At 40.4% G+C, this 72,089-nt stretch overlaps 1 protein-coding gene across 1 annotated transcript; it reads left to right on the top strand.

The window, feature by feature from the left end:
* Nucleotides 1-13,437: 13,437 nt before the first annotated feature.
* Nucleotides 13,438-52,328, top strand: LOC120924471 (T-cell surface glycoprotein CD8 beta chain-like). Its single transcript, XM_040335456.1, has 6 exons — nt 13,438-13,625; nt 33,599-33,964; nt 38,143-38,232; nt 42,307-42,399; nt 47,723-47,759; nt 51,501-52,328. The coding sequence occupies exons 1-6, from the start codon at nt 13,553-13,555 to the stop codon at nt 51,511-51,513; spliced, it is 672 nt and encodes a 223-aa protein (XP_040191390.1). The 5' UTR covers nt 13,438-13,552; the 3' UTR covers nt 51,514-52,328.
* Nucleotides 52,329-72,089: the final 19,761 nt, after the last annotated feature.

Raw genomic sequence — 72,089 nt, 5'->3', positions numbered from 1 at the left:
ACGTTCAAAGTCACTTAAATACCCTTTATTCCCCATTCTGATGCTCAGTTTGAACTTCAGAAGGTCGTCTTCACCACGTCCTAGATGCCTAAATGCATTGAGTTGCTGCCATGTGGTTACCTGCTTAGCAGTTTGTGGTACCAAGCGATTAAACAGGTGTACCTAGTAAAGTGTCCAGTGAGTGTGCGTGCTTACCTCCGCACGTTTATCTTCTTACGTTGTTTTGCAGTATTAAAAAGTGATCAGTATCTCATTAACAAAAGAAATACCAAAGAAAAATAATGCTGTCGAAAAAGTAATACAATTTCCAGTTGCTATTCCAGACATAGGAGATAGACCTCCTATATTGGAGCTAGAATTAGAAGTTTGGCTGAAAATACCAATTACTGTATTTATCGGCGTATAACACGCACTTTTTCCCCCTTAAAATCAGGGGGAAAAAATCAGGGGAAAATCGCATGTGCGTGTTATACGCCGATCCCTGCTGTCTGAGGGAAGAGGAGCGAGCGCCGCTGAATTACATAGAGCCGTGATCTCCTTCCTGTGTATCCGGAAATCCGTTGCGCACAGCCACGCCTCCTGGCCCCGCATTGGACCACTGTACTGTCTATCATATGAGCAGGGGCAGGAGGCGTGGCTGTGAGTGGCGGAGCGCCGGGTACACAGGAAGGAGATCACAGCGCTATGTAATTCAGTGGCGCTTGCTCCCCCTCTTCCCTCGGAGACAGCAGGGATGATCTGATGAAAGGTAAGACTGCAGATGGGCACTGAACAGGCAAGGCATTTTGGTAAACGTATAGGCTGCAGATTGGCACTAATCAGGCTGCAGTGAGGAGCGATGTTGCAGATGGGCACAGATCAGGCTGCACTAAAGCTGCAGATGGACACAGATGAGGCTGTATTGATGCTCAGATACCATAATTTTGCTTCAAAGTGGTTTATTAACCACTTAACGACCGCCGCATGTACATATACGTCGGCAGAATGGCACCGACAGGCAGAACGACGTGCCCGCACGTCGCTGCCTAGACGTGGGTCGGGGGTCCGATCGGGACCCCCCCCCTGGTACATACGGCGCTCGTTAATTGTGTGGGAGCGATCCGGGATGAGGGCGCGGCTATTCGTTTCTAGCCGCCCCCTCGCGATCGCTCCCCAGAGCTGAAGAACGGGGAGAGCCGTATGTAAACACAGCTTCCCTGTGCTTCACTATGGCGCTGCATCGATCGTGTCATCCCTTTTATAGGGAGACACAATCGATGACGTCACACCTACAGCCACACCCCCCTACATTTGTAAACACACACTAGGTGAAACATAACTCCTTCAGCGCCCCCTGTGGTTAACTCCCAAACTGCAACTGTCATTTTCACAATAAACAATGCAATTTAAATGCATTTTTTGCTGTGAAAATGACAATGGTCCCAAAAATGTGTCAATTTTCCGAAGTGTCCGCCATAATGTCGCAGTCACAAAAAAAATTGGTGATCGCCCCCATTAGTAAAAAAAAAAAAAAATTATAAAAATGCAATAAAACTATCCCCTATTTTGTAAACGCTATAAATTTTGCGCAAACCAACCAATAAACGCTTATTGCAATTTTTTTTTTTTTTACCAAAAATATGTAGAAGAATACGTATCGGCCTAAACTGAGGAAAAAAATGTATTTTTTTATATCTTTTTGGGGGATATTTATTATAGAAAAAAGTTAAAAATATTGCATTTTTTTCAAAATTGTCGCTCTATTTTTGTTTATAGCACAAAAAATAAAAACCTGCAGAGGTGATCAAATACCACCAAAAGAAAGCTCTATTTGTGGGAAGAAAAGGATGCAAATTTCGTTTCGGTACAACATTGCATGACAGCGCAATTACCGCGCAGTGGCAAATTGTAAAAACACCTCTGGTGTTTAGCTGCATATTGGTCCGGGGCTTAAGTGGTTGAATAAAACTTTTTTTCCCTGAAACTTCCCTCTTAAACTCCCTCTTAAATTGGGGTGCGTGTTATACGCCGATAAATACGGTATGTATCCTGGTTCATTTTCCCAGGTCCCAGATTCATTTTATTTCACTCTTCTTTTTTTTTTTTTTTTTTTTTTCAACCTTGTAATCCTCCCATTAAGATGTCTGCCTTTTTTTTTAACAGATTTATTAAAGTTTTTAATAAAATAGGAGGCAAGAGAAATGTATTGTTAGAATTTACATACACTTTAAGCAATAATAGTAGCTTTAATGTATTGATTTGCTGCTCAAATGTTGAAGATAATTTAATTAAATTAATCAGATCACTATTACACAAAAAAATAAAAATAAAAAAAGTGTTAATGCAAATTTGACATATATTTATAATATTTTTAGTGCATAGGAGCTTGTATGCAAAATACAAAAAAAAACAGCACATATATGCAAAAAGCTGAAAACTAACACTAAAATGGATTCACTAATTTACAACATGTAACACGTGTGATCACCTGAGAAAAGAAATTGTCTGCCTGCATGTTCGCTGAATAGGATGCATATGCGGTATGCCTTGTGGTGAGGTTGTGTTTGTTAAACCTTGTGTCATTTACCATGAACAAAACATAGATATTCAAACTATTGTATCTTGTTTTCAATTTATGATTAAATATATTCACTTGTGAAGTTTAAAGGTTTACCCCGAGCCAGATTTTTTATTTATTTTTTATTCACTCAACAAGTTACTATTTTTTTTTTTTTTTTTTTTTTTTAATTCACAACTTACCACTGTGGTTTTAACATTGTTAATGTGGACTTGCATAAGGACTTTTGAAGATTGAGGTAAATTTGTTGTGCTGAAGTTCATAATATTTTAGTTCAAAATTAGGATTAAAAATGTACGTTTGCCTTTTTCTTTTTTTCTTTTTTTTTTTTTATCCAAAGAAGTTTTTATTGTGCCAATTGTTATACATCACGGGTTACATAAAAAGGAAAAACTTTTTTTAACATTTGCCTTTTTGAACAGAATGATGTACAACACATATTGAAAAAGAAATTTAAATAAAGGAATATTAAAAAAAGTTTTGCAAAAGAATGTCAGAAAATTCTTCCCTTTTTACTTAAAATAAGAAAAAATAATTGTCTAAAATTGCTTAAATGTATTCTTATACAGGATTTATATTACATCACTTTTACACAGATGTTTTTTTCACACGATGAAAGTGTTGTTTCCATAATTAAAATATAATTATATGCTCTGGAAATGTACATTTTTTATATTTTCCTTTTCAATAAACATGCATTTTCTGATAAAACAAAAAAATACCTAATAGTTTTCAGTTGGTTGTACATTTTCAGTTTAGAGTTATTAAAGGGCTTTTTTTTTTTCTGGTTACCAGCATCAGAAAACAGCAGCATGGAAGTGAAGAAGGGTAAATATATTATACGCTGCTGGGGATGGGGACAGTTATGTGACCCTTTTTGGTTTGCCATACCTGGGCAAAGGAAAGGGTCACTCTAAGCACTGGCTGATAATCATACATGTATATGAAAAATACATTTTATCCACTTCAGCCCCGGACCATTTGGGTGGTCAAAGACCAGGCTCCTTTTTGCGATTCGGCGCTGCATCGTTTTAACTGACAACTACGCGGCCGTGCGACGTGGCTCCCAAACAAAATTGCGTCCTTTTTCCCCCCACAAATAGAGCTTTCTTTTGGTGGTATTTGATCACCTCTGCGGTTTTTATTTTTTGCGCTATAAACAAAAATAGAGCGACAATTTTGAAAAAAAATCTATATTTTTTACTCTTTGCTATAATAAATATCCCCAAAAAATATATAATTTTTTTTCCTCAATTTAGTCCGATTGGTATTATTCTACATATTTTTGGTGGAAAAAAAATCGCAATAAGCGTTTGGTTTGTGCAAAAGTTATAGCATTTACAAAATAGGGGATAGTTTTATGGCATTTTTATAAAAAAAAAAAAATTTTTTTTACTAGTAATGGCGGCGACCAGTGATTTTATTTTCATGACTGTGACATTATGGTGGACACAAGGGACACTTTTGACACATTTTTGGGACTATTGTCATTTTAACAGTAAACAGTGCTATAAAAATGCACTGATTACTGTGAAAATGCCACTGTCAGTGAAATGGGTTAACCACTAGGTGGCACTGTAGGGGTTAAGTGTTCCCTGCATAATGTTTCTTACTTTAGGGGGGATGGGCTCTGTGTCACATGACACTGATCTCCGCTCCGAGTACACGGAGCCAAGATCAGTGTCATTGTCACTAGTCAGAGCAAGGAGATGCTTGTTTACACAAGCATCTCCCCGCTCTATACCTCTGTGAGACGATCGCGGGGATCCCCACGGCGATCGAGTCCGCGGGACCCGCTGTCCGACTCACATGGAAGGCGGAAATGTCGCGAGCACGCCGGCGGCGGCACTCTCACTACCACACGGCAGGCCTTTAAAGGGCCACGTACAGGTACGCGATTATTCCTGTCCGTGCCATTCTGCCGACGTATATCTACATGGGCCAGTCCTCAAGTGGTTAAAGAACAATTGACTGTACATTTTTAAACCCTAGTGCAATTTGCTGTTGGATTGTACTGTAATTTGTTTTCATTGAGAGAAAAAGACTACCATATATCTTCACAGCAATTCTGTTTCTGAATCCAATAATAAAATGACAAAATAATTGTCAAAAACATTTTCATTTTTTTCAACGTTGCCATTTGTTTAATTTATATAGCAACAGTTCATGAGGAGCAATGAAAACGTCACATCACATATTTCCAATTTTGAGGAGCCTTTGCCCACTGCATCCTCAGCTTCCCATTCTTGGCAGACATGAGTGGAACCCAATGTGGTCTTCTGTTGTTGTAGACCATCCACTTCAAGGCTGGGCTTGTGTATTCTGAGACGCTTTTCTGCTCACCACAGTTGGAAAGAGAAGCTCTCTGAGTCACTATTGCTTTTCTGTCCAACCCTTCTGGCAATTCTCCTCTTTGATCAACAAGGAGTTTCCATTTAAAGCGGAGGTTCACCCTCAAAAATAAACTTTTTAGTTAACCTATCTCCAGCCTTAATAAAGGCTTGTAGCGTTGTCATTTTTTTTTAATGTGTACACTTACCTGTCTTCAGCCTCACTTCCCGGGTCTTCTTCCTTGCCGGGAGTGGGCGTGTCGCTCCTTTTCCCCAACGGGGAGCTCTGCGCAATGTCTCCTGGGAGTAAGTGTTGATCCTCCCAGGAGACGATTGACGTGCGGGTAAAGCGCATCATCGGCTTCCGAAAATATCCGACGGGGACTCTGCTCTTTACGGCGCTAAACGGCGCCTGCGCCTGCCGTGTAGAGCTGACTGCGCAGGCGCCGTAAAGTGCCGAGTCCCCCTCGGATATTTTCGGAAGGCGATGATGCTCTTTACCCGCACGTCATTCATCTACCCTAAAACATCTACATACCGTTACATCCAGCATACTGCTGACATCAACAGTATGCTGGATTTTATTTTCTTTTTTCTTTTTTCGCTGTACTTCCGTTTTTTCCTTGTTTTCACCCGGCTTCTAGGTTCTCGCTCCCCCGGGAAGTAGGCGTTCCTAATACGATATACGATACAATAAGCTTGTTTGTGTGCGATTGGCGGGCGGCGGAGTGGGAGGCGCTGTGCCTCTGTGGTGATTGGCCATATGGGACGTGATGCTGTGTTTAACCCAACCCCAGTAAGTTCTACTGTGCTTTATTAGGGTTTTGTTAAGACCTCAGCTGTGGAAGGAACTTTTCAAAAAAACTGAAAATAAGTATTTGCCATCACAAGTAGCCTTATTATTTATACATTTATTTAGCTCTGATAAATTCCTAAATGTAAGAAAACATTATCTGTAATCCAATTAATGTGCAGTGTTTTTCTCAGGATTTTTTCCACTTTCAGGTAAAAAAATGCAAAACCTACCACTTTTTCTTGTATCTCTTCCCCTGATCATCAGGAGCCCTTTATCTTAGCACCCCACCTGTCAGTTGTTTTCCCACGATCACTGTGGCTACCACTTGCGCAATAGGGACAGGACACATGGGGGGTAGAGATGGAAGGGCTGCTCGCCCCAAAGTTACATGGAAGAGAGGAGTTCCCCAGGTAGGGCTTTTAGGCAGCGGGGTCAAAATATAAGTTAAGTAGTTTCAATAAAAATTGACATTTATTTGCCGATGAAATCGGATATCACAGTGAATAATGGTGGAAAATATACAAATATAAAAAAAGAGTACAAAAGTAAATATCACAATCCTGGTTGCAGTAGACATGAATGCATATACATCTCAAAGTACTATGGGTTATTGCACAATGTAGATCCCCAATGTAGGATCTACCCATAGTACTTTGAGATGCATATGCATTCATGTCTACTGCAACCAGGATTGTGATATTTACTTTTGCAATTTTTTTTTTATATTTGTATATTTTTCACTGTGATATCCGATTTCATCGGCAAATAAATGTAAATTTTTACTGAAACTACTTAACTTACTTTTTTACCCCGCTGACTAAAAGCCCTACCTGGGGAACTCCTCTCTTCCGTGGCTACCACTTGCTTGCCTTTTTTCGACATGGTCTTCGAAACCCGTATTTTAGTGTATTCTTGAGGTTGGGCTGGCCTAGTTTATGAACTAGCTGCTTCACTGCTGATCGTGACTTTTTGTCATTGAGTGCAGAAAATGTATTTTTGCTGAAATAACTGATAAAAAAAACGAAATTTTTTTGGTTGCATATCGGTACCACGTGTGATTTTTTTATTTTTTATTTATTCTTTTGGCGGGGGGTTAAGTATTGAAGCAGCCGTTTATGATATTGTATAATTTTTTTTATTTTCTGCTTATTTACCTCCTCATCCAAATTGCTGTTCCACTTTATTCAATATTTTTTTTACTGTAAAGTTTACCTTGACAGTAGAGCCACAAATTGTGTGCTAATTACTTTGTTTAAATGATGCTGAGTAATAAACATGATTACCAAAATAAGCTCTTGTGTGCAATATTTTAAAAGCGTTTGGAAATTAAAGCGGAACTTCATCTAAAAAGGGAAGTTTCAACTTATCCTCCTCTTCATCCCTCCTATCTCTTTATTGTGAACTTTTTCTGGGATGAGGGGGAGTGGGTACCTAGTTTTGACAAGAATAAAAGAAGAACCCTCCAAATACTGAATGGGATTATGTGGGCCCAGAGTATATAAAGAGAGTGACAAAACATATGTAAAAAGCAATAATGCTAATTTTATTGTTACAATAGTTGTAAAAGAAGAACAATGGATGGCTGATGTAATGGCTTAAATCCCAACAAGGCACATAGCACAGATACATACTGTATGATTGCATATCGATTATTAAAACGGAGAGAGGGTCGCGCTAATGAACGTGATAAGCTATTTGCCAAACAGCTGACCTCAATTGAATGAAGCAAATAATACAAATAAATAATATAACATATATAAAGTCTAGTGAAAATACATATATTTCAGTGGATGGTGATAGTTGAAGTAAAACAAAGTCCACCATGAAGAAAGTTCATATTAAAAATTTCCCCAGTGCAGGATCAGTGAAACATCCCAGGAAAAGTGATGAGAAAGGCACTTCCACCAAAGTCAAACACTGCCTTTTACCGAATCCTTTTGGTCTCTGTTTTAAGGAGACCAAATACAGCATGAAAAGACGGTATCCTCAAACAGGTTATCCAGCTCAGGAAGCCCAGAACGATGAATGATCTCAGCCAACCCAGGATAAGTATATGTAAGGAAGAAAGGACTCACATAGTGTAAAATCCTCGTGTTTAATAAGAAGTAAAAGGAGTTGCACTTACATCAGGTCAAATGAATAAAGGCATCCGGTAAAAAACAAGCCGGCCAGCTCTCAAAACAAACAGCCCGTATCTTCCAGGTCCGATCGCAATGCGCGGTGACGTCAGAACGTCGCCTCCCTATGTTTCGTCTCGAAGGGGACGTGGTCACGGGATATCAATTATTCGCCTCACAAGAAATGAGTCATGGCCACTACATACAACAAGGCAAGCACATTAACTTTGAGTACAGCGTTGCACATCCGTGCAATTGTCAGTTAAAATAACGCAGTGTCGTATTGCAAAAAAAATGGCCTGGTCATGAAGGGGGGTAAACCTTCCAGGGCTGAAGTGGTTAAAGTGGAGTTCCACCCATAAATATAACATTACATCAGTAGTTTTAAAAAAATGTCATTAGTCCTTTACGAAAAAAAAATTTTTTTTAGATGCCTTCAAAGTGTTGTTGCTAGGCAGAATAGTAAATCTTCCCACTTCCTGCACCTAGGTGCTTAATGCTTCCTAACCTACACCGCACAGACTCCTGGGAATGTAGTGGGTGTAACTTTCCATCAGTCTGTGCACTCCCCAGTCTCGAAGAATCATGTGACTTGGACAGCACAGGTGCTGAAACCTGATCTGACACTGCTTGTGCAGCACTGAGCATATGCGAGATCTGCAAGGCTGAAATCCAGGAAGTCATACAGTCTGGCTTCATGATGCCCACACTTAAGATAGCCCCAGTCAATTTCTATTTTATAAAGTGTCTAAATGCTGTAACAACCTAACAAAACAGACCTTAGTTTACAGACTAACTTTACTAGAATACATTAAGCTTGTGTATTGCAGGGGTATTTATATTTAAAAAGTGAAATTGTGGCCGGAACTCCGCTTTAAACTTGCTTTTTTTTTCTTTTTCAGTCTCAAATGATTATCTGTGGTTGGAGAGGTTTGTCCATTTGATTTGGACTTTCCAACCTTCTAAGGTGACCTTTTTTTTTTTACTTGTTAAAGCTTTTTATTTGTTTCAAATGTAAGCATAGAAACCTACAGTAAAGCACTTCAATAGGTATCCAAATAAAATATCACAATGTGTTACAACAGTTATTGGAGTGCACTTTGTTCGAGTGTAGAAATGCAGAGGAGGCTCGGCAGCCTTATAGCAAAAACATTTGAAAATAACATAAGGATTGTTAATGGATGTGTTCCTTTTATTGGAAACGGCAACGTAAGGATTAAAAAAAATGCAATAAGTCATAAGCTGAAAAGAGAGGAGGAAAATTGACTTTGGGATAACCAGAACATGGTGAGGAATGTAGTATAAGGCCTCTTTCACACAGGCGGAGTCCGCCGGCTCAGCGGGAGATCTCTCCGCTGAGCCAGCGGATGACAAGTCCCTCTCTGCTCACTGAGCAGGAAGGGGCTTGTGCAGCACCGCTGTCTCCTATAAGGAAATCTGATGAAAATGGACAGCATGTCCGTTTTCATCAGATCTCATCCGATCCGCCATGGACGGATGGGGACATATCGGCATCCGCCCGATTTTTTCCGGGTCAGATGTCAGTGGACATGTCTCCGCTGATATCCGACGCTCCATAGGACTGCATGGAGCGGTCGTTCAGGTCCGCCGTCAAAGCTGACAGGCGGAGCTGAATGGTCCGATCATGTGAAAGGGGTCTAAAAGGGGGGAAAGGGAGGTGGGGGGGGCTCCACAGTCCACTGTTAGTTCCCAGTATGAGTCTTGGCACACAACAAATTTCTAGGAGAGGATGGTCAAACCAGTGTAACTTTCTAATTTAGTTTTAACTACAATCTGGGCCTAATAAAGTATAACTAAGCTCTGCAAATGTCCTGTTACAAGATATTTGTTACATCACTGTCTATCGGTATTGGTCTACCAGTACAGTTCTACTTATTGCATTTATTGAAACATTCTCTTGACACCAAAATGTACCTGAAAATGATTAACAATATTAGCAACTATCTCTTGAAAATATACCTTACTAGTATTTCATTAGAATATTGGGCTGTATTAGGCATTGGTGAAAGAAAAGTGGTTTTAGGTTAGAATTTGACATGCATAAGACAAGAAAATTGTGTTTTAGAACAGAATGAAACAAATAACACATTGTTTTAACTTTTTTAAATTCAATATATTGGTAATAATCAGCAGAAAATCAAATTGTTGTGCTTTTATTAAAATATTCAAGACTTTTATATAAAACAGTCTATCAGGTGCTGAGAAATCAGTAACTATGGACAATGCTCAGTGACTGGATTTTGCAGAGTGTTATCAAAATGATAATGGGTATAGGGTCATAATTACATTAACATTATTCTGGACATTGGCAAAATCTGGAAAAGTATGTTACCTTTTTTTTTTTTCTTTTACGAATTGCTGCCAAAGCACTTTATTGTAGATGATAAGTCTAATAACGTGATACCATTGGTTTACCTGATAAAATGCAATATTTTAGTACAAAATATGTCTGTAGCGTTCCATATTTAAAACGTGATTTATTTTATTTTATTTTTGCAATCATCTTTTTATTAAATTTTTTCATTAAAAAGTATAGGATACAGGGAAAAAAAAACTTTCTTCAGATTTCAGAAGGTATATCAGTAATATAATGGACTACAGAGCATATGTATGTCCACATCATACTACAGAATACAAAATGAGTTATTAGTAGTCTTGTGTTTTATACATAACTTCCGTATGTGTCATGAGTAAGGTGCAAAATTCGTAAGGTCAGTGAAAATAAAAACATTAACATGGTGGACACTACCATACTCTAGTTTTGAATATAATGGGAAAGTAATCAAAAAAAGTAATCGGCCTCCTTGTTGACAGTGAAGAGGGAATAGAAAACAAGATCCAGGAAAGGAGAAAGAATACAACAACAAAACCTTACTGAAACACGGGTCTTATGCCGCGTACACACGATCATTTTTCGGCATGAAAAAAACATTGTTTTTAAAAAATGTCATTTCAAATGATCGTGTGTGGGCTTCACATCATTTTTCAGGTTCTGAAAACGGCAAAAAAATAATTGAACATGCTGCATTTTTTAACGTCGTTTTAAACAATGTCGTTTTTCGGGTTGTAAAAAATGATCGTGTCTGGGCTAAAACGATGTTAAAAACCCGCGCATGCTCAGAAGCAAGTTATGAGATGGGAGCGCTCGTTCTGGTAAAACTTACCGTTCATAATGGAGTAAGCACATTCATCACGCTGTAACAGACAAAAAAGCGCATCGTCTTTTACTAACACGGAATCAGCTAAAGCAGCCCAAAGGCGAATGGAACTTCCCCTTTATAGTGCCGTCGTACGTGTTGTACGTCATCGCGCTTTGCTAGATGATTTTTTTAAAACGATGGTGTGTGGGAAACGTCGTTTTAATGATGAAGTTGGAAAGTTCATGCTGAAAAATGATCGTGTGTACGCGGCATCACTCACTCAGCACTCTGAGAACCAGAGGTGTATGGATGGTGGAACAGTAATAGAAATGTAAGCATTAGGTGACCTGCAATAGCATAAAATCCGTTGGTACCTGAAGGTCAGGGGATCTCATCCATGGCAGGTTAAAAAGCGAATAACATTTATTGCCCATGTCAATAAAATTTTTATCAGTTAACTTTTTAATATTCATGTATTGTTTACTTTGGAAAAAAGTCATTTTAATGAGTTGTTATCAAAGTCTAAAAACAAAATGTCTGACTCAAATTTTTGAAAATGTCTTACTCAAATTTTGAACCTGTGGCAAAATTATGTATGTATTATTTTTAAGCAGGACAAGATAATTAATATTATGTATATGTTCCTATATCCTTATACAGGCTCTTTCAGTACTTATTTCACACAGTCGCAAAGGTGCAGATTTCTTTTTGCGACCAAGTATCAATTACGGGCTTAGTATCATGGTGAAAAAAAAATATGATAAAGACCAAAAAAAGTCAATTTTTTTTATTGGTACTTCACAAATATAAATGCCACATCATAAACAGGTAGATGTACATGTATCCACAGTCATATTTCTCTAGAGCCACCAACTCTAATACTGCAACAAAGTAAAATACATTTCAATCATAATTTGTATCCTAATGGTAACATTAAAGAAACGACATACATACTACTAAAGGAAAAAAGTGAGTAATGTTGTATAATGTATCGGGGGATCTATTCTGTAATCCCTAACTTTCAAATATTTCAGAAAAGATATCAAGTCGTGTTTGGTGGCATTCCAGCACTTTATAATGGGATATTAATAGAAACAGAATAGCCCTGTCCTAAAAATGTTTACTTGTGCCATTTATAATGATATTCCAACACCGCTGACCCTAAAGAAAGAAAGTTAGAGACATGAGATAGCTTCCATATCCTCTGCTTAGAATGTTGTGTCTAGATATGTGCATTCCCGTTCGTACGAATGTTACATACGAAAAAATTAAAGCACCAAAATATGAAAACGACGGGATTACGAATGAGCCGCATAACGAACAACCGCAAATACGAACGAACGATCCGACGAAAATATGACAAAACGAAAACGGCAAAAGAACGAAAATTACATCTATAACAAAAGATTTGCATTCTGTATTTTGAATTCCTTTTTTCTGTTCGTATTTTGGATTCAATACAGTAGTACAGTAAAGCCAAATAAACTTTTCTGTGGATTTTCATCTGAAGGGAGATCAGTTGGCCAGACTTTTGAACCCAAAAATGGTTTTCTGATGGAGTTTAAAAACAAACGAATTTACTGAGAACGAACGGAAAACGATCGTTTTTATGTTTGTTGTTAAAAAGTCTGACCAAGTGTATGGGGCTTAACAATAGTTAATATGGATGAGCCGCGTGTTGAAAGTGCCGCGAATCCCGCAATATATTTACGAAAGTACAAAATGACGAAAATCCTTTTTCTGTTCGTATTTTCAGTCGCATGTTCATATGACATCTATAACAAATTGTTATAGGTTTCATATGAACATACGACTGAAAATACGAACAGAAAAAGGAATTAAAAATACAGAATGCAAATCATTGACGAAAATTCACGAAAATTATTGTCTAACAAGTAACGAACATGAATTAAACAGAATAACGAACCATCCCGCATGTACGAAAATAAAACGGTAACGAAAATACGAAACGATCGGAATACAAAAAAATCTCGTCGTACGAAAAACGAACGGGAAAGAACAGGAAAACGGGCATCTTACGAAAAACGAACGGAAACGAACCTACGGAACGATACGGAACAAAAAAAAATGAAAATGTTTTCTGTGCACATGTCTAGTTGTGTCCGTGTACCTTCTATCTTAATCATAGACAACGATATACTGATAATCAAATGTTTCTTATTTGACATTTCAGAGCATTTTACTGGTATAATGGAACAAGATGGGCAGTGTGCTCCATTTATAATTTGTATTATTCCACATACTTGCGTTATAATAGAAAATTGTTAATTAAGTGGAGTTACACTTAAAGCAAAAACAGGTTTCCTAGATGCTCTGGGTATCAGATGCAGACAGGATGTGTCAATAAGCTGCATGTGACATAGCAAGCATGTAAACTTTCTTATTGGTGGGGACAGCGAGCCACAAGAAGAGGTGAAGTCTATGAACTGTGTCATAAAGCCTATACTCAGTAACCAGACACTGCGATTGGCTTCTCCTTAGGACACGTGCTGGCTGTCTGTAGGCAGATATTGTATTTGGTTTACATTGAGTCAGCTGGAGACACGTTACAACTAAACGGGTCAGCAAAGATGAAGCAGCTGGGACTGAACCAACCCTGTAATATCTGCTGGTTCGTCTTTCTTATCTCTTTCTGTGTCACAGGTAAGCAGGTGGGATGGTGGGGGACCAGAATCTGGGACACTTCTGCAAGCAGACACACTAACAACTGTTTAACTTTGCTAAAAACTTGAGTTCATCAGCATTATACTGATCTATTGTTGTAACCATTTACTGTCACCCAAATTATTTCCTACTGCAGTATTTTTTTTATAGTTGTTGTATTGCATTGCCCTTCTTGTGCTGCCACACAATGTTTTATTGTTTAAAAATGTTGCAGCTGCTATAGAAGAGTATATTTTGGCAAATATATATGAAAACCTTGAGGCTGATTTTCTAAACTTGCTGAGAATTTTCACTCAGTAAAATTAAGTGAAGCTGGATATTCTAAGTGAACACCTCTACAATTTATTGAGTGAAAATTCTCAACTCTTCCCAAAGTCTTAGATTCTTGGAGTTGGAAAAGTAATTGATATTATTGCCTTGTAGCACTGGAATCAACTACCACCCAGGACACTATTTGCATGGAAATATCCCGATCTCTGCAGACTTTGTTGGAAATTCCATGCTTCTATCATCTTGATGTAGTAAATCGTTTTTTAATCTAAAACAGATAAGTGTTTATGTCTTCCCAAAGTCTTAGATTCTTGGAGTTGGAAAAGTAATTGATATTTTTGCCTTGTAGTACTGGAATCGGCTACCACCCTGGACACTATTTGCATGGAAATAATATCCTGATCGCTGTAGACTTTGTTGGTAATTCCACTGCGCTCAGTTAATTTTACTCCGCGGGCTGGTCTTTTCCCCTGGCCTATGTGGTAAAGGACAAAAGCAATAATTAGTCCATTGGGATGATTGGCTTGGTTGGCCTAAATGACTGAGCATGACCTAAGGCTGCCTATACATTGTCTAAAGCATGCCACCCATATATATTTATAATCTGAGCGTTTCTATAGCTGGACAATGCTTGAACAATAACCACCTTGCTGGCAGTGTTCATTATACATTGCCCACACTAGTAATGGTTTTCGTCAGGTTTGGCGGTGCAAAAAGAATTACCGCCAGCTCCGCATCACTGTTTATGATCGCCCGGCCTATTTCACTGGCTTTAATAATAAATGGCCCCCTTCCTAACTGTATATGTAAGTATATCGCACATGCAGACAATTTTCCAATCTTTTTTTCCTTTACAGTTTTTTTTTAGAAAAAAACAAAACAGGCCACTTTAAAAAACATTGATACTAACATCAATAGCTGCTTGCGCACAATGGCATACCTACAGTATATCATTCCAATTATTCCCATTCTTTTCTTAGTCTTTATGAAGGGACATAGGGTCTAAAAGGGTAATATATTTATACTTTATACTCTACTAATAATATTAAATAGATTTGTCTAGTCTGCTCTGTTCACAAACTATATATTGACACTATAAAGACCCATAAGTCATCCCTTTGATTAATGTAAATTATATATTTAAAATCTATCTTTTCAGACACTTTTCATAATGTGTTAAGAAAATTATATTAGAAAAACATGAAATTAATAGTTTCTTTAGACATTAAATCGATAAGAGTTTTTGCATGTCTAAAACATATGACGCAAGTGTTCATAAACGGTGTAGGCCTTCCGTTTACCCTTGTTGCTATATTCAGGGAAACATAATATGTAGTGAATAACAAACCTTATGAGTATACACGTATATATGATAAGTTAACTTTTTCAGGCCTTCAAACGATACCCTTTATTAAACATTTGATGTAGTTATTTATTTCAAATGCATTTAGCTCAAACATCTGTTGATAGTTTCTCTTACGGTTCCTTTTTTAATTTAACTAAAACAAAACCCACCACTTGCTTGTATTCATATGTCTACAATATTATTTATTGCAATTCAGGCCGAAGTTAAAAACTCCAAATGCTTAAGTTTAAATAGCCTTCAGGTCATAAAAGTAAAACAAGTAAATGTTTCAATTAAATCGGCATAGTGAATTACTTGTAACCTGTGCCGTTCCTTTATAATATATAAACTTGATTGCAAAAATTTGTGGTTACATTTAGCAGTTATAATATACATTATATTTATTGGCATTTGTGAGAAGATTGTTTGACAAAAAAAACTAGTTTTTCAGCAATTGTCCATATGAAAACCAAAGAAAACCTTTTGATTATCAAAAAAAAAAACTAAATCTAATCATTAGATTACTTTAATTTGAATTCTTCTAAAGATGCTGTAATTTACTGCTGGATTTTCGCTTTTGCGTGTTGCAAAGTGAAACAAATTGAATGCATGTTTACACCAACACAATACTTTCAGAACTAAAAAAAAAATAATTTTTATATAATCACCATAAACAATCATGTCTGTCTATGAATTTTCTGGCTACCAACTTTTTCGTAATAGGCCTGCGTAACATAAACTGAATCAACTTTTAAGATAACAAACCCAAAGAAAGCTGACGTGATATTTAATAAGCAATTTTAATAAAAGCATACACATTATTTTATTCATAAACACGTAGAAACACTTAGAGGGAAATATTTTCTTTTGATTGCTACGTTTTGTGTTGTATGTATGGGTCAGATAACAGGAAACGGGTTTACCAAATAATATGGGTTTTAAAAACCTAAAACTGAAAATGCAAGAAACTTTTTGTACATGCTGCTTCAGTTCTGTACAGAGCAGTTCCAAGACATATGAATTCAGATGCTTCCCTAATATTTATGAATGATACTTGAAGCATTCATTTAAAGTGCACTGTTGCAGCCTTATTCTTTAGACTGTCACTAATAGTAAATTTTTAAGGATAGGGTTGGCATTAGAGGCATTGTGGTCTTGGTGTATCTTATGTTAACATATTCATCATATTCAGGTACCTGCGTATTATGTGGAACAGTGTTTAGGCAATTTTATCAATGGAGTTGCGACTCATGGTACTGCACTGAACTCTTTGGCTTAGTATGCAGAGCATCTTATGTTTATGCCAATACAATTCAGCTACAAATCCAGGATCCCTTTCATTATAGCAGTGTTTTTTTCCGAAATTGTTGCATTTGCAATTTAACAAGCTGCTGTACCTGTGGGAAATGCTGCACAAAGCCGCATGATGCTGTGGCAGCATGTGATTTTGCGCACCTGAAAACACGCCAATTTTTCCGATGCGTGGGGGCCATTAAGAATTTGCCTGTGGGTCAGGAATGTGTATGCTTATGCATGAATTTCCAACCCTCACATATGTGAACCGTCTATAACAGTTTCTTGTTTTAGGCCGGGTTCACATATGTGCAGCATTTCGTGCCTGGGGTTTGGTGCGTTTCTGTTCACCAGTTCAGGTGCAAGTCAGGTCTGAATTTTTGCCTGAATTCACAACTGAACCAGACCCAAAAAAATAGGACCCTTTTGCAATCCGCTCGGTGGTCACCTCGGACCTGTGTGAACCAGCTCCATCGAGAGCCGGTCACAAGTGCCTGTCATGCAAATTGGATGCGGTAAAAAATGCATCCAATTCGCACATATGTGAATCCAGCCTTCCTAGCAGTCTCTCATAACATGGCAGCAGTCTTGATTCTAGACAACTTTGTCTGACAGTCTTGTATAACATGATGGTTTTCTTGTAAAGTGGCAAGTAGGGTATCGGTACAGATTGTGCACATCATTTTGATTGTGGGTATAAACTCTTTCTGCATGCGGGTCTCAGGAACAGACCCTGCACACCAGTTGCATTGTGGGTACCAGAATGTACAACAGCTATCACATGTCTAGGCCAGAGTGTGGTATACAGAAAAAACAACCAAAAGCAAATGTTCTCAATCTTTGTCTTTGTGATTTTACACACAATTATAACATTTTTCAATAAATTCCCCCAGAATTAAGCTGGCAAAAGATAATTGGTGTCTTTTGGGCACATGCTTCTATAATCTAGATGTGGTAAATATTTTTTTTTTTAATCCTAATCAGTTAAGTGTGTATGTCTCTGAGGTCAGGAGTCCTCCATAAATTTCAGCAACCTAAGGTATTTAGCCACCACCTTCACTTATCAGCAAGTCCACGATCAAGGTGTTCTTCGTTATCTCCAACAAGCAGCAAATAAGTAAGATCAACACCCAATAAAAAGTCCATATTTTATTAAATTCATAATATAAAACAGATTGTGGCCATAATGTGTCCTGTATCAACTTGAATATATATTGGGAGACTCAAAAAGACCCAGGTTGAAACATGTAATCATCAAGCTGGTAGCTGAGCACCTGTTGTCTTATGCTGGCAATACTAGCTCTAATCTTCGGATGTATATTGGACCAATGTGTGCGATAGAATGCAACACTACTAATGGGCCCACAATCCTATCTGTGTCTTACTTGTTTGTGCCTTTATTACACCAGAATACAAATTTAGCAAAATCAGCAGAACTGCACTAAAGATCGAGATCTTTAACAAATCAAAACACAAAAGTGTGATTTGGTCTAAGCATTTTTGCCAAAACACAAAATGGACAGTTCTGTTAGTGACTCATCTCCCTATTGCACATAACATGTACTATAATGCCCTGTACACACGATCGGTTCGTCTGATGAAAACGGTCCGATAGACCGTTTTCATCGGACGAACCAATCGTGTGTGGGCCCCATCGTTTTTTTTCCCATCGGTGAAAAAAAATAGAACCTGTTTTAAAATGTTTAAAAACCCACGCTCAGAATCAAGTCGACAGAATCAAATGCTTGGAAGCATTGAACTTCATTTTTCTCTGCACGTCATTGTGTTTTATGTCACCGCGTTCTGACACAATCTGATTTTTAACTGATGGTGTGTAGGCAAGACTGATGGATGAAAGTCAGCTTCATCGGATATCTGATGAAAAAATCCATCGGTCCGTTTTCATCGGATGAACCGATCGTGTGTACGTGGCATTACTTTTTTTCCAGAGCCAGCTATAGGCAGGCAGATGGGGAAACATGGGCATCTTCTTTTTTTATTATTATTATTCAGTTTTAAAGGTTATAACACAAATCATAGCCTATTGGGCATACCCAGGCTTGGTACTATACATAGGTACAGAACATACTAAATACCTTAATCTAACCAACAACTAAATGGTACGCTCAGCCGCCATGTAGGACAGGCAGAGTATCATTAGTGAGAAACTCTATTTGTATAAGCATATAAGAGAAGAGGCACTCTCCAAAATACCAAGTAGCCTAGTAATGTATTACCAGTAGAAGCACAAGGGTCACCATAGGTCCTATTCTGATGGAAGTTAAGTCAAGTAGGGGTCTCGGGTTCAGCATTAGTAGAGAAAAACTCTACCCAAAAACATGGTCATCTTTATTACTAGCTCTGTACACCTGGACCTGCAATACCCTTTGACCTAACTCAAGTTTTTTAGGTTACAGAACGTGGGCAAAAGCAGTAATCTTTTAAGAAATTGTAGGGACTTTCCAGCACAGTAGACTGTCCCCATGACCAATACCTTGGACTTTCATGAGATATATGTTCTTGTTTGCTTGTTATCTGTTTGACATTTAGTAACATTACAAATCGGTCACACCAGACTAGTGGAGGCCACATGATTTTCCAAGTAGATTTGATATCCAAACAGTATATCAGTCTTCTAAAGGTGTGGTCTTCATGCCGCAAACAGACAATGGTCAGCAAGGATTAAAACTTTCAAAGATGTCCAATACTGGGCAACGTGAGACAATGACTGATCCGACTAAGATTGTCTCACACCAGAAAAATGCATTAATGTGCGCACATCGACAAACATTGTTGCAAATTGTGCTGCCTTAAAGATTTCACTCAATTGACTTGAATAGCAATATGAAGGTCAGCCCTTCCAAAATGCAGCATAAATACAGTACTTTTTCGCAAGCCCCTGGAATGCAACGTATTGTTGTAAGCAGCTCCCATAGTCATCAGTGTATATTTTCTTGCCCGTACATAGCATTTAAAAATGCAGAAAATTTTATAATATGCCAGAACTTTAATGATTTATGTTGTTCAGATGAATATTAATAAAGGGACATTCTCCGAGACAAAAATATCGGGCCTATGTAGTGTAACTTTATTTACCATAGAGTTTCTTTTTATTATGGCTTTTTGTTATTTTAATATTTTCTCTTAACACACCAGTTAATATATCAATTTTTTTGGCCTTGTTGAATTTCTTTTTTTTAGACAAATAAAATACATAGTCAAAATTTGTGATAAATTCTCACAAATGTTGAGGGCTTACTGAGACCATCCAGCAAAGCAATAACCACAAAAAAATCTTTGACCTGGTTACTTTCCTTTTGAACCAAAACTTGACAGTATTTTCTAAAACATGTCCAACTTTGAAACTGTCAATTCTTTTTCAAGGTTCGTACCGCAGCATACAGCAAGATTGTTTTAAACTGTAAACTGGCAGCAATAGTGTTATAAGATTACAGAGATGATTGTAGCCGTATTAGCGCACTTGCAATATGGACAATTGAGTACTGTCCATGATACTTTTTCATTTGCACGAACTTCCACATTTTCAGGACAAGCTTTTAGGGTGTGTTTCCTTCTTCAAGGTTCAAGAAGTACTGCTTAGACCTTGAAGAAGGAGACACTCCCTGAAAGCTTGTCCTGAAAATAAGATAACCGTGAACCATTAGTGAAAGAAATGAGGACCATTGCTGTTTAATTTCTTCTCCAATACTGGTGACACTCAAAGGTATAAAGAATACATATGAACAAAATATACTTTTATTATTCAGACCAAGGTCCAGCAAAGCAAGAAAGACAACAAAGGAAGACTAGATACACTACTTGGCATCACTGGTTTATCCTGGCAAGTGATACCTTCTTTTATTATAAGGATCACTTACAAAATTTCCTAAAGTAATAAGAACCATTTTTATTATACATATAATTTTTTTAAACATCAGTCCACTCAAGTATTATATCTCAGATTTTAGTAGGAGTTGGAGCATTAAACCCACTTTGGAATCCCATCTATCTCTAAGGCCTCGTACACACGACCGAGTTTCTCGGCAAAAAACAGCAAGAAACTTGCTGGGAGATATTTTTTTGCCGAGGAAACCGGTCGTGTGTACATTTTCGTCGAGGAAACTGTCGAGAACCTCGACGAGCCAAAAAGAGAGCAAGTTCTCTATTTTCTCAACGGGAGTCTGATTTGGCTCGTCGAGATTCTCGACGGGCTGGTTTTCAACGAGAAACTCGGACGTCTGTATGCTAAGAAACCCGCGCTTGCTCAGATTAAAGTATGAGATGGGAGTAAAAGTAGCATTTGTAATGGAGATAACACATTTTTAAAGCTGTAACAGACTGAAAAGTGCAAATCGTCTCTTACAAAACGTTTATTTAACACGCAAACACATGAAATTAGCAAAAGAAGCCCCAAGAGTTTAGCCAGTGGAATCGAACTTCCCCTGCCGTTGTATGTGTTGTATGTCACCGCGTTTGAGAACAAGGAGATTTTGGCTTGACTGTGTGTACGCAAAGCAAGCTTGTCGAGTTCCTTGACAAGCCTAACAAGGAACTCGACGAGGTAAACGATGTTTCGCCCGTCGAGTTTCTCGGTCGTGTGTACGAGGCCTAAAGCTTCGTACACACGATCAGATTTTCCAACGAGAATTGTGTGATGGCAGGCTGTTGGTGGAAAATCCGACCGTTTGTGTGCTCCATCGAACAATTGTTGTTGACTTTTCCGTGGACAAATGTTGGATGGCAGGCTTTAAAATCTTCCGCGAACAACGGTCTGTTGTTGGATTTTCCAAGCATGTGTACCCATGGAGAAAATGTCCAAACACACATGGTCGGAAGCAATGCTCACCAAACACCACATTAGCATAAGGTGTCCAAAGGGTGGCGATAAAGAGCTGAAAAACGATGTAGTACGTAACTACGTTCGTTTTTGTTGGCTGACAATTGTGTGCCGTTTGTATGCAAGACAAGTTCATGGCCAACGCCCCTTCGGACAAAAATACTACCCTTTTTCCTGCGGAAAATCCAATCGTGTGTACGAGGCTTTAGGCTTTGTTCAACATGTGCAGCCGAGGGGCAGCAAAACCAGGAGGGCGAGCCATGGTCCCCCCCCCCAACCTCCCACCAGAGCACTAACATACAGCCACTCATGGCTGCACACATCCTGCAGCTGCAATGCTGTGCTTTGTGGCCATGACAAAAATGAAATATGATTGTGGCGTGGTAATACGGAAATTATAGGGTTAAATTATTTCACGAAACATTCAGCATTTTTGTGTATATTGATTTGTGACCAGCTGGATAGCCTGAAGGTAATGTACAGATTTCGTTTTGGATTTTGCATACTGGTAGTGACCACTCTTTACATGTATGCGTAAGCTAATTGTAAGTTCCATCAGCCTCTTCATCGAGCATACTCCTCGCTTGTCAAGGAATTGGATTAAAATGCATAATTTGATTAAAAAAGTCAAGCCAGTCATAAAATAGTGATTTTGATTTGTATCATTTAATATTAATTTATAACTGCCTGTACTATACCAAAATCCTAAAACGTCCATTGTGTGGGCGCAAAGGTGAGTCTTCCAGCACTCAGATTTGATCGTTTTCAATTTAATATAAAACCTGCCACTAAAGTCCTAATTATAGCAGAGCTCTTAATTTTATATATGTTTAAAACATGCAGTCAAGGCCACATATGGACTTCTACTCAAGTCTCTGGGATTGCCAATATTTGCACATACACAGTGGGGGTTATTTTACTAATTCTGCACAATGCGCAATATGGTGGAGCAGTGCAGAGAAACCAATCAAATTGCAGGTTTTATTGCCAAAGCTTAATTGAACGGGATGAAGTTAGAAGCTGATTGGCTGTCATGCACAGCTGCATCATATTCTGAATGCTCCAGTTTTGATAAATCTCCCCCAGTATGACTTTGCTAAAAAATGGCGAAGCAGCCATATCCCCTGGCAGCACTTATCTCAAGGGGGACTGGCAAGGTTTTGACACCTGTTCCATGTTTTATTCTTAAATAATGCTACTACAGCTCTCCACTGCAAATTATGCAAGATGATACCATGCTAAACATACAATTCAGTTTTAACTTTAGTTTGCTTTGTGAAGAAATGAATGTTAAGAAAATTGCCCCAATGCTAAAAGATTTTCCTTTGCCCTAATTAATTAAATCCTAGTTTTCAGCATTGTGTTGACCCATGTTGGCCCTTATCTCTTTACTGAATATAAAGAATGATAGTCTGCTCCTGGAAATGATTACAGTCATCCAAAGGAAGCCATTCATTATCTCTAGACTGTAGATTATTACCCGTCATCAAAATCCAAGATGCGTTAATGATGAGACTTCAGCTTTATAAAGTTTGGAGGGCTACAAGTTAGCCTCTTTTTCTTTAACTTTTTTATCATTTTAATGGGTTTGTTACAACAGACATATACAACATTTCAGAAAAAGATGCACAGGGTAGCTTGCAGGCTGAGGTTAGTTGTTTTTTTGTAAACTACACAATTTCAAATTGGTGCGTGATCTGGTTTTGGTATAACTGTGGCAGGATTTATGCAAAAAAAAAAAAAAAAGATCTGTCCAAGTCTATCTATTATCTGAACAAAGTACTGGAATATTTCACTATTTTTCCCCAATTGGTTTTACAAATAAGATAGCACTTGAAGGGCAGATGTGACTTGGGTCTATATAATTATATCTGAAGAAACTGCGCAACAAAGTCTCCGCTTCCCTCTGAGATTGTAGACAGGACCTTTTTTTAAACACAGGTGGCTGTTTTGCTATACACTTGAAAAGTAAAGATGCATTACTGGTAGAAGATACATTTTTGAGATTCTGACTTCATATATGCAATGAAAATATGAAGTCCTGATATTTTGTTAGGTCAACGCTAACCATACAGTATATAATCTGGTTGTACAATCTTCTTTAGATCTACCATGTGCAAAGACCTTCCCGACCTGGTAAATATTTAATGGATCATTTAGGTTTATCCTTGATATGATAGGTAGGTCTGTGCTTGTACTGTAACAACTGGCAATGATCCTTGTGTTGACAGATGTAAATAATGTGGGTCGTAAGTGTTTTTCTACAAAAACTAGAATAAAAACCAGTAAACACGTAAAGCATAAAGACATAAAAGCCAAACAAGTACAGCTGCAGAGAAATAGAATAGGAAAATATTCTGCCAGTAAAAACGCAATAATGAGTGTAAATAACGTAGAGTTAAATTAATTTTAAAGTTAAAATTTCATATTTTTTGCTAGAAAATTACTTAGAACCCCCAAATATTATATATATATATATATATATATATATATATATATTTTTTTTAGCAGAGAATCTAGAGAATAAAATGGCAATTGTTGCAATATTTTATGTCACACAGCAGCAGTGTTTTCAACGCAACATTTTGGAAAAAAAGACACTTTCATGAATTAAAAACAAAAAAGTAGAGTTAGGCTTTTTTTTTGTATAATGTGAAAGATGATGTTACGCTGAGTAAATAGATACCAAACATGTCATGCTTTATAATTGCACACACTCATGGAATGGCGACAAACTACTGTACCTAAAAATCTCCAAAGGCAACGCTTTAATTTTTTTTTACGGTTATCAGGTTAGAGTTACAGAGGAGGTCTAGTGCTAGAATTATTGCTCTCAATCTTTATGGCTTCGTGCCAGTCTCTCTCTAGGCGCTGGAGGTGGCGCATCGTGGATCGGGTCTCCTGGTGGGACGGGAGGCCTGGTAAGAGCGGCAGGAGGTGGTAAGAGGGGGGATGTCCCCTCCCGCTCCTCCGGGATAACAACCGAGAGGCTTCTAGCCACATTGGTTGTTATCACCAGAAAGCCGATCGCCCGCGCTAAAAAAAAAATTCCGGGCTGCAGGCATCATCCCGGTATAACCCCCGAAAGCCGAGGACGCATATGTGCGTATGCTCGGCGGCAAGGGGATAATATGGGATAAAACTCAAAGGAGTTTCCATTAGTGTATCTGAGCACTATTCTGCTCTAGCATATTTTTTAAACGAATTTATTGATGGTTGTTAGGTATGGCAGACAGAATGTTTTTGTGTGTTTGTAAGTTTTCCAACACTAGCAATAGTGTGGCAATATAAAAAACTTGACGGGAAACTATAATGGTTTATGGTCAGTGGTATGTTTTTTTTTTTAAACTAATAATTAATATATTTTTTTATATTACAAATTAACATTTAATGCAGGGACATTCTGGATAATGTTTCCTTTTAGACAGACTCTCTCTAAATGAATCTCTGTATGCTTCAATACAAGGTGGTATAGCTTTAGGTATTCAGCTTGGATACCATCACAGGTGCTACAAGCCTTCCAATTTGTAGAAGGATCTCTTGAGCAAGCCGGTACCCCACCTGCACAACTGTCACAATAATATCCAACCAGAGGATTGTCAGCTCCATCTTATGCTAAATAAAATCTTTGTTTATTAAATATTTCACCGGAAAGCACAGCCTCAAATACAAATATGGTATACCAACACCCCTACATTGTGTCCTGTAAGGACATAATAGTTGGCACGAGGAACCACCAAGTTCAGTGGAGGGCGCATGGTATTGACGCTTCCAAAACTGTAGGTTTCTGAAGAAGCTTTAACCAGCTTCTTCAGAAAAATTGGTGTTCAATTGTGCCGGCAGCAAGAGAGGTAAGTATTTACTCTCTTTTTTACAGGTACACCTGTTATTTACAGGTTAGTTTTTGTGACAGGGTAACCCTGAGGTTAGCCTGGAAAAATATTCAAGCTGTTAGTCTGAGAAATTAGCTGACTAAAATTAAAAGAAAACATTTTGAAAGTTTTTATTTTTTAGTCCAGAGCAGAATTTTCCGATCTTTTAATATTGGGAGAACCCTTGAAATAACCTTCAGGTCTTGGGGATCCAGCGCTTATATTTTCTACATCTACAGTTCATGGTACATTAGAGTGAACAGTATGTTGAATAATGAATAAGTAAAAGAATAAGGATTGTGGAATACTAGGGTGTTGTTGACACCTAGGGCTCCTCTATACAACAAAATGATATATAGTAATGAAAATGAATAATAATAATGGGCCCAAAAAAAAATGCAGCCAATAAAAATTGTAATGTTCGATAACATTGGTTGTCAATGGATTAAAGCCTGCTTACATTAATGATCAGTGGAGAAGTGCCACTTACATTGGTGGTCAGTGAAGAAGGGTCTCCTTTGATTCACGATCACTGGGGGATGGGCACCTTACGCGGGTGGGCAATGGGAGAACAGCCTCAATACAATGGTGGTCTAGGTAAAAGAAAAATGTCAGCAGGTACTTATCTGGGAATCAAAAATTGCTCAGTGCTCAAGAAACCCCTAACAACCTCTGAAGAAACCCTAGGGCTCCAAAGTACCCTGGTTGAGAAAGGCTGGTTCAGACCATAGTAAGTAAAAACATATACGTACTCACTATACATTCCATTTAAAGAAAGACAAAATGATCATTATAGATATAGCATTACTGATTGTCCACTTGTGATCATTTTAGCAACACAGCTCTATCAATAGTGAACCTTCTATTTGGGTGCTGTAGGCTATTGGCTAAAAATACAAAAAATACAAGCAAACGTTTGTTTTTTATTAGACTTGAGAAGGCATAGAAAAGCCACGCTAGATGCAAAACTGCTACCAGATCTTAATCCAGTCTCGGCTGTCATTTTTTTTTTTTTTTTTAAAGGACATTTTTATTTTCCATGAAACTTTTCCTAGAAAAGTTATACAATAATGCCCTGTACACACGATCGGTTCATCCGATGAAAACGGACCGATGGATTTTTTCATCAGATATCCGATGAAGCTGACTTTCATCAGTCTTGCCTACACACCATCAGTTAAAAATCCGATCGTGTCCAACGCGGTGACGTAAAACACAACGACGTGCAGAGGTGGGGATGGGACTGACTAGGAGGAGAAAGAGATTGGTGTTCATACTTAGTATGAACACACGATCTGTCTCCTCTCCCCTGAGGCCCCATACACACCATAGAATCCATCCGCAGATAAATCCCAGCAAATGGGTTTCAGCGGATAGATCCTATGGTGTGTACACGCCAGCGGATCTTTATCCGCGGATAAATCTCCCCTGGGATGGATTTCCAGCAGATGAATATTTGCTGACATGCTCAACAAATCCATCTGCTGAAATCCATCCCAACGGATGGATCCGCTGGTCTGTACAGACTCACCGAATCCATCCGTCCGAAGGGATCCCCCGCATGCGTCGCAATGATTCAACGCATGCGTGGAATTCCTTATATGACAGCGTCGCGCCCGTCGCCGCGTCATAATCGCGGCGACGGCGCGACACGTCATCGCCAGAGGATTTCGGCGCGGATTTCAATGCGATGGTGTGTACACGCCATCGCATAGAAATCTGCTGAAATCCACGAGAGGATTTATCCGCGGATACGGTCCGCTGGACCGTATTCGCGGATAAATTCTATCGTGTGTATGGGGCCTGAGAGAACCAGGATCTGTGTGTTTACACACACAGATTCCGGTTCTCACTCTGTCACTCGCGATCGCGGGTGCCCGGCAGTAATCGCGCCCACTAGGCACTTACATCGGCTCCAGCGGTCAAAAGGCGAACCCACGCAAGGTATTGTCGTTTTGGCAACTGTGCCGTTCTGCTGCAGTAAAACTGTGGCGGCTGGTCAGGAACCATTTAATGAAAAGTCAAAGATTAGATCAAATTCTCACAAACTGGAGCAGTCATAGATGGATCGAAAATGTTGCTGGTTCAGCACGGGCCAGATTCATTTTGATCCTTCTATGAACAGCTTAAATGAATGGAGTCTGTTCGTCTAGCAAAGCACACATTATTGAATAAGGTAAAGCTGTGTTCAGATTGTATGCGCAATCAAGTGCAAGATTTTTTCCTAGCAGATGATTGGATATTCAAAATTAACATTTTATCCACTAACGTTCATTTTGGACTTTATCTTGAGAAGCAGCCTGGTACACAGTGCACATGGGTACGGGACTGACCTGGCAGATCCAAGACAGCTGGCATCTATGTTATTTTTTTTTCTTTATTTTTATGCCATGAAACGTGATATCAACCACCTAACTGAATCGCCCATTGAACAACATCTATTTAATCACTCCTGGTATTTCTTTAGATGCATCATCTCTTATGTGATTTTAGCTCCCTCTTTTGGATCTTACAGTAATGATTTATCGAGAGGTAAATGTAACATTGAATGTATTTTTTTATATAGAGGCCGACAAGCCCTCAGAAAAAATAGTTTTGCCATTTGATTCTTAAACTCAGGGCTTCCCTGGAAACCCTTGACTCATAGTGGTTATGAAGCTCTGATGTGTAATATTGGAATACGGATTCCATCCACGGGGGAGTCAGAAACAAACAGATCTCCCCAACACCGGCCTACATGAGTGACTAACACTGATCTCTAACGCTCTCACTTTCTAGAACTATAAAACAAATCCAGGTCATGGTAAACGAACCCGAATAAATTAGTCCCTTACCATACGCATCAATACAGCCTCACAAAAGTGGTTCTTTTTTTGTGGCGCCACATACACTATATTGTCAAAAGTTTTGGGACACCTGCCTTTACATGAACATTATTGCATCCCAGTCTTAGGGCTCTTTTTTTAGGCGGACCTGAACGGGCGCTCCGTGCTCCTCTATGGAGCCGCGGATGTCAGTGGTGACATGCCCGCTGACATCCGATCCGCCAAAGTGTGACGGAGGAAAAACCTACTTTTTCATCCGTCGATCGGATCAGCTGAACACGGACAGACGGTCTGGGTTCATCTGATCCCCCCATAGGGGAGAGCAGAGAAAAAACAGGGCGGTCCCTGCACAGTGTGCGGGGACCGCCCTGTTATCTGCCGGCTCAGCGGGGATCAACGGAGCAATCCCCGCTGAGCAAGCGGAGGTTCACGGGGCGCCCCGTGTGAAAGGGGCCTTAGTCTGTAGGGTTCAATATTAAGTTGGCTCACCCTTTGCAGCTATAACAGCTTCAACTCTTCTAGGAAGACTGCCCACAAGGATTAGGAGTGTGTCTATGGGAATGTTTGACCATTCTTGCAGAAGCGCATTTGTGATGTCAGGCACTGATGTTGGATGAGAAGGCCTGGCTCGCAATCTCCGCTCTAATTCATCCCAAAGGTGTTCTATCGGGTTTAGGTAAGGACTCTGTGCAAGCCAGTCAAGTTCCTCCACCCCAAACTCGCTCATCCATGTCTTTATGGACCTTGCTTTGTGCACTGGTCCAAATCATTTGGTGGAGGGGGGATTATGGTGTGGGGTTGTTTTTCAGGGGTTGGGCTTGGCCCCTTAGTACCAGTGAAGGGAACTCTTAGGCCTCGTACAGACGAGCGGACCTGTCCAATGAAAACGGTCCGCGGACCGTTTTCATCGGACATGTCTGCTAGCAGATTTTGGTCTGATGGTTGTACACACCATCAAACCAAAATCCCTGCGGACAGAATACGCGGTGACGTGGCGGCGACGTGATGGCGATGATGACGCGGCGACGTGCGCGAACCTGGAAGTTCAATGCTTCCACGCATGCGTCAAATCACTTCGACGTCATGCGCGGGTTCTCGGGCCAGCGGACATGTCCGATGAGTCGTACTGACCATCGGACATGTCCGGCGGACAGGCTTCCAGCGGACATGTTTCTTAGCATGCTAAGAAACATTTGTCCGCTGGAAACCTATCTGGTCGGCCGGAAAATTGTCCGGTCGGCCCTACACACGACTGAACATGTCTGCTGAAACTGGTCCGACGGACCAGTTTCAGCGGACATGTTCGGTCGTGTGTACGAGGCCTTAGGGTGTCGGCATACATTTCATGCTCACAACTTTATGGTAACAGTTTGGGGATGGCCCCCTCTTGTTTCAACATGACTGTGCACAAAGCAAGGTCCATAAAAACATGGATGCTCATCAGTTGGGGTGGAGGAACTCGAATGGCCTGCACAGAGTCCTGATCTCAACCTGATACAACACCTGTGTGATGAATTAGGGCTGAAGCTGCGAGCCAGGCCTTCTCATCCAACATCAGTGCCTGACCCCCAAACTCGCTCATCCATGTCTTTATGGACCTCGCATGCACTAGTCCAAATCATTGGGTGGAGGGGGATTATGATGTGGGTTTTTTTTTTTTTTTAGGGGTTGGGCTTGACCCCTTAGTTCCAATAAAGGGAACTCCTAAGGCGACAGCATACCAAGACATTTTGGACAATTTCATGTTCCCAACTTTGTGGGAACAGTTTGGGGATGGCCCCCTCTCGTTTCAACATGACTGCGTACCAGTGCACAAAGCAAGGTCCATAAAGACATGGATGAGCGAGTTTGGGGTGGAGGAACTTGAATGGCCTTATACAACACTTTTGGGATGAATTGAAATGGAGACTGTGAGCCAGGCTTTCTCATCCAACATCAGTGCCTGACCTCACAAATGTGCTTTTGGAAGAATGGTCAAACATTCCCATTGACACACTCCTAAACCTTGTGGACAGTCTTTCCAGAAGAGTTAAAGCTGTTATAGCTGCAAAGGGTGGGCCAACTCAATATTGAACCCTACGGACTAAGACTGGAAGGCCATTAAAGTTCATGTGTGTGTAAAGGCCGGTGGCCGAAAACTTTTTGGCAGCGGTCCCAATACTGCTATGTTTGTGTTTAGAGAGCGCTGCACAGTGCACTCCCAGTACAGAAACTGAGCTGTCAGCAACAACTCTGGATCTCATACTAACGATGATCACTGTGATAGCCACTGATTGGCTACCACAGTGAATAGCCACTGTTTAGCTCATCCCTGGATTTTTTCCTCCTCTTGTATGGAGAACAAGATACATTGTATCAGTTTTCTCCTTGCCATAGGAGAAAATTGTAAAATGTGTAAAAAAATTATAAAGAAATACGGATAAAATACAGATAAAATTGTTGGGGTCATGATTAGGGTCAAAGGGCAGAGTCAGTGTATTTTAGTTTGGATTTCATAAAAATATTAGTATCAGTGTCAGTTAGCGACAGTGCGTTGTAGGTAGGATAAAAAAGCAAAATGTGCACTATTGTTTTTGGGTCCTACTACGGGTACAAACAACAACTAACATACAGATATGTGGTATGGCTGTGATTATCAGGAGCAGGAGAATATATTTTGGGTTGTTTTTTGTTGGTAGGTTATGGTTGTAGCAAGACATGTGTAGCTACATTATTAAAAATATTTTTTGGGCCCAATTCTCTAGGGGTGCACCGATATATCGGTGCCGATACATATCGGCCGAAAATCGCATTTTTTGGGGTCATGCCGAAACAACAGAAATAATCGCCGATAATGACCCACCTCAGAGCCGGACTTAATTACCGTCCGTACGGCTCATTTCCTGTTTCCCCTACTCTGCCACTGCCAGCGTTGTGACGTCGCAGCCAGTCACTGGCGGCTGCGAGTCCGACCATCGGCTGTCCATGCAGCTCCCCTCAGACAGTCAACAGTGAAGTCCGCGTTCTGTGGGGGCTGGGCGCCATCCAACCCCGCGTGACTCCGAGCAAGCTGCTCACCTCATCACCCGACGGCGGGACTCACTTACTCCAGCAGTTAAGGTAAGGTCTGTGACTGACTGTCACAGACCACCAATCCCTGACTGTATGACTATAGTGCAATTTTTTGATTAATGTGCCCCGCGCGACACTGCTTTTTAAATGCAAGCCTGCAAGGTGCTGACTAGGTCTATATGTCATGTACCATTTTTTTAAATATAATATGAATGAATGCCTCGTTATTATCCTGCTCATACCTCACCTAGTGCAGTACACACAGACATCTAAGATCTTGTATATATTATATGATATCATTAATTATATAAAGATGTCTGGCAATACACAGACATCTTTATATATTATATGATAAAAGATGTGACGTCTGTGTATTGCACTAGGTGAGGTATGAGGCAGTTGAATTAAAATGGACAAATAAATAATGTCAGCTAATTAAAGCTAATTAAAATGTCTCATGTAATACATACAATTATTTTAAAAAAAAATTAAATAGGGGAAAAAAAAAAAAAGAAAAGTAATTTTCGGTTTCGGTCTGAATTTTTTTTTATTTTGGTTTCGTTTCGGTTTTGAAATTTCCATTTCGGTACACCCCTACAATTTTTTTTGATAATAAACAAATCAAGTATCCATTACCATTTACCACCAAATAAAAAAAAGTCCATGTTTTCCTAAAACACTTTACTTGGATACACTAAGTAGGTTTGATGATGCGTGCAGTTTTACTAACACATGTCAAAAGTGCAAAATTGTGTTTAGGCATTAAGATTTGTTTACCCTCCATCATGAAGGGGTTAATGTAATCACATATACTCACCGGCCACTTTATTGGGTACACCTTGCTAGTACTGGGTTGGACCCCTTTTGCATCCAGAACTGAATTCATTCTTCATTCAACTGTTTTGTCTCCCTTTATATTGTAAAGTGCTGCGTAAACTCTTGGCGCTATATAAATCCTGTATAATAATAATAACTGGTGACTGTGGAGGCCATTGGAGTACAGTGACTTCATTGTCCAGTGGTGAGATGATTGGAGTTTTGTGACATTATCCTGCTGGAAGGAGCCATCAGAAGATGGGCACACTGTAGTCATAAAGGGATTGACATGGTCAGCAACAATACTCAGGTAGGACGTGGAGTTTAAATGATGCTCAGTTGGTACAGAGGGTCCCAAAGTGTGCCAATAAAATATTCCCCACACCATTACACCACCACCAGCCTGAACCATTGATACAAGGCAGGATGGATCCAAGCTTTCATGTTGTTTATGCCAAATTCTGACCCGACCATCTGAATGTCACAGCTGACATCAAGACTCGTCAGACCAAGCAACATTTTTCCACTTGTCTGTTGTCCAATTTTGGGGAGCCTGTGTGAATTGTAACCTCAGTTTCCTGTTGTTAGCTGACAGGAGTGGCACCCGGTGTGGTCTTCTGCTGCTGTAGCCCACCTGCTTCAAGGTTCGATGTGTTGTGTGTTCAGAGATGGTGTTCTGCATACTTTGGTTATAACGAATGGTTATTTGAGTTAAGCCCTGATGGACCGTTTTCATCGGTTAACCGATGAAGCTGACTGATGGTCCGTCGCGCCTACACACCATCGGTTAAAAAAACGGTCGTGTCAAAACGCGGTGATGTAAAACACAACGACGTGCTGAAAAAAATGAAGTTCAATGCTTCCAAGCATGATTCTGAGCATGCGTGGATTTTTAACCGATGGTCATGCCTACTAACGATTGTTTTTTTTTTTTGGTTTGGAATCCACCGGTTAAATTTAAAACAAGTTGGCTTTTTTTCAACCGATGGATAAATAACCGATGGCGCCCACTCACAATCGGTTTGGACCGATGAAAACGGTCCATCTGACCGTTCTCATCGGTTTAACCGATCGTGTGTACGCGGCCTTACTGTTGCCTTTCTATCATCTCGAGCCCATTCTCCTCTGACCTCTGAAATCAACAACAAGGCATTTTCTGCCACCCAACTGTGCTCACTGGATATTTTATCCTTTTTGGGCCATTTTTGGTAAACCCTAGAGGTGGTTGTGTGTAAAAAGATCCCAGTAGATCTAGATGGATCTATTATTAAGTTAGGAGTATTTGAAGTATTGCAATATTTTTACATAAAATTTGTATAAATATCTAAATATGCCCAATAACAGCCTCCCGTCATCCTTTAAACAGCGGGATAGAAAATGAATGTCAGCCCTCTTCTGCTCCATCATTGTCCAATCACAGGCTGAGGCTGGTGACCACACTCTGCTGTTTAACTGCAATGAAAAAAGTGGGGTCCCCAGCTTAGCTTTACTGTCTTCATCACAAATTGTCTATCAAGAATTACAAACATTTTGAATAACGACATTTTTTTTTTCAAAATGAGTCCCAACCCAACCAAATGCAATATACTGTACATATTACTGCATTTCTAGGTTCATGCTCTTCTCTTTCTTTTTTCACATAGGCACCTCTACACAAAGTGTCAATTTGACCCAGGCTCCAGGTTTTCCAATTGCATTGATTACCAAAGAAATAGAGATAAAATGTGAGGTGAAGGGAACAACAACGGACAATCTACGGGTCTGCTGGTACAGAGAGACATCCAAAAAAGAACAGCTGGAGTTTCTTGTATGTACCACTTTTGGCCCAAAGGAAAGCTATACATATGGCATCTTTAGCCAGAGCCGATTGGACATGAAGAAGAACAATTTCCCAATCTCATATACAATGAAGATAAAAGATCTTCAGCACTCAGACAGTGGAGCCTATTTCTGCATGGTGGACATGGGACAAAAGCTCTCCTTTGGAAATGGAACATACCTGACAGTTGGTAGGTTATAGTGATTTACCGGGATGAGCCTGATGTATGAGTCGAATGTAAGTTCAACTCGAACATCGGGTGTTCGCCTGTTCGGGCGAACGCCGAACATTATGGGGCATTCGTGCCAAATTTGAGCGCCGCAGAACGCCCCATATTGCACTGTGAGATCGCAGTGCATTGCGTCCTATGATTGCCCAAAGCATGCAGCTGACCTGATGACCTGTAGGAGGCTTTTAAAGTGATATTAAACTCTTGGTTTAAAAAAAGAAATAACAAAAGATGTCGTACTGTGCAGTGGCTTTGCACAGAGCAGCCTGGATATTGCGCTTTTCGGGTCCCCCACCGACGCTCCTGGCTCCTTCCTCATGCCAAGTGCCCCCAGAGCAAGCAGCTTGCTCTGAGGGCACCCAAACAGGCTTGCTCCTGGATCGCGGCTCTGCGTGTCCAGTCACACACTCCGAGAGCCGATGTTCTCGTGCACATCCCTGGATCGAAATGGGGCTCAGAGGAGTTCTGCACAAAGAAAGTTTTTTACCTTCATGCATTAAAGGTAAAAAACCTTGAGCCTTTAGAATCACTTTAAAGCATCACCTATGGAAAATATAAGGTACTAAAGCCTTTGGCCATTTCAGAAGCGCATTCAATTTTATGGCTTGACATGTTGAGTATCTATTTACTCGGTGCAATCTTATCCTTTATATTTTACAACAAAATTGGGTAATATATTGCGTTATTGCCCTAAAATTTACTTAACAGTAATTTTTACTGAAATTTAGAATTTCATAAACCATTGTGCAAATATTTTGTGGCATTAAAATTGGAATTTGGAATTTTGGGTGTCTGCTTTTAGAAAATACATGGGGGTTGATTTACTAAAATTGGAAAGTGCAAAATCTGGTGCAGCTCTGCACAGAAACCAATCAGCTTCCAGGATTTTTTTTGTCAATTTTTATTTGAACAAGCTGAAGTTATAATCTGATTGGTTACCATGCACAGCTGCACCAGATTTTGCAAACCAAGTCCAGTTTTAGTAAATGAACCCCATAATGTTTTCTTCTGGCCTAAAATAATTTTTTAAACGTGTTTCAAAAAAATGTAATACCGGCTCTGGCAGCGAAAGGGTTAAAAAGTTAAAGTCGTAAGTTAGTAAACTATTGGGACTGCTGCCTTTACATGCACATGAACTTTAATGGCATCCCAGTCCGTAGGGTTTTAATATTGAGTTGGTCCACCCTTTGCAGCTATAACAACTTCAACTCTTCTGGGAAGGCTGTTCACAAGGTTGGCCTGGCTCAAAGTCTCCGCTCTAATTCCTCCCAAAGGTGTTCTCTTGGGTTGCGTGCAGGCCAGTCAAGTTCTTCCACCCCAAACTCTCATATCCATGTCTTTATGGACCTCGCTTAGTGCACTGGTCCAAATAAATTGTTTGGTGGAAGGGGGATTATGGTGTGGGGTTGTTTTTCAGGGGTTGGGCTTGGTCCCTTACTTCCAGTGAATGGAACTCTTAAGGTGTCAGCATACCAAGACATTTTGGAAAATGTTATGCTCGCAACTTTGTGGGAACAGTTTGAGGACGGCCCCTTCCTGTTCCAACATGACTGTGCAATAGTGCACAAAGCAAGACCTATAAAGACATGGATGAGCAAGCGTGGGGTGAAGGAACTTGACTGGCCTGCAAAGAGTCCTGACCTCAACCTGATAGAATACCTTTGGGATAAATTAGAGTGGAGACTGCAAGGCAGGCTTTCTTGTCCTCCTCATTGCCTGACCTCACAAATGTGCTTCCGGAAGAACGGTCAAACATTCCGTAGACACACTCCTAAACCTTGTGGACAGCCTTCCCAGGAGAGTTGAAGCTGTTATAGCTGCAAAGGGTGGGCCAACTCACTATTGAACCCTACAGACTAAGACTGTGATGCTATTAAATCTCATGAGCCCCCCTGCCCCAAAGCACCCACCCCCCCATGTTGAGGGCATGCGGCTTGGTATGGTTCAGGAGGAGGTTGGTGCTCGCTCGCCCCCTCCCTTTCCTGACCTGTAGGGCTGCATGCTCGGATAAGGGTCTGGTATGGATTTTGGGGGGACCCCCATGCTTTTTTTTTAAATTTTGGTATGGAGGGTCCCCTCCGAATCCATACTAGACTCAAGGGCCTGGTATGGACCGGGGGAGGGGGGCCCCCATGCTGTTTTTTTTCATGATTTTTTTTTAGCCAGCTTTTTTTTTAACATTGACAGGAAGTCAGCTGAGAAATGATGACTCATCGGTTGTTAAGGACGTGGCGGCCGGCTTCCCGGCCCCCTCCTTAGCAACCAGCTATATACAGTGTAAAAAAAATAAAATAAAAAAAACATAAAATGCAAATCGCGGTACTTGCGTTTTGGATGCGGGTCCATTGAATTCTATTACATGCAAAACGCTGCTTTTTGCGGGAAAAAAGTCCCCAACCCTTTTCAAAAACGCAGAGGCACAAAAAAGTATTGATGTGAACATGTTCCATAGGAAACCATGTTAAAAAATGTCCCTGCATTTCTGCAAAATGCATCAAAAAATGCATTAGTGTGAATCGAGCCCAAGAAAAGCTGTGCCTTTGAGCACAAGCAAGGAGTGCTGATTTGCTTGCAAATTTGGGTGGTTGAAATACAATTCTATGTGTTTATGCAGATAATGGTCTGCAGGAGCAATTAAAGTGTACTTAAAGGGGTTGTAAAGCCTCGTATTTTTTCACCTTAATGCATCCTATGCATTAAGGTGAAAAAACACCTTGCACTGTCCGGTCCCCCTGAGCCCCGTTTTACTTACCTGAGCGCCAAACTTCCATGAGCGCGATCCCACATCGTTCTATCCACGGCTTCTCTGCTGTTTTTTGAAAAGATTAATGGCGGCGCAGCCATTGGCTCCTGCTGCTGTCAATCAAATCCAATGACGCGGCCGCCGGGGGTGGGGCCGAGTCATACACTCGGCGGCTATGTACGCCGAGTGTATGACACAGGAGCGCGCCCGCAAGGTAACCCCCTTGGGATAGAGCTCCTCAGAGGGGTTATCTATTGTGGGGAGGAGCCATGAGAGCCGTGGGACCCCAGAACAGGTGGATCGGGGCCACTCTGTGCAAAACGAACTGCACAGTGGAGGAAAGTATGACATGTTTGTTATTTATTTTTTTTAAACGTGAACACATAGTATCACTTTAAACCCAAAACAAAAATGTAATATATGCAGCTTCAGCCCCAGAAGGATTTCCCCCCTTAATGACCAGGCCATTTTTTGTGATACGGCACTGCGTTGCTTTAACTGACAATTGCGCTGTTGTGCAAAGCTTTATCAAAACAAATTTATGTTCTTTTTTTCCCCCCACAAATAGAGCTTTCTTTTGGTGGTATTTGATCACCTCTGTGGATTTTATTTTTTTGCGCTTTAAACAAATAAAGAGCGACAATTTTGAAACCTTTTTTTGCTATAATACATATCCCAAAAATATATAAAAAAACAAATTCGTTAATCAGATATGTATTATTCTTCTACATCTTTTTGGTAAAAACAATTGCAATAAGCATATATTAATTAGTTTGCTCAAAAGTTATAGCGTCTACAAAATAGGGGATATATATTTGGATTTTTTTTTTTACTAGTAATGGCGGCGATCTGCAAATTTTAGCAGGACTGCGTGTCCAATGTGTCAGACATTGGACACTTTTGACACTTTTTTGGGACCACTGACATTTATACAGTGATCAGTGCTAAAAATAACTACTAATTACAATTTACAATACAATATATATGACACTGGCAGGGAAAGTATTAACACTAGAGGGCGATCAAGGGGTTAAATGTGTCCCCTTGATGTGTTCTAACTGTAGGGGGGATGGGCTGGCAGGGACAAGACAGAGATCGCTGTTCCGATCACTGGGAACAGTAGGACTTTGTCATGTCACCTGTCAGAATGGGCGGGTATGGCGATTCACACAGGAGAGCGACCTGCCGCAGTATATCTACGTCAGCAGGTCGGATAGCGGTTAATAGTCCTTAGATGTGGTGGCTGCACTAGTTTTCTCTTTTCAAGCGTTTTTACCTAGGAAGTTAACAGGAAGTTAATGGTTCAGAAGATTTTTGGCATGATCGACAGGTATTTTTTACACTTATCAAATAGATGTGGAATATCTTATTTCAAATGTAATGTTCTTTCTTTCAGTTGAGACTCTTCCTACTACTGCCCCACCAACAACCCAGAAACCTAAATGCAATTGCAGAAAAAGGAAAATTTCAAAGGAATCCCCACCAGGTACGTAATTGAAACCAACCAGGCTTCCAATTTGTTTGAATTTGTTACTCATCTGACATTATTGTACTTTTTGTTGGTCTGTTTCAGCCCTTTGACATTATTTTGGAAGATATTTTTGTGGGGTATTTCTCACTTTTTTTCACAAACTGTCAAAAGCTGACAGAATTTTGAATTGTGGAGGAAAAGATGTGGATTTACTGCTTAATCTATTATTACCCCAAAGATCTCAGAGTTTTAGACAGCCAAATCCTGTATTATCTCCAGATTACAGGAACAAACTTTGTTTTGCATTTTTTTTAAAAGCCGGTGTAAATGATCAAACTCAGTGCTGCTGTGGCCACAGTCTGATTCATCTCTGTAGACCAAGGATCTCAAACTGGTGGCCCCATCATGCCTCTGGTTGTGGGAGTCATGCTTGTAATGCCTCGTACACACGATCGGTTAAACCGATGAGAATGGTCTGATGGACCGTTTTCATCTGTCTAAACCGATCGTGTGTGGGCGCCATCGGTTAGTTAACCATCGGTTAAAAAAAAGTCAACTTGTATTAAAATTAACCGATGGATTCCTAACTGATAGGACAAAACCGATCGTTAGTAGGCACGACCATCGGTTAAAAATCCACGCATGCTCAGAATCAAGTCGACGCATGCTTGGAAGCATTGAACTTCGTTTTTTTCAGCACGTCATTGTGTTTTACGTCACATGTTCTGACACGATAGTTTTTTTAACCGATGGTGTGTAGGCACGACTGACCATCAGTCAGCTTCATCGGTTAACCGATGAAAACGGTCCATCGGCCCGTTCTCATCGGATGGACTGATCGGGTTTTATACGGCATAACTGTTAGCCTTGCAATGCTGGAGGTCCACCAGTTTGAGACCCCTGCTGTAGACCATTGCCCTCTCCAGCCTGCTGCTTCCCTGCACTAGCCCCAGCAGCTGAGGAAGAGGAGGATGCAACATTTCCATGCAAGGAAAGCAGGCCGTTATGACTCCTGGATAAGCCAACTCCAGAAGTCAGCACTTATTTCTATACCACTGATTAATAGTGAGAGAAGTGCAAAAACTGGGAAAAACACTCTTCCCATGCAAGATGGGTAAGCAAACTAAATTTTTTAGTGTTATAGCTTCCTTTGGCAAGTGATGCAGGCTCACCCAAGGGGTGGAGCTTAAGTGACAATTGGTCTTCACCAGAGATCCTGATGGGGTTCCTGGAAAAGAACATGGTGTGGTGACTGTACATAAAATGCTAGACAAAAGAGTAGTCGGGTCTGGGCAGAGGTCATGGGCAAGTGGCAGGCAAGACAGTAGTCATGGGCAGGCAGAGGTCATGGGCAGGCAGAGGTCATGGGCAGGCAGCAGATAAAAGAGTAATCAAGTCAATCCGGTTCAGAAGCAAGCAAGACAATCAGAAGTATAATAGCTCTTTAGCACAAAGGGTAGCCAGCAATAGAACACAGCACCAACCACATTAACAACTGGTGCATGAATACCGATTTGGTCACAAGACACGCCGGGCCTCTCTTCAGTTAATTCTGGATGTCCTTGCAGGGATTCTGTGAATAAAAAGTGATAAAATGGTAGAAGTTGCAATTTTTTTCTGTTTATGAAACGCATATTTTCATGAAAAAAATACCCAATAGTTTGGTAAATTATAAAAGATGGGGTTGCATTGACTAAATATCGCAAAAAACAATGGTACCCAAAAATCTCCTTGCAGTAAAAGTCTTTACAGCTCATGAGTTTAGAGTTACCGGTGACCTTTAGCACTAGAATTATTGCTCTCACGTTGATGTTTGTGGCGATACCTCAGATATATGGTGCAATTGTAGTTTACATACACGTGTGCACCTTGGGCTCACGATTGCATTTGTTGGTGTGTGCTGGGCAATGGGCATTACTGTTAATTATTTTTTTATTATAATTTCATTTTTTTTACTTTTTCTATTTATTTTTGTTTAATTTAATTGCTATTACAAGGGGTTAACAAACCCCCGTGTGATAGCATTGGGCAGGTGACAGGTCTCTCTATGGAGACATTGGGGGGTCTAATTAAAGAGGTGAAATCTCTACAAGGCCTTTTGGGTTTTGCCACCCAAGTACTATGGGTGACATTTTCTTTGGAAGACTTTATTTGCCTATTTCAGGCCGTAAGTCTCCTAATCCAGTGGTCATCAACCCTGTCCTCAGGGCCCACTAACAGGCCAGGTTTTATGTATTACCTTGGGGAGATACAGACTAGAATACTGCAATCATGAGCAGCAAATTATATCACCTGTGATGTATTTCAGTTATCTTGCAAACCTGGTCTGTTAGTGGGCCCTGAGGACAGGGTTGATGACCACTGGTTCTAGTCAGGGTTGAAGTTAGGGTTGAAAGCTAACATGGATTCCTGGCAAATCCCTGGGATTCAAAAAGTCCTTGATTTGCAAGTTTTTGCTTGAAAATTTACTAAATTTACGAATTCCTAAAAAAATCAATACATAGCCTTTGTCTGCCATCAGCTGAGTGCCAAGAGCCAATAATTTGAAGGAACGAATAATCCAGCTTCATTTTTATTTTTATTTTTTCATTTTGGCATTGGTATGGGCCTCCTCATGGCAGTGAGACTTTAAAGGCCTGTACACACGATTGGATATTCTGACAACAATTGTGTGATGGAAGGGTTTTGACGCATAATTTGACCGTCTGTACGCTCCATTGGACAATTGTTGTTGGAGTTTCCGACAACAAATGTTGGATGGTCATGCACTCAAATTGTCCGACACCAAATGTGTTCCGTTGAATTATCCGATCGTGTACACACGTTTGTCGGACTAAAATCCAAAGTACAAACACGCATGCCCCTAACCAATGCTAACCATAAGACAACATTAGCAGAAGCTGCCCAAAGGGTGGCGCTAAAGATCAGAAAAAGTTTTGTGAAAGTTGGCTGAAAAAGTTCTGCCATCTGTATGCAGAACAAGTTCGGAGCCAACGCCCCTCGGACAGAATTTCACGGATTTGTCCGATGGAAATCCGATCGTGTGTACGAGGCTTAAGAATGATTTATTTGTTTGGAACACATTCTTAGATAAATTCAATGGTAGGTCTGGACACATCAGGTTCTTGAGTTTTTCGGCATTGCCAGTGCTGTTCACATTTTTGGCATCACAGTATGCGATCCTTCAGAATCTGAGTTTAAAAATAAAATAATTTTTCGGATGGATAATAGAGGTGTTGCTTATTTTGAACTGATTAGTCCCAATGGTTACCAAAATAGATACTATGGGCCAGATTCACAAAAGGGATACGACGGCGTATCTCCTGATACGCCGTCGTATCTCTGTTTCTATCTATGCGACTCATTCATAGAATCAGTTACGCATAGATAGCCAAAAGATCCGACAGGTGTAATTGTTTTACACTGTCGAATCTTAGGATGCAGTACCGCGGCCGCCGCTGGGGGGAGTTCGCGTCGTAAACCAGCGTCGGGTATGCAAATTAGGAGTTACGGCGATCCACGATGGATTTTCGCGTTCGCTACGTCGCCGCTAGTCTAGTTTCCCGTCGCAAATTTAGTCGTTGTTTTGGGTGCCCTAACTTTAGTCAGCAATCGTATTGCTGTCTAAAGTATGGCCGTCGTTCCCGCGGCAAAATTTAAAATTTAACGTCGTTTGCGTAACACGTCCGGGTATACGGAAGTACGCTACGCACGTCACCGTTCGAAAAAATGACGTCACGGCGTGCAAAGCACGACGGGAATTGCGAAACGGAGCATGCGCAGTAGGTCCGGCGCGGGAGAGCGCCTAATTTAAATGGCACACGCCCATTTGAATTGGCCCGCCTTGCGCCGGAGGCTGCCAGCGTAGTTTTCATTGCAAGTGCTTTGTGAATCAAGCACTTGCGATGAAAACTTGCGGCGATGTAATGTATCTACGATACGTTACGCCGCCGCGATTCTACGTGAATCTGGCCCATTATTTATACCAAACTAGATAGTATCATTAATATTGGAGAGATTTCAAAATCCATTGTCGGTTATACTGCACTTTTCTACAGCACACTGAATATTTTTGTTGTTTATATGCAGGTTTGTCTTGTAGTCCGGTCATCTGGGCCCCTGTGGCAGGATTTGCTGTTACCCTTATGATAGGGCTATATTTCCTGGCATCCCATACATATCGTAAGTACACATATATTTCTATAATGTAAAGGAAATCTGATTATGAAATTACACCACAGCAACAATGTTAATTTTGAAGTCCTATTTTGATTTAGTATTAGTCATAGTCATTTGACTTAAAGTGTCATGTTAGTTTTAGTCGAATTTTAGTCATCTGAATTGTTTTACTTTTAGTCGTATTTTAGTTGACTAAAATCTCCAGTACATTTTAGTCGACTAAAATCTACAATCGAATGGTTCAAAAAAAGAAAAGTTGTACTACACTAGGTAGCGACATGGCGGACTTTAAAGGGCAATCACAGGGACATTTATCGTTATAAAAATAGAGTTTAATTACAAAATTATACATATACAAATAAATTTCATATCAATAAAATGTTATCAAAAAAGAACATAGATACATATTTGAGCAATAGAACGTCTCGCCGACGCGTTTCGCCTTACGGCTTCTTCTGGACGAGTTGTATGATTTTATAACAAGGAGGTATTGCTACTTGCATGTGTCAATTGAGTTGGTGGTCATCCGCATCCATCACAAATCATTGGAGTAGTACCAAAAATAAGTACGTGAGCCAGGTAGAAGGAGGAAGGAAAGATCTCCTGATGGTATAGGGAGCCACAATGGTAGTAGGTTCTCAAAATTAGTGTAAAAAAAGGCAACAACCGGGACCAGCAAGGCAGGAGACAGGTGGGAAGAACCTGGAGGGAAAATAGATTCCGTCGCTAGGTAGCCACACTGCACTGTCCACAATAAAGGGCAGATCAAAGGGTATAGAAACCTTGCCGCCTAAGGAGTAGTATGTGTCCCGGGGGGGTAGCAGCCTGTGCTCCACAGGCTGCTACCCCCCCGGGACACATACTACTCCTTAGGCGGCAAGGTTTCTATACCCTTTGATCTGCCCTTTATTGTGGACAGTGCAGTGTGGCTACCTAGCGACGGAATCTATTTTCCCTCCAGGTTCTTCCCACCTGTCTCCTGCCTTGCTGGTCCCGGTTGTTGCCTTTTTTTACACTAATTTTGAGAACCTACTACCATTGTGGCTCCCTATACCATCAGGAGATCTTTCCTTCCTCCTTCTACCTGGCTCACGTACTTATTTTTGGTACTACTCCAATGATTTGTGATGGATGCGGATGACCACCAACTCAATTGACACATGCAAGTAGCAATACCTCCTTGTTATAAAATCATACAACTCGTCCAGAAGAAGCCGTAAGGCGAAACGCGTCGGCGAGACGTTCTATTGCTCAAATATGTATCTATGTTCTTTTTTGATAACATTTTATTGATATGAAATTTATTTGTATATGTATAATTTTGTAATTAAACTCTATTTTTATAACGATAAATGTCCCTGTGATTGCCCTTTAAAGTCCGCCATGTCGCTACCTAGTGTAGTACAACTTTTCTTTTTTTGAATCACTATTTCGGATGTGGGCCAATGTGAGTGCCTTAATGTTATTCCCCTTCCCCATTATTTTTGACTACAATCGAATGGGTTTAGGAAATTGTGATTTTATTTAATTATTATTTAAGCATTTCTCTAGAATTTCCAAACTCATTATATACTCCTGGAGTAAAACAATCTAATAACATTATTATTTATGGTATTAAGGTTTGAGCATGCACTACAATCACAGATTTACGCCGGCGTATCAGTAGATACGCCGTTGTAACTCGGAATCTAACCGTCGTATGTTTAAGTGTATGCTCAAACTAAGATACACTTAAACCTAGCTAAGATACGACGGCCTGCGCCGTCGTATCTTAGCTGTCTAGTTCCGCTGGCCGCTGGGGGCATGAACATTGATTTACGCCTAGAATGCGTAAATCAGTGACATACGCCAATTAACGAACGTACGCTTGCCCGTCGCAGTAAAGATACGCTGTTTACGTAAGGCGATTCCCGGCGTAAAGTTAGTCGAACAAATAGCTGGACTAGTCAATGTTAAGTATGGCCGTCGTTCCCGCGTCAAAATTTGAAAAATTTACGTTGTTTGCAAAAGTCGTCCGTGAATGGGGCTGGACGTAATTTACGTTCACGTCGAAACCAATACGTCCTTGCGGCGTACTTTGGAGCAATGCACACTGGGATATGTCCACGGACGATGCATGCGCCGTTCGTAAAAAACGTCAATCACGTCGGGTCACAAGTAATTTACATAAAACACGCCCCCTCATCCTCATTTGAATTAGGCGTGCTTACGCCGGCCCATTCGCGCTACGCCGCCGTAACTTAGGAGGCAAGTGTTTTGTGAATACAGCACTTGCCTCCCTGACTTACGGCGGCGTAGCGTAAATACGATACGCCACGCCGCCTCAAAGATACACACATCTACCTGAAACTAGCTACAAGTGTCGGTTCACACAGGGGCAACCCGACTTACAGCGTGACTTTGCAAGGTGATTTGGAGGTGACTTCATCGTGACTTTGAGCAACTTACAACGCGACTTAAAGTTGCCTCCAGGACAGGTGACTTTGGCTGTGGCCAATCACAGAATAATCAGCCCTGTGGGAGGGAGGGGTTTGCCTGGGTAAACTATTTTCTTTTCCTGTAAAGTTTCTTTTGTTAAGATGGAGATCCGACTTGGAGGCAACTTGAAATCAATGGGTACAGGTTGCCTAGAAGGCGCCTTGAAGTAGTACAGGAACCTTTTCTGAATTCGGAACAACTTCAGTAGTGTACATTAAGACGGCTCCCATTCACTTCAATGGAATTTCTTATGTCCAGCGACTTGGGGCAACTTGAGGTCTGACAAGTCGGATCACAAGTCACTGCAGTGTGAACCGGCACTGAGCCGTTCGTTGTGCTATATAACCAATGGTAATTTTGATGTCAAATTTTGATTTAGTTATAGTTTTTTGACTAAAGTGCCATTTTAGTTTTAGTTGTATTTTAGGCATCTGAATTTCTTTAGTATTAAGCCCTGTACACACGATCGGTCCATCCGATGAGAACGGTCTGATGGATTTTTCCATCGGTTAACCGATTAAGCTGACTGATGGTCAGTCGCGCCTACACACCATCGGTTAAAAAAACGATCGTGTCAGAACGCGGTGATGTAAAACACAACAACGTGCTGAAAAAAAGTTCAATGCTTCCAAGCATGCGTCGACTTGATTCTGAGCATGCATTGATTTTTAACCGATGGTCGTGCCTACAAACGATCGGTTAGGTATCCATCGATTAAATTAAAAACAAGTTGGCTTTTAACCGATGGATAAATAACAGATGGTGCCCACACATGATCGGTTTGGATCGATGAAAACGGTCCATCAGACCATTCTCATAGGTTTAACCGATCGTGTGTACGCGGCCTAAAAAAGTGTTAATTTTGTCAAAGAAAAATACACTATATTACCAAAAGTGCTGGGATGCCTGCCTTTACATGTACTAGATATCCCTGACCATCCCGTGCATCTATTGGAGCGCACTGTTTGAGTAAAGGCAGGTGTCCCATTACTTCTGGTAATATAGTGTATTTTCATAGAAGAAATTACCACTGCATAGCAGTAATGCTATGTAAACATTTGAATATGTAAAAAAAAAAGAGTGGTCTATAGCCAGTAATACCCCAAAAAATAACTTTTAAATCGTTACCTGCTGGAACAGATGCCCAGATGTTATTTGTCGCTTCCAAGCATATGTTGGTGATGTAAGGGAACTAATAGTATTATGACTCACATATGGTGGGAATGTCCCTGCATATATGTTTTTTGGAAAGATTTTTTTAATATTTAGTAACTGTGACAACATTTCTAAATAGGTGTGGTATGTGAATTGCGCTCCCCTAGTGGTTCATCTATCGCCACCTGTTTCTGGGCAATGGTTTTGAATTATTAGCCCCCAATACATATCACCTCCATCTGGTAATACACCAAATAAATATAAATGTGTATATATATATGTGCCAAGTACCAAGTGCTTATACAGATGCGCTTCTCAGAAATAATTGTAAAAACACAAGAAAACACAAAACCGCAAAAAACTTGCATATATCTGCTTATACACTTATTAAATAGTGCTCATATTTAGCATATGTGCCCCTGTGCCAGATACAAAGGATCACTGCCTCAAAAAACAAACAAGCATTGTGATAAAAAAAAAAATATATATATATATATATATATATATATATATAGTGGAAAAAATATATATATACGGTATATATGTGTGACAGTTAGATAGAGGATTTCTAAAAAAAAAAAAAAAAAAAGGAGTGGTTATCCTGGGAATCAACCAAAGGCATTTATTGAATGATATCTGGTGAGTGGTCATTTCTAGCGGTGACGGGAATATCACTGAAGTGGTGACATTTCGTTGTGTTATAACACCTCACGGGAGAAGCATTCATATAGGCACCTGATTAGTATATTGGGACTTTAATGAGCAGAGGACCCATTTAGAAATCCTTTATCTAACTGTCACATATATATATATATATATATATATATATATATATATATATATATATATATATATATATATATATATATATATATATATATATATATATATATATATATTTTTTTTTTTCCATTATTTAATTTATTTTTATTTTTTTTATTATATATTTTTATCACAATACTTGTTTGTTTTTTGAGACAGTGATCCTTTGTATCTGGCACAGGGGCACATATGCTAAATATGAGCACTATTTAATAAGTGTATAAGCAGATATATGCAAGTTTTTTGCAGTTTTGTGTTTTCTTGTGTTATTACAATTTTTTCTGAGAAGAGCATCTGTATATAAGCACTTGGTACTTGGCACATATATATACACTTTTATATTTATTTGGTGTATTACCAGATGGAGGTGATATGTATTGGGGGCTAATAATTAAAAACCATTGCCAAGAAGCAGGTGGCGATAGATGAACCACTAGGGGAGCACAATTCACATACCACACCCATTTTGTAAGGACCAGGCACCACTGGGTGTCTTCCCCCTTTTTTTCTGATTATAGCATACCCACTATTATAGTACATTTACTTGCGCCAGCAACACTTTTATTGCAACAGTTCTAAATAGCCCTAAACCATTCTGCTCTCTATGACACCAGTTTCCACAAAATCTACCGGAAAACATGTCATACAACATTTTCTAACAGCTGCCACAGCAGCTTTAATTTGCCACTGGCACTCCTTCCAGACTCTTATACTAGTAGAATGGCCAAATTAGACTCTATTATAAATGTAGAATGATTTCTTACAGCAAAGTATGATAGGATGGAGTCATTTTCATCCACATTATAGTGTATTTGATAATTTCTTCTTAATAAACATCTGAAACATAACTGTTTCTAATTCTCTTTTCTAGGTGTGTACAAGAGGACGCACATGTACTTCAGAAAGTAGTAAGTATGTTTGTGTTTGTGGTAGCAACGTATCAGGAGATAGATGAGATAAACAGTGCCGTAACCACATCAGACCGTACAACAGCGGCAGCACAAACATCTTATCACCACGATACTGCTGCATGATTAAATCTACTCGTAGAGTACTTGTATTTTATTCCGATAAGGAGAAATGCAGTGGGGTTCCCTGACTCAGCATGTTCATTTTTTTGGAATGGACATAAATTCATAATATTCAATAAATACTTAAATATTCAATCTTATATTTTTAAAACTTTACAGTCTTTACTTTTAGTTTTATTCAATTTGTTTGAGTCTGGGGTGTCAGCTTTAAGAGGAGTTCAAGCCTGTAATTTTTTTTTTTTAAATACTGTAGCTGCTGACTTTTAATATAAGGACACTTACCTGTCCAGGGAGCCCGCAATGTCGGCTACGCTATGGGCTCTTGCATGTCACTGGAGAGCACATTGAACACATTTTATAAGTGGTCAGAAACTTGTAAATAACTCATGAAAGAATACGTTAAAACAAAAGTTGGATTCAAAATGGCCGGCTTCAAAATGGCCGCCACGGTCACCACCCATCTTGAAAAGTTTCCCCCCTCACATATACTAATGTGCCACAAACAGGAAGTTAATATCACCAACCATTCCCATTTTATTAAGGTGTATCCATATAAATGGCCCACCCTGTATATCAGGAATGACTGCAGGAATGTACTATATACAATCTTGAGGTTAGAAAGGAAAGGAGGAACATAATTAAAAATTTCAATTCAATAAGATTGTGAATAAGGATCAGGGGGGCAGAATTTTCGATATGAAGCTAAAATCAAACTAGCAAGAGGAAAGTGAAAAACTCACCTTAGGAAATATTCATTTACTGAAACTAGTTGATAATTGTAAAAGACTTTCAGCAGAGGTAGTGAGTAGAGATGAGTTTGGGTGTCCTCCAAACTCACCTCTATGTTCAGATAGAGGTGAGTTCAAAGGTCACCCAAACTCAACTCTAGTAGCGAGCCAGTCAACAGTAGGTGAACTTAACCCCTTGATGGTGACATAACACAAACATGTGGCCCCACTGCACTGGGCTTTTTTTCGTGGGGGTGCATATTTGTGTATCTTTCTTTGTGCTGTGAGTGCGCCGCACAGCGCCTGGGGTCTCACCCAGAGCCCCAGGCCACGTTGTAACGTTCGGGACCTGGAACTTAACCAATTGCCTCTGATTGGCTACCACAGTGATTAGTCAGTGTGAAGCCCGCCCCTGTGTTTCTCTCTCTGTGAATAGAGGGGAAAGATACATTGTATATGTGTCTCTCCTTGCAGACAGAAAAAAAAGTTTGTGTAAATAAAATAAAAATAAAAAAATATTAAAAAAATACCTTAATCAAGGTTTGAGCTAGGTCACTGCCAGTGTTAGTTGGATGAGGAGAAAATTCTGGACAGCCTCACTCAAAATAAATGCCTTTATTAAAAAAAGGAGGTAATAATCCAAAAGGTCAAGCCACAGCAAACAACGGAATACAGGAGCTAACACGTTTCACACTTTCAAAAGTGCTTATTCATAGCTTGAAGCTATGAATAAGCACTTTTGAAACTATGAAACGTGTCAGCTCCTGTATTCCGTTATTTGCTGTGGCCTTGTACTTTTTGGATTATTACCTCCTTTTTTTTTAATAAAGGCATTTATTTTGAGTGCGGCTGTCCAGAATTTTCTCCTCATCCAATTGCCTATGCTTAGCCTGCACCTGCTGTTCCTACTCTGAGGGGAGCTACATTTCCGGACACCCTTTCTAGAGCGGCATTCCTCTTCCCACTGCCAGTGTTAGTGATTGGGTTAAACGTCAGGGTCAAAGGTCAGGGCCAGTATATTTTTGGCAGGATTTTTTTTTTTTTTAATTAGTATCAGTGTCAGAGTGTTTTAGGTAAGACAAAAAAAAGCAAAATGTGCACTATTGTTTCTGAGCTGTACTACTGGTACAAACAACAGATAACATGCACATATATGGCGTCACTGCGATCGTAAGAAGCAGGAGAATTTATGTTGGGTTGGTCTTTAGTGGTAGGTTATGCTAGTAACAAAAAATATACAGCTACATTTAAAAAAAAAAGTTTTTTAATATTTTGGGTCAGTTTTCCTGTGATAATTAAAACGTGCTATAATTCACCTGGATTTACAAAGTAGTTGTGATGATATGTACGGTTTTACTAACACACGTCAAAGTTTCAAAATCGTGCTAATTTTACGTGTAATTTTACGAGTACACACGATCAGTCCATCCGATGAGAACGGACCGACGGACCGTTTTCATCGGTTAACTGATGAAGCTGACTGATGGTGCGTCGTGCCTACACACCATCGGTTAATAAAACGATCGTGTCAGAACGCGGTGATGTAAAACACAACGACGTGCTGAAAAAAATTAAGCTCAAAGCTTCCAAGCATGCGTCGACTTGATTCTGAGCATGCGTGGATTTTTAAGCGATGGTTGTGCCTACTAACGATCGGTTTTGTCCTATCGGTTAGGAATCCATCGGTTAATTTTAAAACAAGTTGCCTTTTTTTTAACCGATGGTTAACTAACTGATGGCGCTCACACACGATCAGTTTTGACCGATGAAAACGGTCCATCAGACCATTCTCATTGGTTTAACCGATCGTGTGTACGCGGCATTAGGAGTGAATGGGGTTCAATTTGCTTGAGAAAAACATAGATCTAAGATCAGACAAAGAGATTGGAAAAAATATACCGGTATATCAAAAAAGGGGCCGACTTGATGGACTAAGTAGTCTTTCTGTGCTGCCACTCTATAATTCTGTTTCAACCAAAACCAATATCTTTAGGGGCTGATCCTCAAAGAAATTACACCGGCGTATCTGTTGATACGCCGCGTAATTTCAAATTTCCCACGTCGTATGTTTGTTTTGGTATCCACCAAACAAGATACGACGGCATCTGTGTTAGATCGGACAGGCGTACGCCTTAGTACGCCGTCGGATCTAAGATGCAATTTTCCGGCGGCCGCTGAGTGGCGTTCACGTCGTAATCCGCGTCGAGTATGCAAATTAGCTTTTTCCGACGATCCACGAATGTACGAATGTCGCATTCTTTTACGTCATTTCCGTTCGGCTTTTTCCGGCGTATAGTTAAAGCTGCTATCTGGTGGCGTACTGAATGTTAAGTATGGCCGTCGTTCCCGCGTATAATTTTGAAAATTTTACGTTGTTTGCCTAAGTCATCCGTGAATGGGGCTGGACACCATTTACGTTCACGACGAAAACAATGACGTCCTTGTGACGTCATTTGGAGCAATGCACCCTGGGAGTTTTGACGGACGGGGCATGCGCAGTTCGTTCGGCGAGGGGACGCGCTTCATTTAAATGAAACACGCCCCCTACTCGCCGCATTTGAATTCCGCACCCTTACGCCGCGAGAGATACATTACGCCGCCGTAACTTACGGCGCAAATTCTTTCAGGATTCAAAGATTTGCAAAGTAAGTTACAGCGGCGTAGTGTACCTCACATACGCTGCGCCCACGCAAATGTATGTGGATCTGCCCCTTTAGAGTTTAGTGATCTCAGACCATTACAAGATGGTTTCCTATTGTATGATCCTTGCTAAATAAGTCCTCTAGAATAATGTTATTTCATATTTGCCTGACAGATAAAATAAAATTGTATATTTGGCTTTTCGATTAGTCAATTAATTTATTTGTCATCATTTTTTATTTTTTTTCAGCTCCCCAAAATGACACAATCAACTGTGCTCGAAGAAGATATTCTATCAATGGTTACCACTATATGGAGTTTAATCAGGAGACCAAGTGTATATACCATATGTACAAATGTATGTGTCCTTATACAAGAACAAAACTTCCATGGAAGTAAAACAGACTTTATAACTGTTGTACTTGAAACAGCACTGAGCAACACGGAGAAGCAATGTAGCATCTAGCTACCACAATCAGCAAATGAACTACCATGGCTCAAAAAAAAATAACTTTCTACAGTATGACAGTGCTTTTTCAACATTACCTGTAGGAAGATCCAGTAAAGCACGGGGAGAACACAGACTGTGCAGATATGTCCAGGTCAGTAATTGACCCAGGACTTCAATGCTTCACTGTTAACCAGGAGGTCAACATGCTGCCCACAATAAAACAGCCAGAAAACATGGAGGACACAGCAAAAAATGACAGTAGAAATAAAATGTAGGATATTTTAATCTCAAAGGATATTATTTTTTTCTTTCTCAAAAAGAGATGGAGCTGTTGATGTAAATATACATGTTTGGCTAATTCCATGACTTTAGCCAGAAAATTATAATGTTCAACTAGTACATGATGACAGTTCTCATGGAGTGCAAAAGGAAGGGGGCAAACCTAAAACTGGCTGTACACTAGTGGAATTTTGAGCAAAAACTATCATGGACTTGACCAAACAAAAACCACATACACTGTTTGAAATTCATACATTCGAGAAAAATTTTCCATCCTGCTTCTTTGAATTTTCTCATCAGTACAGTCGAAAATGAACACCCATTTGGCCCCACTAATGCTTAGAAAAACAAGTGTTAGAGAATGATTGCTTTGCCCTTGGATGGCAATCAACATCCTTAGTAATTACAGTGCCACATCCTGAATAATATGGGATTTGTGGAAAAAGAAAAATGGACTTTGTAGGCACTGGTTAAAAGAATACAAAAATATTTTTAATAGTAATAGAACAAATAGACAATTTCAAGGCAAAATGCTAATACATCAATAGATACATAATATTTAAAACATGTTATAGGAATATAGAACCAGATAAATAGACCACTAGTCGAGCAATTCGCGGAACTTCTCGAATACATGTCAAGAATTGAGTTTGCCACTAGAGAACATTAGTTTAAACTGGGTCCACACTGTTCAATTCTTGACATGTATTCAAGAAGTTACATAAATTGCTCGACTAGTTTCAATGGCAAACAACAACAATCACTGTCTGTGGTCTATTTATCTGGTTCTATATTCCTATAACATGTTTTAAATATTATGTATCTATTGATGTATTAGCATCTTGCCTTGAAATTGTCTATTTGTTCTATTACTATTAAAAAAAAAATTGTATTCTTTTAACCAGTGCCTACAAAGTCCATTTTTCTTTTTCCACAAATCCCGTAGAAAAACAAGTGAACTTTCTTACAACAAAAAATTCTACTTGTGTATAACCAGCTTTTGTCAACTGGACTTTCCTATTATTCTTGAACATAGTTCGCCCAAGTGTTTTTTTTTTTTTCCAGTTCAGTTGGAGGTAATTCTTTGCCGTGGATAGTAAAATTGACTCAAGAATGATTAGCAACTCCAAGTGATTATAAGAAACCTCAAGAGCTGGACAAATGAAGATTGTATAAGAAGGTTAAAGTGATATTAAAGGTTCCCGTTTTTTTTTTTTTTAAATAACAAACATGTCATACTTACCTCCACTGTGCACTCCCAGATCCACCTGTTCTGGGGTCCCACGGCAGGCCTCGCGGCTCCTTCACGAATTAGATAACCCCCTCTGGAAAGCTCTCTCCCAAGGGGGTTACCTTGTAGGCGCACTCCTGAGTCATACACTTGGCGTCCCGGCCGAGTGTATGACTCGACCCCCGCCCCGGGCGCTCACATCATTGGATTTGATTGACAGCAGCAGGAGCCAATGGCTGCGCTGCTATCAATCTATCCAATCAAAGCCGGGACTCCGTGAAGAGAAGGATGGAGGGGACGCGCCTATGGAAATTTGTGTCTCAAGTAAGTAAAATCGGGGGGGGGGGGGGGGTGGGGGCTGGGGGGCCAGAGACTGCACAGTGTTTTTTCACCTCAATGCATAGAATGTATTAAGGTGGAAAAACACGTAGGTTTACAGCCCCTTTAAATGTTTTTTTTTGCAAAGATTCATCTTGCACCTTCACCTGAATTTACAAGAGGAGGTAACAGATTTTCCTGATATACAGTTATCCGTTCACATCATTTGGAAATAGGCTTCATTTTTGACAAGAGTGATATTTCAAAATCTACATTTTTTGGGGAGTGGATGGGGCTATGTTAGCAAAAATGAAAATTCCCTATAGTTTTATATGTGTCTGGTCTGTAGTTATCTAACATAAATGTTGAAGAAGATAATTGTAACACATGTAGACTTTCTGTAAATTCACTAATGAATTACTAATGGTAATGAGGACTCATTGATAGACACAATGAAATTGCAATTTCAGTCTATTGAAATATGTCAGTGCCTTGAATTTATTTGCATCTGATTTGTACTGTATAGCTTTATGTAAATAAAAAACCCTTTATTTGTGTTTATTGATTTGAATTTAAAATCACTTACAGGGACACCTTTCTGCTGGACTGGTTTATTATTTTATGGCTTGGCCATCACACATCAGTGAAAGAATGCAGACATATGAACAATGCCCAATCTAGGGCCCCTTGCGCATGGGGCCATCTAAGTGTACTTCATCCCTCCCGGCATTGTAGTGTGTCTGAGAGGGACAGGCAGCTTGTCAAAGTCTATGGCAGGCTGTGGTTGGATGGGGCTGAATGCTGTATGGAGTGGTGCCTGTGTTTAGGGCCCTGTGCATTCAGGAACCAAGGGGGTCTAAAACATGAATCGCTAATGATCATAGGCGTGCGCAAGGGGTGTGCCAGGTGTTGCCAATCCTGGGATTGGCAACCTGTCATTGGTGGGCAGGTGACAGGTAAACCACAATCCTTCCTTGCCGACCCTCAGAACCTGGACAGGAGAGATGGCGGGGGTGCAATTTAGTGGAACCGATCTGCATTTTGCTCCTGCAGCAGCTGAAGTAGGCTTCTCCTCCTCCTCCCTTTTGTCAACATTTAGCTGCCACAGGCGGAAAATATAGGGGATTGGTACCAATATATGCCACCCCCGCCACCCGTCAATTCCCTGTTCCTCTTCCTTCTGTTGCCCAGGTCCCCCATTTTCTCCCTTGATCCCCCTTCCCCCCATTGTTTCAGGATGGAAAGCGGGGAAGAGGCCAGTAAATATTTCAAACGCATATGTGTTGGAGCTTTGAGGTGCACATCCTAATGCAATAGGCTGCGCACACCTATGCTAATGATACACCTAATAGCTGGACACTGTGTTACCTTTGCCCAGGGTTTCAGTCACACAAGGGAGCCCTAGCCATGGCAAGAAAGAACCATGTCTGTGCAGCGCTAAGCGTGTTGTGTGTAGACTATAGCCTTGGATCAAATAAGGTGACTTATGCAGTTACAGTTTTCTTTTCTGATTTTAGAAATAAAAAAAAGATTAAAAATTAATCGAACAGTAAAAAAAAAACACTGTGCAAAAAAAATATTGTAAAAAAATATAAATATATAAGATGCAAAAAGGTGCTCAGATTTTCATAATAATTCAATAGTCCCCTTTTCTTTGCTGTAAATGGATGATGACAACATGCACAACCAAAGAAAAAGTGCTCCCAAAAGGAATCACCACAAGAGATTAAATGAGCTCCTTACCAGCTGCTCTGATCCCACAAGGAGACCATAAGACACCTTGCTGCATAGCAGCCATATGTACCATGATCTTGCATGCAAAGGTTCCGCAATCTCCTAAGCCAAGATAGACTCCATGGAGAAAGTTAAAATACAGAGGAAAATCCACATAGTGTAGTATTTCACCAAAATGTTAATAAAATAATAAATTCACATATACAATTTTGAAGGAATTAAACAGCATGTGTGACAAACAACCAGCAGGTCCAAACGGTCAGGCCAACTTATGGAATAACGTTATTTGCGAGACCCCTCCCAACACGTGTGTTTCTCTGTAACCAGCATCGTCTGGGGATATGAGGATCACGTGGGGCGTTAACACTGAGACATATACAGACCAAAAGGGTATAACGAGGCTTAGGACACCTAAATATATGAATATAAAGCACAGCAGAATTCTTTACAATTTTACTTAGTGCTGCTCTTGCTTCAGGGCTTATACTGGGTACACATGGATCAAAATTCAGCAGGCATCGGGTGAATTTTAATCCGAGTAAGCACCAGTAGTTACGGTCAGCTGTTTATTGCATCTTTTTCTGTATGGTTTTTAACTAATAAAGAAATCGTTGTTGGAGTGCAGCCATAGGACCTTCTCTGCATTACAACGTAAACAGATTATCCTTTTGACTCTAAACTCTTCAATCTGTACACGAACTCAAGAATTAAACTATAAAATCTTGATGCAGTGGTACCATACTCCAGTACGACTCAAAAAATTCTACAATGAAAATTCTGACAGATGTTGGAGATGTGGAGAAGAAAGCGGGACATTGATTTCATATATTTTGGTTTCGTAAAAAAATAAGAGTTTATTGGTTGTCAATTATGAGAATATTGCAAAAAATTTCTGAGTTAAAAATACCCAATGATCCCGCTTTTTTCCTACTTCACCTATCCGAGATCCCATCTAGTGAAACATATATACAAGAAAACAGTTACGTTCACAAGTATACATATATAAAGAAAAAGTTTTTTGTGTATAAATATACACATACATTATAGCATATACATAACAATATATAAAAGAAAACAAAATACATAGACCAAGAGAAATATTTGCATTTGCCAGTGCAGGTGCGGTAGGGCAGAAGGGCAGTGTGTCACCAACATCCCACTGAGAGAAATAGAAAAGAAACATAGCAAAGATTGACACACAGAGGGGGAAAAAAGGGGGGGAAAGGAAGAAGGAGGGGAAGGGGAGGGAGGGTTAAGTTAGAAAGGAAAAAGAAAGAGAAAAAGAGAGGGGATAGAAAGGAAAAAGGGAAGGGGAGATAGTTGTGGTAAATATGTAGAAGGAAATATAAGACTTACAAAATGGGCCGCATTGGGGGTAAGCAAGCGACGATGGTGTATTAACCCCACAGTGGCTGGGTAAACAAAAATTATCGATCCAGCCTAACGTGGGGGTATTATCTGTAAACAATATGGAATTTAGATTTAAATTCAACATATATTGGTGTACTGCTGTTATAACACAGTACACCAATATATGTTGAATTTAAATCTAAATTCCATATTGTTTACAGATAATACCCCCACGTTAGGCTGGATCGATAATTTTTGTTTACCCAGCCACTGTGGGTTTAATACACCATCGTCGCTTGCTTACCCCCAATGCGGCCCATTTTGTAAGTCTTATATTTCCTTCTATAGAAAAAATATAACTGCGCTAAACCAAAAATTAGTTAGTGATCTTATCAAAGAAAAACTAAGATGGGCATAAGCCCAGAAGGTGTGTTAATACCTAGATGTGGATATCACAATAATGTGTATACATAAATAAAAATAAATGAATAACCATTGATTTTAAATTTTAAATAGTGTTTGGGCTCCAAAGGCTTGGAAGCCCAATAAAAAGATACTTGTACATAAAACACCTCTAACCATTGCTGGAAGGTGACGATAAATATACTGTATCAGTGTTGCAAAACATACAAGGTAAAAAACACATAAAAAAGTCCGTATTTCCAAATGTTGGTATCACAAAGGAAAGAAAGAAAAGTCCATATTTGTGTCAGTTTTTAACACCCGTGCATATTCAAACATGCAGCTATTCGTGATCTATATGAGCCTTGTGTGAGTCCACCACCAGCATTCGCAATCTGCTTACCAGATATGGCGGTCCCAACGGACCAAGCCCGGCATATAACTCCAAAATCAATTGCAATTAATTTCCAGATGCAGCAAACTCCATATTAGTATTCAATAGACCAAGCAGGAAAAAAGAAGAAGAAATGCTTCCATAGCATAAAACCAGGGGTGATTTTATTCAAACAGAAATATACAGGTATAGCACTCACATTTAGGTTGATTCAAAAAAGCATTCAGCCATGCAGCTCCGGCCAGACGCTTGCAGGCAAACAGGACCGCTCGTGGAGAGGTACGGTGAGAGGGGATGACACCAGCGTGTCGTTCGCTCCGCCCGACGCGTTTTGTGAAAGAATCACTTTGTCTCGGTGCACGAGCGGCACCCTGGGTCACCCCCTCTTATGGGCAACAAACAACAATTAGGGCCAGGCCTCGTTCCGAGTCTTGCGCGCACGCGCAGCACCCAAATCCATAGTGATGAGGTACTGGTGCGCTCCACTCCACCACAACCAATGGCTAGCAGCCGCTGAAAGAGACCGCCCACGGAGGGAGGGAACGGAGACGTCAGACAGCGTGCGGACGGAACCCGGAACTAACCCGGCAATGCAGAGCCCCGGAAACGGATTTGACACCGCAGAACACGGCTTTAAATGGGCATTCACATTATAACACAATAACACAATGCTTGCACATACATAGGCGTGCTGTAAGAAATTCTACAGGATAGCATCACATTTTTAATTGATAAACGCACTGGATTGAGATACAATTGAAATGCATAATAAACCATAGTAAGAAATTTTAAAATTAAAAAATTTTACGATTTTAAAATACATATTAAAAATGCCTTCTGCCGTTATAACATAAGCAACATCTAGGCATCGCTGTGGGTCCCGGTCTTAAACACAGAGTGTTAATCCAAAAAGGATCAGACCACTTCTGCATACACCTCCACGCCACATCAATGACTCACAGCCTTGATAGACGGCTGCCCACAAGGGGCGGAGCGGAGGCTTCAGAAGTTTATCAATGGAGACCGGAACTCAACATAGCGATGCCAATACCGGAAATAAAATATGCCACTATCAGGCACGGGGACATGCTAATTCAATGTATTTATTGATAACAATTCGCTAAAAAACCTGTATAGTGCTACACTCATCAGGCCATTCTATGTCGTGCTAGTACTGCACTATTGCATAATCAATATGAAAGTATGATTAAAAATTATATAAAACTAACTGAACAATGTCACTATAACAGGATTAGTGAATCCATCACAACTGTGGCAGTGTTAACCCCTCGAGTGCGTTAGGGGAAAAAAATATAGAAAGGCATCTTTACCACATAGGTCAGAAGCCAATCCCCCAGAGAACAGAACGCGAGCGGGGGGACTAGGACTGGACTAAAGAGGGGGGGCACCATTATGAGTTATTGATGAACGCATTTATATCGGTGTCCACATTGAGCCCATAGGGAAGGTAAGTCCTTAATCTATGGATCCATGACATTTCACATTTTAAGATTTCCTTGACAAGGGAACTACCCCTCCAGTGGGGTCTATACTTATCAACCTATAAATAATGTCCCCGCTGGGTTCCTATTGTGAACTGCATCGTAGTGCCTTGACACAGAATGATTGGGAAACCCTTTTCTGATATTTGCTATGTGTTCGTTTATCCTGATTCTCAGCTCTCTTTTAGTCCTTCCCACATACTGTAACCCACATGGGCACTGAAGGAGGTAAACTACCCCCTTCGTTGAACAAGTGACAAAGGGTTTCACCTCATGCGTTTTACCAGTACTTTTTGAAATAAATTGTAAGATTTTACGGTCTTGACACCGATTCAAAGAGCATACTTGGCATCTCTTACATCTGTGATAGCCACACAAGCCCTCCAAGAAGGTTCTATTTCTCTCTGGGGGGTCTTGGACACTGGGTGCCACACTACTCCCCAGTGAAGATGCACCCCTGAAGACAATAGAAGGTCTCTCTGGCAATACTGGTGCGAGCAATTGATCGCTCCGCAGAATATGCCAGTGTTTTCTTATAAGGTGCTTAATGCTTTGATGTTGTGCCGAAAAAGTGGTGATAAAAGGGAGCGTGAAGCTGTTCCTCTCTTTCTTCGGACGGTCACTTAACAAGGACTCCCTATCCACTGTACGAGTGGAAGAGACCAGTTCAGAAAGGGTGCTAGAATCATAACCTTTCTCCATAAACCTTTGGAACAGTACCTCTGCTTGATTGTCATAGGCCTCAACCTCTGTGCAATTCCGTCGTATTCTGGTGAACTGCCCCTGAGGGACGGCTTTCAACCAGGGGGCGTAGTGACAGCTGTCAAGAGGAATAAATGAATTCCTGTCTGTAGGTTTAAAGAATGTGGTGGTTATAAATCTCTCTCCTACGATTTCAATATTAAGGTCAAGGAAATTGACTTTAGTTTGGCTGGCTGAAAAGGTGAAATGGATGCCCCTCGTGTTGTCATTGAGAGACGACATAAAGATCTCCAAATCGTCCCTTCCACCGTCCCATAGGAGGAGGACGTCGTCGATATACCTGACCCATAAAATGACCTCAGGCCTGCCACACTTATCGACAACGTCCTCCTCCCATTTCGCCATAAATAGGTTAGCCAGACTGGGGGCGTACTTAGCCCCCATGGCTACTCCCCTATCTTGGCGAAAGAAGCTGTTATCAAACCAGAAGTAATTATGACCGGCTGCGAATTTGAGCAGGGTCATAATAAATTCTATTTGTACAACTACTAAATCAGTTCCCCGTGTCAGGTATAACCTCACCGCCTCAAACCCCAACTCGTGGGGAATGATGGTGTATAAGGACGTCACGTCAGCCGTGACCATCCAAACACCATTTGTCGGTGATAAATTTGAAAGCAAATTAATAACCTGTTTGGTGTCTCTAACAAAGGAAGGTATACTTTGAACGAGGGGCTGCAAAAAAGAATCTATATAGTTGCCCACCCGGCAAGTCTGGCTTTTATGAACTTTTGGGAGGTAATATATTACCAGTGTACGAGGAGCCACCGGCACTAAATACAGACTCTCTTTTTCATTCAAAATCCCCTTTCGGAGGCCTTGTCCTACTATAGTCTCCAGTTCGCGTTTGTATTTAAGTACAGGGTCATAGTTTAAGGGAGTATATGTATCACGGTCATCAACTATACGATGCATCTCTGTTACATAGTCACATCTGTCTAGGATGACTATGCCACCACCCTTATCAGCTGGTCTTATAACAAGGGATTTATTTACGCATAAGGATTCCAGTCCCATTTCAAGGTCTTTATTCATTTTGGCCTTACGGATTTTGATGTCATCCAAATCTTTAAGAACCACATCTCGAAATACTCTGACACTAGCTGGTAGTGTGCCGGGGTTGAAAAGGGAGGCATTGGAAAGATTGGTGTGCTTGTATTTAGGCGGGGGATTACTCCCCTCTCTAATGGGATTTGCCAGGAAGTGTCGCTTGATGCTTAACCTTCTACATATTTACCACAACTATCTCCCCTTCCCTTTTTCCTTTCTATCCCCTCTCTTTTTCTCTTTCTTTTTCCTTTCTAACTTAACCCTCCCTCCCCTTCCCCTCCTTCTTCCTTTCCCCCCTTGTTTTCCCCCTCTGTGTGTCAATCTTTGCTATGTTTCTTTTCTATTTCTCTCAGTGGGATGTTGGTGACACACTGCCCTTCTGCCCTACCGCACCTGCACTGGCAAATGCAAATATTTCTCTTGGTCTATGTATTTTGTTTTCTTTTATATATTGTTATGTATATGCTATAATGTATGTGTATATTTATACACAAAAAACGTTTTCTTTATATATGTATACTTGTGAACGTAACTGTTTTCTTGTATATATGTTTCACTAGATGCAATATCTTATTCTCCTGAGGAAGCGCTAAGCGCGTAACATGTAGAGCAAGCCCTCCACTAAACCTCCGGAATACTACATGGGATATACAACTCAACATTGTACCTGTAACTGTGCTTTTCATAAGAAGCTTGTGTATAATAAGATTGTATATTGTTGTCACTACCCTTGTAGTACCAGTTACTGACTTAATTTCTAAATTTTGTTTTTACGTCTGTCTGATTTTATGATATTCCATATTAATACATTTCTAGTTTTCTATACCAATTTGTACTGTGTGCCCTTAAAGCCCAATTCAATAGTTTCCCACTTAAATTCTCGTTATATCGGGGCGTTGGCACATCTCTTACAGGTGCATTCGCTGTATCACCCCGCGATATATGCACATTAAAATAGGCCCTTCTTTTTGCAAATATCCGAGATCCCAGTTCAGACTTATCGGAACTCAGTACTGTGCCATTTGGTGAATGCAGCTAAAGCAGGTATACCCCTACGGTGGAGGGATACTACATCACCAACAGTTTTAAAGTGGATAAATAGAGTTAGAGATATAGAAGCTATAGAAGACCTAGTTCTCTCAGCTAAGGGTAAAAATAAACAATACAAAGAAAAGTGGAAGAGCTGGAATTTATTTAAAAATTCAGATTAGGGGAAAAGATTAATGACTGAACCTGATTAATGAAGAATCGGATAAGTGCAGGGAATTATAATGTAAAATATAATATGAAGGATAAACCCACTTTCCTGTTATGATTTGTGGTTTAAGGGAGGGAGAGGATGGGGTTCCCCTTCTCTCTCCCCCTCTTTTATCTTTTTTTCTTTTATTTATTTTCTCTTTTTTTTTCTCTCTCTCTTTTTGGGGGGGGGGGAGCTGGGAAAGGGCGGATGCATCACTTGTCTCTCTGTGAGAGAGAGTGATGACTAAGAAAAGGGTTAGAGTGGGAAGAGTTAGTGAGGGAGTTTATGGGAGGGTCCAGAGCGAATATGTATGTATTTTTTTTGTCAAGAGGATTGTATTCATGTTTGTTTTTGGCAGTGTATTTGCCCTGTGCCTTTCCATATGCTGTTTTATGTAAAGAAAAGAAAAAAACAAATAAACATATAAAGTACAAAAGGAGTGCAGCCATCCGGATTGAATTCTTTTAGATACAATAAACCAAATGTAGCATCTACACTCCAAATACAGCAGTCCACAATGTTGTTGTTTTTTTTATCTCCAAGACTGGCTAGATTGTGCTAAGTGTTTGTTTTTACGGGGTGCTATTCTCTATGGCCAGTTGATGCATGGTACTCCCTGCCTCCTGAAATCATGTAAATGCTGGTAGGCCACAGTAATGCCAACATTGAATGCTGCAATTTAATACAGAGTTTAGCAAGTGGATGTTTGCCTAAAAAATTTACAAAGAAGCACCTATGGACTGAAACATGACTTTTATGTGGACATCAGATGCTTAAATCACCCACTGGCTCCTTACATCTCTCAGAGATTCCAGTGGTGAGACTTCCATGCAGTATTTTGGGTCTCTGCTTGTTTCCCACAAAACCAAGACAACGTGTCTCTCTTTCATGGTGTGACTGCTCTGTTATGTTTACTCTATCCATACTATACTATAGAATCCACCAAATGAATGAGCTTGACAGAAACTACCATAGGTAAAGCTGAAATATCAGTTTTGGGTGGCATTAGTATTTTCTTAAAGTGGAAAAAAATCGAGCTTTATTAAAGACTCTTGGTCTCATCCACAGCAGTCCTCAGTCTGGCCATTAAAGATCAGTGCTCTGCAAGCTCTGCAACTGTGCCAAACTCAGAAAGTTCATTAGGATTGGCATCTACTATATGTTTAATGTAATCCAGACAGAATTCAGGGGGATTAGTGCATTACCTATGTATAAAAATAAATACTGCGCTGGTCAATTCAATCATAAATGGTATGAGACCAGCCACGAATGAATAAAAAACATAAAAATAACAAAATAAAAATAACCAGATAAAAATCAAAAAAACAAGCTGCTGCAACTCATATGTTAGATGGACATAAATACAAATGGCTGTGAAAAAAGCTGCGCTGCGAAATATGAAACAATATCAACGTGACGTTCAAATATAAAAGGTGCTGCATGCACAAATCACTAGTGAATTCTAAGAAAACCAAGAAAACAAATGAATAGTGCAAAGTCCATATGAATGGAGAAAACGCAGAGAATATCAAAAAAGAAGGCAGAAACTTCTCCAAATGGGTGAAAAGTATCCTGGCAGTATCCCGTGAGTCTGTAAGACAGATGATAGTGTCCTCCACCAGTAAATCCTAGCTGCTTACCAGATAGTTGAAATAATCAAGCATGTAGCCAAGTAAAACCACCGAGACAGTTTCCAGGATCTCCAGGGTACGTTTTTCACTTTCACAAATCAGACCACTCAATCTCCATAGTATAACCCAAAAGAGAGAAGGCTGACATAGTGTTTTACCATAAAAAGGGTTTTTTATTAATAAAAAGGTTGCACTTACAATTATGCAGTAAAAATCGTGCGTGTAGTTTGTTTAGCCGGCCGGCTGTACTGTCCGCTCGTCCTTCCGGATAGACAGCGCAAATCGTGGTGACGTCAGCACGCCGCTCTTCCCAGAAACTTCCCAGAAACCTCTGGATGAACCCTAGGGTTCTATGAAACACTGGTTGAGAAGGGCTGCTTTACATAGTATATGTCTTTAAAATGATTGTGTTCCTACATATATGTCAGGAAAGGGATGGTAACTTAACAACTTTGATAATACTGATTACATTAAAGAGTTGCTTAAAAGATAGGCTAAGGGAGGGGTACCTTGAATAAACAATATAAGATACTGTATTAGATGCCTGCAAGTGCAGTTTTATGGGTCTATGGGTGGGGTAAATAGAGTGATACATTTTCAGTGTTCAAATTATTTAAATAGAGGTATTGTAATTACCTTGGATTTATAAAATTTTTGTACTTTTTATGATGTAGATTTAGTACAAATAAAGGGAAAAAAAAGATTTATGTCCTTAGCTGTTGGTTCTTCTATAATGAGTTACCACGATGACTCAGCCATATCCAATCTGTCCAATTGCAAGCTAGAAGGGTGTATATTAGCTATGCATGCTTATTACCATATACTTCCTGTTAGCTGCATCTACTATGTCACAGTATCAGAAATGTTTCTTTCACTTTCTCGGAAATGTTCTCACTTCTCGTGTGTTATCAGTACTTTATCTAACACATCTAATTATTGCCAGTCATTTTTTTTGTAATCTGAATATATATTTAACACGACTTTTCCAGCCAGGCTGTAACCCACAATAGGACATTGACAAGGAAGTAAAGACATGCTGATGAACAATATACTGAGAGAGTTAAAGAGACCCTGTTGCTAGACCATTCATTTCGACAACCTTTTCTATAGGATTACATGTGTATTTAACATATTTTAGGAATTTTAATTACCTATAAAGGCCTCCCTTTTGTAGAGTTTTGTAGAGTTTGTAAACTGGATGTGGTGCCAGCAGATTATGAAAGAGACACTGTATAACAGGAAGGTCAAACTCGATTTAATTGTGAGCCACATCAGTATTATGGTTGTGTGTGTACACATATAGCTGGATTCACGTAGATGTGCCTAACTTTAGGCGGGCGTAGCGCATCTCATATACGCTACGCCGCCGTAAGTTAGAGAGGCAAGTGTTGTATACACAAAGCACTTGCGTCCTAAGTTACGGCGGCGTAGCGTAAATGTGCCGGCGTAAGCGCGCCTAATTCAAATTGTGAAGAGGTGGGCGTGTTTTATGCAAATAAAGCATGACCCCGCGTAAATGACGTTTTGAACGAACGGCCGCAAAGACTTATTGGTTTTGAAGTGAACGTAAATTACGCCCAGCCCCATTCACGGACGACTTACGCAAACGACGTAAAAATGTAAAAATTTGACGCAGTTCCGACTTCCATACTTAACATTGGCTGCGCCATCTTTTTGGTGGAATATCTTTAGGCCTGAAAACGCCTTACATAAATGGCGTATCTTTACTGCGACGGGCAAGCGTACGTTCGTGAATAGGCGTATCTCGCTGATTTACGCTTTCTAGGCGTAAATCAGCGTACACGCCCCTAGCGGCCGGCATAAATAGACAGCTAAGATACGACGGCACAGGCAGTCGTATCTTAGCTAGATTTAAGTGTATCTCAATTTGAGAATACACTTAAATATACGACGGCACAGATTCAGAGTTACGACGGCGTATCTACTGATACGCCGGCGTAACTCTACCTGAATCTGGCTAATAGACTATTTATTATCATAAAATTTTTATTAGTTTTAAGATAAATAGTTCAATAGTAGTCAATACAGTTATTTTGGTATTGCTTTCCACAGTATGTAATCATAAAATAACATACATTTAATGGTTATGTAGTGAGAATTGAAAACAAAAAAACGAAATTGAAGAATATAGGAATTACAAGTATATCAGATATTGGTCATGTGATTGAAAAACCAATTCCCGCTCACCCCAATGGGAACTAACTGTAAGCGGATCTCGGCTTCCAAGGGTTATGTATACACACAGGGCTAGGTGTTGTAAATCATTTGACATTCAGTCTCACAATAGTTCATAACTCATCGTTTTTTCGATAATTAGAAGCTCTTGGATTATGTAGCCATTCTTGCCAGTTATTTTTACATTTATTAATAGAAGTTTTTGTGTGCGCTAATAATAGTTCATATTAAGATCTGTAGATTTCCACATGTTTGTAATAGTAAGCCTTGCGGCCGTTAGAGTATGCGCTACTATTGTTTTGAAGCATAATAGATAAATATCTAGGTTGATCCCTAGTAAGGCCATTGCTGGTGTTCTATTAGAATGCCCGTAAGGTCCGCTAGAAGGGAGGAGATAGTGATTTTTGCAGGCCCATAGTGTGTGTTGCAAAATTCCTGTTAGTTCATTACACTTCCAGCATATAGAGGATGTAGAGAGGAAATTTTTTTATAATCAGCAAGGGCACATAGACTATTATGACCACCGGCTGTGGGAAAATGCGTTCAGGAGAGAGAGGTTGAACATACCCTAATCGCAGCAGCTCCTAAACGATCCTAAAAGCCTATGGGCCGGATTCACATACATCGGCGCATATTTATGCCGGCGTATCGCATCTCATATGCGCTACGCCGACGTAACACAGAGAGGCAAGCACAGTATTCACAAAGCACTTGCTCCCAACGTTGTGCCGGCATAACGTAAAATCCTAGGCGTAAGCCGGCCTAATTCAAAGTAGGTGGAAGTGGGCGTGATCCATTTAAATGAAGCGTGACCCCATGCAAATGATAGGCCGAACGAACGGCACATGTGCCGTCCCGTGGACGTATCCCAGTGCGCATGCTCAGAATCACGTCAAATATATTCCCTAAGATACGACGGCTCAATGCCTACGACGTGAACATAACCTACGCCCAGCCCTATTCACGTACTACTATGTAAACGACGTAAAATACGATGGCTGTTCCCTGGTCCATACCTTAACATGAGTTGCGCCTCATAGATGGGGAATAACCATACGCCGGACGTAAGCCTAACGCAAACCGCGTATATTATGCGCCGGGCGCAAGTACGTTCGTGAATCGCCGTATCTCCCTCATTTGCATATTTGCAATGAGGCGGCCAGCGTAAATATGCGCCCAAGATACGCCAGCGTAGGAAAGTTACGTCGGTCGGAGGAAGCCTATTTTCAGGCGTATCTAGTTCTATGGGCACGGCGCATAGATACGACGGCGCACATTTACACTTACGCGGCATATCTGTAGATACGTTGGCGTAAGTGCTACGTGAATCCAGGCCATAGGATTTTATGGAGTTGAGTTTAGGAGCTTTGGCAAAAAAACGCCAAAAGCTCTTAAACTCAAGTTTAGAAGCTGTAGTGTACATGAAGCCTAAGGGCCACTTATATCTGTAAGACTAGATGTCCAGAGCACCCAAACCCCCCTCACATCAGATGTCTACATCCCACCTCATGCCTTACATCACAGCGCACTTCCCTTAACTTGTGCTGATGCTGGGAGGGAGCTGCTGGCAGAGCTGGGAAGGAAGAAGTTCAGCATCTGGAGGAGGACCAGAAGAGGGCTGGAGTCAGCTGAGGAGGTTATGTGGCTGCACTGAGAAGCACAGGATCTGGTGGAGGAGTTCTGTCCTCCTCTCTGCTGCCGACTGCTGAGACAAGGTGAAGGCAGAGATGAGGAGAGGTGCCGCAGCTGCAGGAGAGGTGCAAGGGCCATATGAAATGGCCTGTTTGAGACGTGTGTTCTAAAGTATTCCTCTTCATTCCTTGGAAGATACATACAAACTTATGTAGGAAGATGAACAGAGGGGTAAAGAAGATGGACAAGCACTGCAAAAGGCAGAAGGAGTGTCTCATGTTCCCTCCCTACCTGAAGGTATGTGCCATCTCTCAGAGCTATGCCAATGAGTTGGAACAATGAGGTGTCGAGTGAAGGGTAAGTAAAGGTTGCTGACTATGGGCCAGATTCATGTAGATCAGCGGATCTTTAGATCCGCTAGATCTACGTGTTTTACGATCCGCCGGTGCAATTTAGCGAGGCTAGTGCAGTATTCATCAAGCACTTACCTCGCAAATTGCACCGTCGGATCGGATATGTGGGGGGAAAAATTGCGCTAACTAGAAAAATTAGTGATAAGAGGTATGACCCAAAAAGCAGCCAGCACACAAACAAACAAAGTCCAGGCAAATAAATACAAAAAAGTGCAGCGCTAAAAAACATTAATGTGAAAAAAATGTTATATAAACATAAACAATTGAGGAAACACTTGTGTAGTGAATGGTAAATGGGAAGTTAGCTCATGAGAGCCAAAGTATATGTGTCTAGCGATCAAGCTAGTGGAAAACACTGGATAAATGCAAAAAAGCAATCAAAGTTCAATGAGCTGTAGGGAGAGTTCATGAAACTGCTTCCAGCTGGAAAGGTGAATGCACTTCACAGATGATGTAAATTCAAACAAACAGTGGTAATGGCTTGTCTGTAGCAATCTCCACGTTGGTATAGGAAATAAAAAGGGTACTCTTACCAGCTGTGGTGGACTTGCGTGCTAATACTAGCGCCAAGTCAGGTAAAGCGTGGTGGTCACAGCGGACCCTGGGTTTTGTGCAGATGGATGGCTCTGTTGGATGGTTCAGATGGTCGCTCCACTCAGGATATTGGAACCGATCTGGTCAGACGCTCTCTCCAAGGCAGAAACCCCAATGGGTGAGGCCAAATGATGGAAAAGGCCACACTCGTGGAACACAGCATATGTGAGAAATAAATGAAAAAATGCTCCAATGGTGCAGGTCAAACAAGTAAAAACCGTGAAGGCTTTATTTTGTTAAAAAATGTAGCAGTAAAATCACGTGAAATTAGGATCATAAAAAGCAGTATGGGGTACTCAGCATGTTACCCGACGCGTTTCGGCTCAAAGCCATCAACAGGGGCATGTGTCTGTACCCCCACACTGCTAAACTTATATAACAAATGCTCTGTAACTCCTCCCCAGGAAGGGGCGGGGACAGGAAATGGAAAACAATGACAGAAAACAAATGCATTTTAAAACATGATGTATCATATCAACATTCCCCATGATGGCTTCAAAATACTGTTTAACGTAGAAGTATAAACACAACTTTAAAAACCAATGACATATAAAAAGTAATCATAAACCTATAATGAATGCATGTATGTATACATGCGCCCATATAGGCAACCATTGACCTTAACATGCTGTGGAGCATATCCGTGCAGATAAGAAATCAAAAAAGGAAGAAATTAAGAGGGGGGGGTCTTGGGAGGGGGCAGGCCGCCAGCCATAGCGCAATACCACCTACTCCAAGACCTACCATGCCTGTCACATTGTCACCACCAAAAAGATTGCACTAATAGGCTGTAAAAGATGTACCGTCGGATCGTAACTCCCCCCGGCGGAATTCAAATTCCGCGGCTAGGGGGAGTGTACAATTCAAATCAGGCGCGTTCCCGCGCCGATTTAACTGCGCATGCGCCGCCGGCTAAATTTCCCAGCGTGCATTGCTCCAAATGACGTTGCTAGGACGTCATTGGTTTCGACGTGTACGTAAATTACGTCCATCCGTATTCGCGATCGACTTACGCAAACGACGTAAAAAATTCAAAACTCGCGCGGGAACGACGGCCATACTTAACATAGGATACGCCGCATATAGCAGGGGTAACTATCCGCCGGAGAAAGCCGAACGCAAAGGACGTAAAAAAAAAGCGGCAGGCGTTCGTTTCTGAATCAGCGGAAATCCTAATTTGCATATTCGTCGCAAGTAAATAACGAAACGCCACCTAGCGGCCAGTGGGAGAATGCAGCCTAAGATCCGACGGTGTAAGTCACTTACACCTGTCAGATCTTAGGGAGATCTATGCGGAACCTGATTCTATGAATCAGCCGCATAGATCCGACCGTCGGATCTCAGAGATACGATGGCGTATCAGGAGATACGCCGTCGTATCTCTATCTGAATCTGCCCCCGTATGTTCAAAGCAAAGAATTTCTTTGTAAGTTCCACTGAAACACAACATAAATAATATAAATAGGTCGTATGCCCACTTTCTATACCTATCTAATAGATATCAATTCTTCCCTGTGCTTGTTTCATAAAGCAATATGCATGTGTGTATATATATATATATATATTATAAAGAAGAGGTAGGAGTGCCGAGTTTCACACTGCATGCAGCACTGAACAAAATAACGTATGTACGACTCTTGGTTTGAGTCAGGTAGATATGCGGGGGGCCTGTGTGTCTGAGTTTTCCTTTCCGTGGTAATTAACACCTTCTGTTATTACACAAGGCAAGTCATTTTGTATTAGAGAAGATCCTAAGGGTATGCCCTGTACTTCTTACTGCATCTCAGAGTCGAAAGAGTGCTGCTGATGCATTATGTGTCTCCCCTTTCTTCATTCTATTTGTACTCTTGTTTTTGCTTTGAATTTTGCTTTCCTAAGAAAACAGATTGCAATGTTTTATGGATGTTTCCTGGTACTCAAAGATCAACTCACCTTGGTATAAAAGTCTAGTATATCACAATACCCAATGAAAGAATGACCAGCCTTGACCAGAGATAAGGTAAGGTCATAAGCTTAAAAATCTTTTTGCTCATGTAAAATTATTTTTCCTTCTCCTTTCTGTTTTATTTTTTCTTTCACTTTTTCTCTGGTCCTAATTTAATAATCCCATGCATATGCTGCCAGCTAAATTAAGCAATGGTTACTTTGTATGCAAAGTGATGCTTGCTCACTTCCTTATGAACCTCCTTGCTTGCTCCCTTACCCATGTATCTTCTTACTTTTTCTTTTCATTTCATTTCCTTATGCATCTTTTTCAGGGGTCAAGTCCTGGGGAAAAAAGTGTGGGAACTCCCACCCAAGATCCACTCCCCCACCAAAAAAAAAAAATGATACACTCATATGCATAATTACCAAAGCGCATGTTTTTTTTTTAAGGCAAGTTCTTTCTAAATCCCGCGATAACTCGCGGCAGACCTCTGCAATGTCTCCTGGGAACAATGACAAAAGCTCCCAGGAGACATTGCGGCATCGAGGAAGTGACGGAATACCCGCACACTACCCGATGAATTCATATACAGGAAGCGACCAGTAACATAAAAGATTACTAAGGTTCGCCTGCCCCTGACAGTGAGTCAAGCTGGGCATCGCCGCTCAGTGAAGGATTGGCTCGGGTGGCTCGGCTGCTCTAGTCCTGCAAAGGGAACTGCGTTCCTGCTGTAAAAAAAGTGCAGGAACTCCGTTCCCACGCGTTCCCGCAGGACTTGAGCCCTGATCTTTTTGCTTGCTTGCTCATTTCCTCATGCATCTTCTTGCTTGCTCATTTCCTCGTGCATCTTCTTTCTTGCTTGCTCATTTCCTCGTGCATCTTCTTTCCTGCTTGTTCATTTCCTCATGCATCTTCTTTCTTGCTTGCTCATTTCCTCATGCATCTTCTTTCTTGCTTGTTCATTTCCTCATGCATCTTCTTTCCTGCTTGTTCATTTCCTCATGCATCTTCTTTCTTGCTTGCTCATTTCCTCATGCATCTTCTTTCTTGCTTGCTCATTTCCTCATGCATCTTCTTTCTTGCTTGTTCATTTCCTCATGCATCTTCTTTCTTGCTTGTTCATTTCCTCATGCATCTTCTTTCTTGCTTGTTCATTTCCTCATGCATCTTCTTTCTTGCTTGCCCATTTCCTCATGCATCTTCTTTCTTGCTTGCTCATTTCCTCATGCATCTTCTTTCTTGCTTGTTCATTTCCTCATGCATCTTCTTTCTTGCTTGTTCATTTCCTCATGCATCTTCTTTCTTGCTTGTTCATTTCCTCATGCATCTTCTTTCTTGCTTGCCCATTTCCTCATGCATCTTCTTTCTTGCTTGCTCATTTCCTCATGCATCTTCTTTCTTGATTGCTCATTTCCTCATGCATCTTCTTTCTTGCTTGTTCATTTCCTCATGCATCTTCTTTCTTGCTTGCTCATTTCCTCATGCATCTTCTTTCTTGCTTGCTCATTTCCTCATGCATCTTCTTTCTTTCTTGCTTGCTCATTTCCTCATGCATCTTCTTTCTTGCTTGTTCATTTCTTCATGCATCTTCTTTCTTGCTTGCTCATTTCCTCATGCATCTTCTTTCTTTCTTGCTTGCTCATTTCCTCATGCATCTTCTTTCTTGCTTGTTCATTTCCTCATGCATCTTCTTTCTTGCTTGTTCATTTCCTCATGCATCTTCTTTCTTGCTT

This window comes from Rana temporaria, chromosome 1 (assembly GCF_905171775.1).
Source record: "Rana temporaria chromosome 1, aRanTem1.1, whole genome shotgun sequence".
NCBI lineage: Eukaryota > Metazoa > Chordata > Amphibia > Anura > Ranidae > Rana > Rana temporaria.
Note: the sequence above shows the minus strand (reverse complement) of the source record. Positions and strands in the feature narration are given on the sequence as shown.

What these genes read in the sequence shown, in the direction of transcription:
- LOC120924471 (XM_040335456.1), top strand. Translation starts at nt 13,553, where the DNA reads ATGAAGCAGCTGGGACTGAACCAACCCTGTAATATCTGCTGGTTCGTC. An exon ending in TATCTCTTTCTGTGTCACAG is followed by an intron (nt 13,626 to 33,598) that starts GTAAGCAGGTGG and finishes TTTTTCACATAG; the next exon opens with GCACCTCTACACAAAGTGTC. An exon ending in TTCAAAGGAATCCCCACCAG is followed by an intron (nt 38,233 to 42,306) that starts GTACGTAATTGA and finishes GTTTATATGCAG; the next exon opens with GTTTGTCTTGTAGTCCGGTC.